General features: G+C 34.3%; 2 protein-coding genes and 7 pseudogenes across 2 annotated transcripts; 5 read left to right on the top strand and 4 right to left on the bottom strand.

The window, feature by feature from the left end:
• LOC121391190 overlaps positions 1-190 on the top strand; it is a 317-nt pseudogene extending 127 nt beyond the window's left edge.
• Positions 191-2,701: 2,511 nt separating this feature from the next.
• On the top strand, positions 2,702-5,051 carry LOC121391189 (annotated as a pseudogene).
• Positions 5,052-5,431: 380 nt separating this feature from the next.
• Positions 5,432-9,007, bottom strand: LOC121391196 (annotated as a pseudogene).
• A 297-nt stretch (positions 9,008-9,304) lies between these two features.
• Positions 9,305-15,084, bottom strand: LOC121391195 (annotated as a pseudogene).
• Positions 15,085-25,278: 10,194 nt separating this feature from the next.
• LOC121391194 lies at positions 25,279-29,251 on the top strand (annotated as a pseudogene).
• A 6,032-nt stretch (positions 29,252-35,283) lies between these two features.
• On the top strand, positions 35,284-41,473 carry LOC121391193 (lysine-specific histone demethylase 1A-like). Its single transcript, XM_041522897.1, is given in 14 exon segments — positions 35,284-35,434; positions 36,193-36,534; positions 36,666-36,758; positions 36,805-36,911; positions 36,956-37,037; positions 37,088-37,325; positions 38,198-38,355; positions 38,767-38,904; positions 38,907-39,065; positions 39,123-39,301; positions 39,440-39,581; positions 40,827-40,927; positions 40,975-41,120; positions 41,266-41,473. Coding segments are annotated over 14 exon segments (2,244 nt in total).
• Positions 41,474-50,797: 9,324 nt separating this feature from the next.
• LOC121391192 lies at positions 50,798-56,448 on the top strand (annotated as a pseudogene).
• Positions 56,449-60,142: 3,694 nt separating this feature from the next.
• LOC121391191 lies at positions 60,143-61,402 on the bottom strand (annotated as a pseudogene).
• An 8,694-nt stretch (positions 61,403-70,096) lies between these two features.
• LOC121391188 lies at positions 70,097-71,292 on the bottom strand (the record flags this gene model as incomplete). Its single annotated transcript, XM_041522895.1, has 2 exons — positions 70,097-70,191; positions 71,161-71,292. Coding segments are annotated over 2 exons (227 nt in total), but the record flags the coding sequence as incomplete, so codon positions are not given.
• Between the last annotated feature and the right edge of the window lie 797 nt (positions 71,293-72,089).

Here is a 72,089-nt window from a genome sequence, read left to right as displayed (position 1 = left end):
GCAATGGAGAAGTTTAAACATTGAGAAAGATATTGCTGCTTATATAAAGAAGGAGTTTGATAAAAAGTACAATCCTACTTGGCATTGTATTGTTGGACGTAACTTTGGTTCTTATGTAACTCATGAAACGAAACACTTCATTTATTTTTATCTCGGACAAGTAGCTGTGCTCCTCTTTAAATCTGGATAGCTTGCAATAGACCGACTTTATCTCAACTGTTTAGTGTTTTTTGTATATCATATTCTTTCAAAGGATATGCCACTACCACACAAACAGGCATATATATAATATGTATATGGAAATAATATTAAATGTACACAAAGCTATTAAAATAATAATTATATAATTAATTTTATTTGATTTTGTAAAAAAAAATTGAGTTGAATGCTAGTTCTTGGTGGGTGTGGTTTTAAAGGGTATGGCTGGCATTGATCATGATGTTGAAGTTGAAGACCAAGATGTTAGCTATCCACTTGAAGTAGATTATTGTGGAGGTAAGTAAAATAATCAGTAGTTCAGTATGTTTTATTATGTAATCTGGTTTACTTTAGTCTGTGGCATGCCACCAGAGGTAAGGGCATTTTACATAATAATACAATGTCTGCTATTCTGTTAGTACTGTGAATACAGTCCAACACAAGCAAGGTGTTATGAGTGGATGAAGGTTCATTTACCAAACTACTACTCACAACTAGTGGAAAAAAGTACAACGACTATTATGGAATTTTGTTACATGTAATATACAGCAGGTGATCAGTTAGATAAATTAACCCTTAGTGAAGGTAAGAAACAGTCTCGGGTGGGAAAGCTCTCAAAAAGCCAAAGAAAAAGGTTACCATATTTGGTATTGATGTCTAATGATGTGTGTCATTTTCTAGGAGGTTGTTCGTAGTATAAAAATATCACAACAATTACGAAGTAAAAAAAACATGTCACTGTGGTTAATGGGTTAAAAACATGTGGTTAGTTACACCCCTATTATTAGTAATTTAAATAATGCACATACCACAACATCTGTAACAGAGGATCCATCTATTCTTATGTTAGTTATTATGATTTTATTAAGGGTCTTCCCTTTATAGATATTGACCTTAAAAAGGCCAGTAAACAGTTTGCTACTCATTTCTCTTGTGGTAGTTCTGTCACTGGAGAAGATGAAATTGTAATTCAAGGAGATATCAGTGATGACCTCATTGACTTTCTATTAGAGCAATGGCCAGATGTAAGTATTGCATTTAATGTGTGTGTGTGTGTGTAGATATGATTACTATAATTATTTAGATTGAGGAAGACTGTATACATTTGATTAAGGATAAGAAAAGATAAAGATCTTTAACAATCTATTCTATTTCTAATATTTAACTACTAATTATTTAATATTCACTGAGTTTGAAGAAATATTTGCAGTCCTTTTAAGAACCCTTGGACGTAGTTTTGCCGCTCAAAATTGTGATAAAAAGTGATCACTTGAGCTGCAAATTTCTCATCAATTCCTCTTTCTCCCAAATAACTATAAACTGCATCCAATAAACTCCTATATAATACACAAAACAGAATGAGATATAAAGGTATAATGAACTACTTTATAATGACACTGTCAATAATAGCATCTTTTATGAGTTTCCACTAATACATATGATTTATTACTGAGCTAACTTACTTCACTAAGGAAGGTTGTATCAATAGTGTATGCATTATTTTCTGGTACATCTTTGGGAGGACTGTGATACTATCTATTGTCATGTTCTCCCACTCGTTCCCTTCTACAGTATACTGTCCATAGCTATTAAATGCACATTCAAACTGGACACTATCACCCTAAAAATCATATGACTGTCACATGACTAGCTTATATATCTTACTGAGGGTTTTTAAACAGTGACTGTAAATGAAGGCAAGAAAAATGGCTGCAATAGAACAAGAGTATTCAATTCTGTACAAGATATTAATATGTGACTTACTTCAACGTCTTCATCTTCAATCTAATTCTTCTGGTGTGGCCTCAATAGCATTGTTAGCATCAATAATAACTTCAATTCTAAAACACAATAATATCAACCTGCATCAGTTTATTACTATGATTATTACTGATAATATTACTAGGGGTTCCTATGCTTACTCCTCATTTCTTGTTGTCTTGAAAGCGTTGCCAAAGCTCCAGAGATGGACATATCAAATCTTTCGATAGTTGGATGAGAAGTAAGTTCTTGCTCTAATTTAATTTCTGTTTTTAAACATGGATAAGACCTTGTTCAGACTTTGTTGTATAATAACATTCATTGACAAATACTCTTTTATTCCATTTATCTAAAGAAAAAAAATATAATAGTAACATGAATAAATGAACACTTACAATGATCTAGCGTTCTACAACCAACTACAGGAGATCTGTAAAGAGTTGAAAGTTTATTACAAGACGATAATATACGAGATACTCTATGAGCCATGAGCAAGGTCACCACGTGGGTAAGGGGTAGGACGCCCTACATCACGTGATCGCCAAAAATTTTGTCGCCCCCTCGCCAGCAACCACTGAGACGTTTTATGAGTTTGCAAAAGGCTTTAGAAGACAGAGAGAGATAGGTTGTTCCTACATCAATAATTCTATAATCCCTTACTTACTTACTACCTAATTTGAAGAGCGACAATCCCTCGTAGTTACGCTATAATCTTATATTACACGTTATAACTGGTCGAGTGATGGCATCTGAGGTTGATAAACTCAACGTAGATAGTATTATTCAGAGATTGTTAGAAGGTAAGTGCTTTATCAGTTTGTGTCTTTATTTACAATATTACTTTAATTTATAGTTCGTGGGTCAAGACCAGGCAAGAATGTTCAACTTACAGATGCTGAAATAAGAGGGCTATGTTTGAAATCTCGAGAGATATTTCTGAGTCAACCAATTCTATTGGAACTGGAGGCCCCACTAAAGATATGTGGTAAGTAAAATATACACATAGAAGTACAAAATGTTAGTTTTAAGTTGTATTGAAGATCTATTGATGGTATGTGGCACATCAAGTTGTATTTTTAAAACACAACTATGTTTGTATTAGTTAAGCATGTTTATAAATTTCTATATTAATACTTAGTATTATAATAAACAACCAAAGGTCAATATAATTATATAGTAAGTAAATAATATATCAAGAAAGCTGATTTCTTGAAAGACTAGTATCATGATTATTTAGCTGTTTCCTCCTTTACTCCTGGTACAATACTGCCTAAGATAGATATAGCTCACGTTGCTCTACACTAATAGATAGTATCTGGTATCCTATATCACAACACCACTACGCTATATATAGTTCATGCCACTTAAGAGATGGCCATCTAGTATCCTGTTTCTTTCTCACATTCCATTGTACACTCCATTAAACTTATAAGGTGTTGAATCTTGTTCATGGAATCCCTTTCTGACAATTACTTAATATAAATATTGTTTTCATGTAGGTGACATTCATGGACAATATTATGATCTGCTACGACTCTTTGAATATGGTGGCTTCCACCTGAGTCCAATTATCTCTTTTTGGGCGACTATGTAGATCGTGGCAAACAATCGCTTGAAACTATTTGTCTATTGTTAGCGTACAAGATCAAATATCCTGAAAACTTCTTTTTGCTACGAGGCAATCACGAGTGTGCGAGCATCAACAGAATTTATGGATTTTATGATGAGTGTGAGTGGGTGTGGTCTAATGTTGTGGTTATGTTATTTGCATGTGTGTGAGTTAACTAATAGCTCTTAATGATTGTCACAATAGCTTTGTCATCTTGTTATCACATAATTGTGATCATTGTATTTCGTTGTTTTTTCAGGTAAAAGACGATATAAACATTAGACTGTGGAAAACGTTTACAGACTGTTTTAATTGTCTTCCAGTAGCAGCCATTTTGGATGAAAAGATCTTTTGTTGTCATGGAGGTGAGTTTATTTGCTCTAACTGTACATGTAACTCGCTGGCGATCTCTCCCTCCTCTCTTCAGGTTTATCACCTGATCTACAGTCCATGGAAACAGATTAGGCGCATAATGAGACCAAACAGATGTTCCAGATCAAGGCGAGTGCTATAATAATGTATACATTAACATTTACCACATGTGCATTTAAGAACAACTTGATTGTAACAATGATTGTTTATTTTCTCTTTCATAGGTTTACTATGTGACTTGCTATGGGCAGATCCTGACAAGGAGACAGTGGGATGGGGAGAGAATGATCGAGGAGTGTCATTTACATTTGGTCCAGAAATCGTCTCAAAATTTCTTTGCAAACACGATCTCGATTTAATATGTCGGGCACATCAAGTAAGCAAAGGGGGTGGCAAAACACTAAGCATGACGTGACTCATTATTGCCAGCTGATGTTTCAGGAGTAAAAGAATGCAATTAACTACATTCATTTCCCTTAATAAGATTCATCATGCCATACATTGCATAGTGTCATCATGACATAGCATCATTAACAAGCTGAGTAGTCTTTTGACAACAACTAATGATATAATGGCTTCTTGTGTTACATTTGAAGCAGGATACTAATCTTGTAATAATAGTTAACACTTGTCTATATAATATAGTTCTCACTAATTGAGTGAATGAAAATTGTGTCACTTATCAAGCAACCTTGCTAACAAAAATAATATAGCACTTTATACATTATACCATTTTATATTTGGTTATACTTTGGGGGTATGTGGGTATATATCCTGTGCCCCTGTTAATTAATGTTTATTTGTTAGGTGGTAGAAGATGGGTATGAGTTCTTTGCTAAACGACAGTTAGTGACATTATTTTCTGCTCCTAATTATTGCGGGGGAATTTGACAATGCGGGAGCAATGATGAGTGTTGATGAGACATTAATGTGTTCTTTCCAGGTGAGTGTTGCTAATGGTAACTCTCTTAAATCATAGCGGATCATTTATCTTATAGATCCTCAAGCCAGCATCAGATCGAAGAAAATTTTTCCCTATAGTGGTGGTGGTCAAGGTAGTCGTCCTCAGACACCGCCTAGAGGAGCAAATGGCAAGAAGGGGAAGAAATAACTTGCTTCCCTTGTTCTTACCCCTCCTTTAACGAGTAATTATTAATAAATATAGTACATATCTCATGGAGACATCGATGTAACTATAGTCTAAATAAAATTAATGTAATTTTTGAAAAGACAGAAACTGACCTACCGAGCTTATGTTTGTGGGGTCTTTGAAAGATATTGTTCTTTCTTTTCAAAAGCTACTTTCGTCTTTTCAAAATCTGCTAATGTTCTTTTTTCTTAGTGTACTAACAATTATACACTCATACATAGTCTTTAATTATTACTATAGAATCATAATGTACTGTTACATCAGTTGTTCTGTTTTTTTTTCATTTAATGTGGTTGTTAAAAGAGATTATTGGTCAGTGAAAACAAGTCATTTATCTACCCCTATACAAATGCATTTGTGAAGGCATCATCCTCTTTCTCAATATCACTGTCCTCCTCTTCAGGCTCTTCTATACACGTCTTAGACCTTTCTGTTGTTTCTTTTGATATGTCACCTTTTGACGACTTCTCCTTTACACGTTGTTTCTTTTTTAATCTATTTAAGAAAGAGGAATAATTAGATGAGTCACATCAAATAGTACCGTTTTGCTCTTTCTTGGCAGTTTTTTCTTCAGCAGCTACTTTTTTTTCTGCTAATCGTTGTTGGAACTCAGCATCTTTATCTTCTTTTTCTGCTTCTCTTGTATCCATTGTTGACGGGTCATTCTATAACGCCGCAAGTGACGATAGACATGAAACACTTCACTTCCAGCACCAGCACTAGATCCTAAAATTAATTAAGGGGCTAACTCATGTAATGATGGGTGGAGCTAGCAATGATACTTACCCATATAGAATCGTTTGAATTCAGGTGGTTCTTGTGGTTTCCATTCTGGTGTTAGAGCAGGAATGTCTACAGGTTTATCCTACAGATAATAATATATATCCTTTATTATTGTCTGAAAACAAAACTGGTTCTGCCATCAACTTTTCAAGCTGACTCTTCTGTAAATTTCTAGGTGTCATTCTGCCTTTAAATTTTGTGGGTGGTTTGTTTTTGCATTATTACGAACTTTATCTTCAGTTTTTGATTTGTTTCAGTCATATCTGCATTCAGTTTAAAAACTCCACCCACATGATCGGATCGACCACGCCTATTGTATCGACGCCATAAGGTGTAGTGCTGCAGCTAAAATCCCAATAAGATGTCGTCATTATGGTGGGGGGACTATGGTCTGACTGGGGCAGCAGTGGCAGCAGCTACTGTGTACATTATATTGGACTTCCAGAGGCATGGAAGAGGAAAAGGTAAATAAACTCTTAACACGTGGTTATCACGTGATCATAGTTTCTCAGTGTCTGGTCTTGTCAATCTTGGAAACACTTGTTTCATTAAAGCTGTAATACAGGTATATTACAAGGTTTGTTTGATTGTTTTTTTAAGATGTTTAGGCCTTAGCATGCATTACCAGCTATATCACAATGGTTATTGTTGTGTCATGCTAGTTACAAGACGGCAAAATTTCTGATTAAGTCATTATATTCCATTGTTCAAGGTTAATATAACATTAATCTGCAATATGATGTATTGTTATTAGTACAGCATTGAATGATGAGAATGAACTTGATATTAATCCCACTGAATTACTTGATGCATTAATGATGGCATGGCTGGTTAATTGATTACCAACAGCAGGTGGTGGATAAGTGGGTGTGGTCTGTAACAACCCACTCGTTTAATTATGACAGGATGCATTGGAATTTTATCATGCTTTGTTAAATACAATAGAAGAGAAAATGACAGGTGTATAATAACTGAGGTGAATCCTTTAATTTCCTATTTAATGCAATGTTAGGTCAGACCAGTTTCTCTCTCGGAAGTCCCACAACTAGTTAACATATCGTTAGAAATGAATGGATCTGTTCGCACAAGATGGGTTCAGCTCATTGATAGCATCATTGATGATGTCATTATTTTGTAATAGGTTCAATTATTGCTCCCCCTCGTCTGCCACCCTGTCCATTAAGGGGGTTTAAACAAGTACATTAGTTTGTTGTCATTGCAAACAATCAGTAAGCTATAATAACATTTATTGTATTTTTAGTGTATCCTTAGTTACCAACAAGATATGAGTTTATAGATAGTTTACCACTTCCACTTCAACCTACATCTTACAGTACAAATGTAAGGATGTTACACTGTGTGTGTGTATATATATATATATATATATATATATATATATATATATATATATATATATATATATAGAAAGACTTACTCTCTCTCGCACACAGAATTCATTGCAATACAGTCTTAGACAGTACATGAGTTCAGAATTTGTGCAAGATGTGGAGGTCCCATCATGTTCTCAGCAAGCAAACACTAAAATTAAACGAACATTTGTGAAACGATTACGTATTGGACGACTGCCAGAAATACTTTGTTTCTATATAGTAGTACTATCTGGTTACCAGATGGCTCAATGACCAAAAAAAACAACTCACTTGGAATTTCCTTATCACCTTGATGTAGCAAGCTATATGGCTTACACGACCACACCCATAAGGTAAGAAACACTCACAACAGGAAATCTTTTTGTATATGTTATTCCAATCCCAGTTATCAGTACAAACTTTGTGCTGTTATTGAACACTTAGGAGGTCCTTCATCTGGACATTATTGTACTTATCGTAAACATAACCATCAGTGGATCTACACTTCAGATACTGCTGTTTATCCAGTCAATGCACGAGATGTTTTACAATGTCAGGCTTACATGCTTTTTTATCTAAACGCACTAGATGATCTCTTTCAGGTTAGAAACAAATGGTGAAATTGAAAACTATTATATTTGTTGTTAGTTTCATAAATCTTTTATTTATAAAGACCAATGTACTTATAATAAACTAAAGATATTATATTATAATGTAATAGTTATCATAACAAATGGCCTACAACGTTAATATCAAAGAAGTATCAAGAAGTCTGGTTATCAAGTAATAAAAACCTGCTAAGCACAAAAGTATTTATGAGTCTTGTTCTACATCTTCGACTCCCTTGCTCTCGTCTAAAAAATTACAAATTTTTAGTATTATTGTATTATTTGACTCACTATCTGTAGTCCACAGTGTGAGGTTGTCCCTAAGCAATTGCATTATTAGAGTGCTATCTTTATATGAATTTCACCCAAGATTGTCTAGTTCAGCAATAGCATCATCAAATGCCTATATAAAGGGAGGATATCATATACATCTTTTAAATTGCTATACTATAAAATCACTTTCTTAGCAACTTCGCAAGCCTTTTTAGAGTCATTGTGGATCTATAAAAAAAACAGAGTAATTTAAAGCTAATCCAAGGCGTATTGGATTTGTTGGGATGTAGTTTTCTCATGAGCAATCTCCACAGCTTCTTGTAAGCATTCTCGCTCATATTGCGGCTTGGTCTCTTTCATCTTTAGTACAGAACTCTGCCTAATCGTATCGACAGTAATCTCCCCTTTCCTAGTGAAAATGACAATTGTTACTTGAGTTCGATATATATTATAACAACATACATTTGTTGTAGAAAACTAAAGATTCATCGCCATTATCTGATGCTTTAAGGAGATGGTCGTCAAGAAGAGAAAGAACATCTCAGTGATTTTTTTTAATTCTGTCTCTACTTCTCTCCTGTAAGTTCGAATCATTTCAAGTTTTGTCAGAATCTCCTTTACTCTCCTCTTTTTGTTCAATGCTAGAGATAATACGCACGATGCCCGCCTGCTTCCAATAAATTCTTATACGCGACAGAAAGGAGATTTCGTTCTTCTACGCTTAGGTCGTATTCAATTGAGCCCACGCTCTTCATGGACTCGACCATTTCTGTATTAAGTAATCGTTAATATTGACGTTATAAAATAAAAAAAGCTTACCATCGTATCTTTCTGCTTGTTCTGCAAGCTTTGCTTCTAAAACATGGCTCTCTCTTTCATCCATACTGTCTTCAAAACTTGTTCTCGTTCAATCGATGGGCGGCTTGTAATTTTAACCGCAGTACACATGCGCAATACGTATTGTGTTAGTTACGTTACTATGCCAACAAAGATGACGTATTTAAAGCTTGACCAATCCAGTGTCTGAAACACGTGAGTCTATTTTGTAAGTGTTTATTATAGCAAGTACTTTTTAATTATACAGTTAACAACAAGAAAATAAAAATTACTATAGTAAATTTTGTTGAGTTTGAAAAAATACAACACAAAAATCGTAGCTGTGAATTACAAGTTCTTTGACTCAGTTTTTGTTCAGAATCTATAAAAATACGTCGTACAATTATTTTAAATATTAATATATATTACATACCATCCTCTAAGTCTTCATCACTTGACCAAAGAGTAAGATTGTCCCTGAGGAGCTGCAAAAATAAGCGTACTGTCTTTGAGCAATTCGTCGTCATCAGGAGGTCCAGAAACGCATCATCAAATGGCCTATTTAAAAAGAAAGAAAAGCACTACTAAAACATTTAAAAGAATGCTCACTTTCTTAGCAATGTCACAAGCCTTTCCTTTATCACCTAAAATTTCATAATAGAAAACAGAGTAATTCAAAGCAAGGCCTAATCGTATTGGATGACAAGGATAAAGATTCTCTCATTGGCAGTTTCTGTTGCTGTGCTGTACGCTTCTTGACTTCTCTGTGCTGCCTTTTCTTTCTAATCACCAGTACTGAATTCTGCCTCATAACGACAATAGTCTCCCTTCCTAAAAAAAATTATTTAATTATGAGACATGATTAGAGGGGTTGGCCTACATTTGGTAATAAAAGACTTTACTCTGAACATCTTCAGCATTTTAATGAGGTGGTCATCTAGAAGAGAACACACAGTGTTACATATCTCCCTCAGTTCAACCTCAATGTTCTCCCTGTATTCCTTAGCATATTGTATTCTTTGGGAATCTGATTCGGACTGTCCTTCGATGGCACTTAGTGTCCGCCAGGCTATCCTGCGAGTACCAATAATGTTCTTATAGGCAACTGATAGAAGATGCGTTCTTCTGAAGATAAGGCTATCTGATTCAGCACAGACTTCATTGCTGATACCATATCTAGAAATAAGATGAAACACATCTTATTTGTCTTCTAAAGTCGATTTAATTACATCGTATCTTTCCTGCCTTGCTCAGCCAACTTAGCGTTTATGACCAGACTTTCTCTGGTCAGCCATTCTTTATCTCTTACAAAAACGTGCTAGTTAAAAAAAAAGTTTAAATGGTCGCCTTCGGATTTCCTTTTTATAACCCGCGGACCGGACAACGATTTGGCATAGTAACAATGACGTCCACTAGCCGCAAAAACTCGACAAAATTCGGTTACTATGACAACAAAACTGACGTCTTTTCAGTTAAAATAAAAATGACAAAGCAAATTTTGAGACAAACAGGTTGTGCTTATATCGACATATTTTTTATTTATAGGATATCCATAGTACTGTCAAGCTGTTCCTCTAATTCTTTTTTTGATATCTGTAATACAAATGTACACACAAAGGCCATATAGCGTCTCTATTACCTTTCCTGCCTTGTATCGCTTGAGTAGACGAGCCCTCATGAGCTAACTCTTGTAAATCATCAGCAGAAAATTGATGCTAAAAAATAAATATGAATACCTCTGAATATCATAATACATGTTGTACATTTTTCTGACGCTTCTTCCTTCTAGCTATCCGTCGCTCTTCTGTGTTTCTTTTTCTTTGCTGACTCTATAACAAAAGGTCACTTCCAGTTATAGTAGTAATAACATATCCTCTTACCATCTTTTCTGACGTTTGATTGCCATGCAGCATCTAATAATTCAATCAAATATGCGTAGTAAATATCACCTACACCTTTTTTTTGCTTTTAATACTTCAGCTTGTTTCTGTTGGCTTTTGTCCTTATAAGGTATGTCCTCAATAGAGTAGGAGATGGTACAAAAGATGATGTATCTTGTCCTCTGAGTTCAGGCATTTTTGGTAAGTGAAGTAACCATATGTACCATAAGCCAAATTAGGTAATTTCAGAGCTAATGATAGGGTTATATGAACTGTTACTTACTATGTAATAGGTGATGTACTTTAGCATTAAATATAACATGACATTCATGTTTATTGTAAAATCGACAAATGAGACAAAAGCCCGTATACTTTTATTATATAATTCCTGAAATAATACAACAATAGGGACACATTAGAAATCCTTAAAAACCACTTACCGTTCCTGAGTTAATAGAGGTCGAACCTTCCCTTCTATAAAGTTTCTCTCTATTTCATATTTCTCTCAAGAGGTAATAATTTTACATTTTGGCTAATATCCATATAAGGAATATAAGCTGTCTCTGATGGAAGCAAGAACACAAGGGCACTCCCACTACGTCCCAATTCTAGCGGTACGACCACATCGATGTATAAAGCTCTTTAAAAAAAGCAATAAATTCACTAGACTCACAGCCACACCCACTACTTTGCTGACGAGGGTGGTCAAATTGTATAACCCAATCTACATCAGGTATATCAATACCTCGAGCCATTACATCAGTAGACATCAATACCCCTCTAATTAGAAGTTATTAATGACATTATATTACTTATAATTATCATACTAACTTATCCATTGTCATAAATGAGTCAAACAAATTTGACGTTTCTCTCGCATTTTTCCATGTAACGAAAGTACAGGTATGTCAACTAGTCTAGAAACAAGGTAGATATATTATATTATATAAATAATACCTCTTAACAATATCACTGAAATATATAACACACAGACATGTGGCAAAGAAAACTAAAAGTTTTCTTATCTCTGTGATGAAAAAGAAATGTGACAAAAATGTGCTAGCTTCTCTTCTGATGAGTTTCCTGTAAACAGCCATGATTTTAATGTTAATTCTTTTTTGAACTTACTAAATAATAGTTAATTAAGGAGGGGGTTGATTGTTCCTGTAATTAACTAAAAATTTAATAGTTGTAACGACAGAACACATACTAATTGTTCTCCTGAACTGAGAGCAATATTATAGGATTACGTAATCCACCTCTTATTAATACCTCTACATTATGTGTCAGTGTTGCCGAGAAAAAAGACCCTATAAAATAATGACATCATTATTACATCATAAAAATTATACTTACTGGTTCGTCTTGCTTTGGTAAAATACTCAATATTGTGTTAAGACTATGAATGACATCATTATGACATCAATGAGGATCGGCTAACTTACGTGGCTTCAAATCCAAGATCAAGCAAGCGATCGGCTTCATCCAATACCAGGACCTCCTAATTAATACATGTTATGGGTGGAGTAATAATCATGGGGTGGGTGGAGTATTACAAGAGATCGAACACGGAAGCTAAATGACAATCCTTACGTTCAAGAAGATCAGCTAAAATCGACAGGGAGTGGCCACCACAACAAACTCCTCTAAAAAGTATAGACACACATAATTATATTCCTGTTCCTAACAACATGGGAATGGATTTATGGAAATATGTTCACTGACCCTTCATATTTATTGCAATTACATCCTTAGAAACTTCTCTACTACCTCAATAGAAGTTGTAATGACATTGATGACAATAAAAATAATTTCATCACTTCAGCAACTTGTACTGCTAATTCTCGAGTAGGTAAAATAACTACAGCACCTCTGTCTGTGGGGGGTGGGGAAGTGGGTGGAGCCAATTGAAGGGCAATACTTACCTCTCCGATCTTACACTTTTCTATTCTATTAAAAAAATACAATAAATTGTGAAAAATTATATCATTACCTTTGATTTAGTATTTCTAATATGGAATTACAAAGGCTAACGTTTCCTGACCAGTGACCTGTAAAATATTAAAAGATTATCCAGTAAATATTTTATTATCGAACTTACAGCCTGAACAGCGACATCTTTATTGTTCATAAAATGAGGTTATCACTTGACACTAATAATAACAAAAATAATAAAGTGATTTAAAGACCTCGTCTTATATACTTGGACTGGAGTTGTGTGTGGAAGTTTTGCTGTTTCAATATTTCCAAATTTGCAGGAGAAATGGCTGGTTGTATTTCTGTCCAAGTAGACATCTTGACACATTTGACCACGTGGTTTCATAACTGGCGCATGCTCGGCTCGTATATAGTCCTCCTATCCAATGTGGTACTCGTCATAGAAACAGTAATCTTTTTTAAAAACCTTTTTCATCTTTGTTTTAATGCATTTAAATATAAAAAATCGTTTAGTTTCTCCATTACTGTATAATATTGTATTTATCATAGCTATGTCTGATAAACCACAAGACGAACAGAAGAAAAAGAGAAGTCGTCCCCTCATTCAGGCTACACGTAATTATCTCCCTTCTACCAGGAGGAATATGGGAGATATGGACGTTCTGCTATGTATGCTAGAAGACGTAAATATCTGAAAAAAAAAAAAAAAAAATTTACGTACTGAGCCTAAAATAAAGAAAAGAATTCATTACAAAATTAAAACCTATTGGTGGTGAAAAAAATGGCGGTACTCGATTGATACTTACTAGAAAATCGTATGAACTACTTGTATAAAATAAGATAGTACTCCAGCTTTACTTTATTACACAGCGTAAATGGTATCCCACTGAGGACACACCCAGGAAACTACGACGACGCATTAAAACAAAAAACCTTGTAAAATTACGACAAAGCATCACTCCAGGACGGTCCTTATCTTATTAGCAGGACGACATGAAGGAAAGCGTTTATATTCTCAAAACAGTTACGTCAGGACTGCTATTAGTAACTGTACGTAATTATTAGTGTATTGTTTTAGTATGAATTACGCTCTCTGGTAGGGTCCCTATAAAATTTATCGAGTCCCTCTGCGTCTTTTTTTTCATCTATGTAATCAAGCTTATGTTATTGCTACTAAAACTAAAGTTGATATTGATGGAGTAAATATTCCAAACATTTAAATGATGACTATTTCAAGAGAAAAACGTCCAGACCAAGAAAAAAAAGGGCAAGAAAGCAAGCATCTTTGAAAGACAAGGAGTCGGTAAGCTCTTGTTGCATAAAAACTACATCATTTTGTGGTTGGTTTTTTTCATAGCGTTACAAAGTAACGATGAAAAGAAAGGAAGACCAGAAAACTGGTCGATAGTCAACTCTTTTAAAATTATCACAAAAAAGAGGAATGGTTTGCAGTCATATCTTCGCCACCAGGGGTCTCACTATCTAAGGGACAATATCCTCACAAAATGGTCTTCTAAAAATATGAAATAGTTTTTTGTGATTGTTTTATGACGATTTTAAAAGTTAAAACCACGTGGGGGGTGTGTTTATAAATTTAACCTTTGGATGCTTGAGGTTTACAATGTGGTTTAAAATGAGTGAAGAAGAGACACAGTTGATAATAGGGAGTGTAAAGTACAAGAAAACAAGATGGTATCCTTGTATTGACAAGTCACAAGTGGCTTGGTCTCCTGAAGGTTCCTCAGAGGTCACTTTTAATAGTCCATATACCATATAAAAGTAAACATTGATATTATTTATTGGTATGGTTTAAATGACAATGTTGGTCAATGATAGGTCATAAAATTAGTAAAGAAAGTGGTTCTAAAGTCCAACTTCAATAGTACATCATGATGGCAGTACAACTGTATTCCATTTTGTTGGTGCTGATCCAAAATCAGATCGATCTCAAGTGTAGAACGTCTATTACAGATGATATCAAAAGTGTCTCAACAAGTAATGATGTGGTTGATTGTCCTAATGTAGTATGTAATTTTTAGACACGCAATCCTGAAATGGAAGCTAAATGGAATTATTACAAGATGCTACCTCTATAGACTTTATAAAGATATGGTTGTATCTGGAATTATTACTGCTGAAGAGTTCTGGGCTAACAAATGGGTACATGATAAGATCTCTTAATATAGTCTGTATTTGTTTATCTCTTTAGAATGGAGTTAGCACTAACTCTGAACACAATCTGGACTGCCTTCTGCATTCTTGGTACAATTTTCTTGTGATACAAATTACTCTTTTCTTTTTCATTCTCAGATTGACATTCAAGCATATCAGGATGTAATACTGTACAGTATCAACTAACAACTGACATTATTGAGAATATATTTAGAATGTACCCATCAGGTCAGCATTACTATCAATCCAGTTAAGTTAGCATCTATCCATTTTAAACAGTGAAGGGAAGCATGCAGAACAGTAACCTGATAAGGTAGTACTATTTTCAAAGAAATCATTCAATTTTTTTTTATTATAGTTAAGGTGAGAACAATTTTGGGTGCAATTTTTCAGTCACAAAAATTCATCGGAACAGAATACCACCAAAACCAAAAGGAAACGAGCTACTATTTCAGGAGTTGTTAGAAACAGATATTAAAGTAATAATATAATTTAATAATAATAATAACATCAACATATTGTGTTCTAGCTATACCCAGGATAGCAGTAGTGACCCATGTTTATCCATCTATGATAACCCCTTGAGGTATTGTATGTACATATGTAAATACCTGTTTTTAAAACTGGTTAGGACCTTGAAGAGAACAGTTCCTGATGCAAAAAAGTGGGCAAAACTCACAACAACAGATATTAAGCGATGCAATCAACATAGTACATTAGTATTAATACATGCTATTCAAGCTGCATATGTGACGTGTTTTTATAACCTGTTGGAATACTTTCTATATGTTTGGATTAGGAGCAGTTCTAGTCCAACAGATCCAAGACGTGGATTTATCTGAAGAGCCCTACAATTAGCAATAGGATCATCTCGTTTAGTAGCTGACACACCATCTCATTCACTTGTTTCGTTAGCACAAATGTCACTTCAATCTTCAATCACAACAGGTTTGTTTAATTGTATAAGACATTGATTTCTCTCTCTCTCTCCTTTAAGCCTCTGTTACCTTCTCAAGCACACTCTGCCTTATACATCTTCTCCCTGGTGGTTCTTTAATGACTGACACAAGTTTCTCTCCTCCTCCTCTTTGCACAGTCTACTGTGGAAAATCTTTGTCGTTATCAAAGATCTTTAGCTGAACTTTTGAGACACTTTTGGGCTTGTTTCCAGTAGTCAATCAACAATTAGAACAAAAAGTAAAACTTGTATTGTTTTAATAGTTAATGATAACATGTATTATTGTATTTACATTGTACTTTACTTGTAGGTCCATAGAATGGCTCAATGTTTGCAAGATTTTAAAGACAAACAATTTATCAGAGTTTCATCTCAATTGTCTCCATCAGAACTAATCTTATTGGAGCAATTAGAGACAACAGTTAATATGGCATTGTTTTCGATATCAAGACTGGCTGAGTAAACAAACAAAAATCAAGTTAACATTGAAATAATAATAAAATATATTATAAATATTTATTTATTCTGTTTATTTTCCTCTCCTAATTGTAATACTGAAGGAATGAGTTACCACTGTCTGTTCTGTAGTATCTCTTTGTTGGTAAATATTCTAACTTTTTAATGGCTTTCTCAATCACTGTCCTACCTAACAATAGTTAATAACAAAAAAACATATTAACATTATATATAATATGAGGCCTCACATTTGTCAATCAAGATTTTGTCTTCTGAGAGCTAGAATAGTATACAGCAGGATTGGTAGTAAAGCTACAGAAAGATTTGTGATCATACCTGATCTATTGGGTATTCCTGAATAGTCTGTTTAAGGAGTTTAGTTGCCATGGGAGATAGAGGATGTGTGCCAATAATTGAGACATCTTCAATACCAGATATCAATTTGCACACAGTCAAACAAAGCTAAACATGACTCATCAGGTGTTACCATAGAAACCATTTTATAGCTTAGTACTGACTTGTACTTTACCTGGTGACGGAGAGTATTCGTCTGTTGATATTCTGTGAAGTCTGGTTGATAGTGACTGTTTTCCAGACCTTTCAATAATGCTATCCATACATTTTGTACTAATTGAGGGGAGGGGTCAGAAGGTGGGGCTTCCAAGTGCTAAAGGCCAGCATTTGTACGTACTAATATAAAATATTTTATAATAATTACTAAAATATTAATTTACTTTGAAATTTTTTACAGGTAACGACCGAAACACACAATTCTCAACAATTGGTATCTATACATAACATCATCCATTAAAAGAATTAATGTATCTATCAAATAATTTATTCATCCATTACATCATTTATTCATCCATATTAAAAGAATTATGTATTCTCAAAATAATTTATTCATCCATATACATCATTTATATTTCATCCATTTACCATTTCCCTACTACAGTACTTTTCAAGAAAGTAGAATATACTGAATGCATTATGACATGCATAGCAAGCATACTCCCATCTTGTCTTCATACTACCATTGTTAACAGAGCCCGCCCATGAAGAGCCACATGTCAATCACAGGACCCCACACCACTCCCAATACTACATACAATTAAACATTCATTAGTCAAAGTGATTATAGGGGTCTTACCTTCATCATTTAAAACTCGCAATAAATTACCAGCGCTCGAACAGCATTGATTTTGACCTAACAATAATTAATCATTTATAATAACTTAATAACTGACCACACCTTCTCAATATCATTCAAAGAACTGACCACAAGCTAGGCTAGAGAGGGATAAAGTAGAAGGATGACCTCTCTCGGCTACTGTCATGCCACAAAGAATCATGAAAGGTTTCTCAACAGCCGCACTGGCCTTGTGGTCTTACTGTCCAGTTTTTCTTTAGTGATAAACCATCTTTAATACATTCACTACAGTCACACTAAAAAGATGGTATCATCACTAAGATGGAGTATGGACTAAATACTCCAAGCGTACGCCATAGCCCCAGACTGAACCAAGAAATGGTTGGTATAGGTATCAGTTGTTATTGGGTAAATTCACCTTAATTGAAGCATTTTCGTCTTGACTAGACCCAATATTAACGTTTGTACAAGAAATCCTCATATGTTGCTAATAATTAAATACAACTAATAAGAACTAGGAGCAGCCCCACTATTACATAATACTGTTAATTGTCCTACAATAATATTACCCATAGTTGCCAATACAGAACAAGATTGCGAACATGATTGTAGGGTGGGTGTGCCTCTTTGAAGCCACAGTGTTAATGGACCAGATAACAATCTCTCCAATAAAGATCAAGCAGCTGGAATTAGCTCCTTTAATTAAGTAGATGATTATTATAATTAGAGGAGAAAAGTCACTTGGCCTTGTCATTTTCTAGTTGTATGATAATGTCCGCCTAGACTCTTCTAAAAACTATAAATTAAAAAATATTTATTAATCCATTTGTGACACCATACATCCATTTTTGTAACTATCAATCCATTAATGTTAACTATGCATCCATATAACATACTCTTAGTGCATGGAGTTGTAGAGGTTCTTCAAACCAGTCATAACATTGAAATATAGTTCACTCAATCTCTGCCATGTTGATCTGAATGGATAACAATACATCCATTTAACTATAATGCATCCATTTCAAATAAACCTGTACAATATGAAAATGAAACTTTACAAATGGCCGTCAAAACTTGTACAGCTTCCATTACTAATGACTTGGTGTTACTATAGAAACATAAAAAATAAAGTAAATCATAAAAGAATAGCTGTCAAAAAATCTTACCAAGCCTATACCATATATGGTATGTACCATAGATGTATGTACCATATATGGGTATGTATTTAACAATGTAACAATAGTACATGTACAGTACATGTGGTCTGAATTTAAAAATGGTCCAAAATGATAGTAATGAAATCACTTGAAGCTTTTTATGAAGTTTAGCTATATAGGTCCTGTTAAGTAGAGTAATTATTAATGCTCAGAAATGTTGTAAAGTGCAACAAATGTTCATTAATTTACATGTACATGTACTTGTAAATTTGTTATTGTAATTATTGCATAGTGACATATATGTTGTTGCTATGGTAATTGTTTATAGTGACTTAGCTAGCTAGTAATTTAATTAATACTTATGAGTAATATACTCCTATAATTATAGGGGTATAATTAAATTTTAATACATGCAATTACTTACATGGACTTGTACAAGTGTAGCACAATGCTGTACTATCCAAGGCCATTCCATCTGAAGCTCCATCCTTTTAACCACACCTCCCCTTCCACCAATGAGGAGATGACAGAGACAGTAATGCTCCATAACATGTCAAACTACAACAGCAACTCAGTATCTATAGAAACAATAAAACTAATAGAAAATAATTCTTATAATTACCACCAGGATTGTTGCAATTGGTTGCAATGTAGCTTACAATACTACTGATATATTGTCCAGTTAGTTGATGATATGTGGTATTGGATGCTAATACTGATAGACACTAGAGAGAGACACACACACACAGAGTAGAGAAATGACACTTCAATGTATTAAAAAAAAAAAAAATTACCTTGACAATATGGGTTAATGTTAAAGAATGAGGTTCGGCTGTTACTGCTAATACCCCCGAGCAGTTCTATGAAGTTCTTTAACCACACCTCCAAGGGACAGTAGAATAAGGAGTAAATGGACGAGCAGGAACAGGTCTACAAATTACAATAAATTGGAGGGGTCTCAATGTATTTACTCACTGGTCATTTGCTACTGCAAGGAATGATTTAGAGCCCTCCATTATAGCAACCAATACAGTAGAGCAGCACTTCGACACTGGACATAAAGGTCAGAGTTCAAAAAGGTCACCATTAATTGCTTACTTTATGAGAGGGCTTTTACATAGACAGTAAGTAGGGAGGAGGAGGGAAGAGGGAGGACGTGGGTGCATCAGGAAGAAAGGGAAGACCATAAGAGAAAGCAAAGTAGTGCGATCTAAAGACTACAAGAGAAAAAATATATTAATTAATATTAATTAATAAACAACTTGAAAAATGGCTGACAAGCAAATGGAGAGACTGAAGACGAAGTCTTAGATTGAGTTCCCTATCATTAAAATAATAATAATACCACACCCTCTACTTAAATAGGTAGTTCATACTTGAGATTAACAGCAGTAATATCACTATCTGATAGATCAGATTCAGATCCACCTAGAGACAAAAGAGTGACGATGATGACTCCCCTCCCTTTTACTTCTTCTACTCCGTCCACTTCACTACTATCACCATCACTCCTCGCCAGCTGAGATATTAGTTAAGGAGTGTGGTCCTTCGTTTAGTATGCAGTTAACGTCGTTGTCCGTTTTTGTCTGGTGACCAGCGGACACTAAGGAACTTGGTAAATATTGTTAACAGCAACTAAAATGGGATGAATAAAATACAAAATGGATATATAACGAACATACCACACAGGATGAGGGTAAGAGGCAATGTGTCTGTGGAATGCGATGTCCTGGAAGACCCAGTTGTCCCCATGAAAACCTTTAATGTTGCTAGGAGAGAGAAAGGTAGCTGAGGATAGGGTTGAATAGATCCCCCATTTGTGACAACCATTTTGAGACATAGTACCCGAACAAGAGAGTTGGTGAACTATGAATAAGAAAGAAAGTTCTAGTGGTAAGTAGTTCATTTTAGTTTACTTTATAGGGAGTGGTTTCTGTGATGATTTTATATAGATACATTGAGGAGCTTTTAGTGAAACTTCAAGAAATTCATTGATAACTAATGGAGACATATCAACCACACTAAAGAAAGAGAGAAAGGGATAAACTTTGGCTCAATCTAGGTGAACCATATTCACTTCACTTTACTTTCGAAACTAGTGTGCATATACACACCCCATCCAGCTTCAGCCCTGAACAGGTATACTCAATTACTCGACGTTATATAGATACCATTGGATACTACCTTGAACAAGTAATTTTTTCCGCTACCTCATGAGAGAGAATAAGATTTAGCACACACTTACAAAATATTTGTATATACTTTGTGGTGTCAACTTCTTTGCATATCGTATAAGAATTACTTAATCCATAGAGAGGTTCTGTGGGGAGCAATCACAATGTGGGACAATTTGATAAGAGTAAAGTAAAGAGACGTATATAAAGGGTCAGTGAGTTCAATTGTATTCGTGATAACTGTTATTACTGTATGCACTAATTTTCTGGGTACCATTGATGACTGTTGATGTGTGAGTGTAAAGTGGGGTCAGCGGTGTCCATTATTGTTTTGAGTAAAACCTCTATGTCCCTGAGTAATTGTAATCAATATTAATAAGTAATTGACTATCGAATATTTATTAGAAATGTAACCTGGGTAGGATAGCCCTTTATGGATAATAAAGTCTATGAGGAATCCAAGATAGCCTCTCCCTCTCCCTCTTTCCTCTAGCGCCTTCTTGCTAACACTCATCCATTCTGGACTCATGTTTTGCGGCTAATTATTTTGCGCATACGCAGTCTACCTACCCACTGAGGAAAACATGCCTCCCAAAAAAGCGACAACCAACAGCACCCTAGTGAAGAAGAGCAACCGAGCAAAGAAACAAGACACAAGATGAGAAGCCACAGATCTGAAACTAGGAGCTCTACTCCCTAATCAATCAGACCTTAAAATTTTGATGATGACGTCCGATGACATAAGACACTACTGGTTATGAAATATTCTGAGCGAACTCAAGAATTGTCAATGGAATAGATTTAAATTTTAGTTTTGACAGATCTTATGAGCTGAAGACCGACAACATTGTAGATGGTTAACTTGCGTTTCTATTGGTGTCAAAACATGGAGGCCAGAAACACTATGAGAAAATGAAAGTAGGAGAATTTGGCATTCTTCTATACCCAGTACTGTCGTGAATTCCAGGTATTGCTGGCCTTGTACAAATTGTTACAGGGGGAGCGGAGCCTGATCATACTCATTTGATAGTGAAAATCCTCATTTTTGACTCTAAAAGTACTCCAGAAGAACCACTTGGGACTGGTAGAATGTTAATTTTGTCCGACGACTTAGAATGTTCATTTCACTCTCGAAATCCGCAATAATTTCTAGAACCCCCATCCAACAATGGGGGCCCCTAATGAAAATGTGGGTGTGATCCCACCTCGAGCGACTGTCAATGCAACCAGTTACCAAAACTGGTTTGACCTTCATTTTGGATTTGGAGTCCAATCGGAATGATCATATTAACCTTCAACATAGCTTTTAATATTAGAAACCATGTATGTTAACTTTTAATCTTCTCATTTTAGAAGTGACTATAACTTGTTTATAAATGACCTTGTTTACATAGTAATGGTTTGCAATATCAATTATCCATCTAACTCTCACATAAAAAAGTGCAAATATGTCTAATATATTGACCACAATACTCTATTGTGTTTGCATGTTTCTCACGTTTATTGAGATGTTATAGATTTAAAGGTTCTAGATTCCTTGATCACTAGAATTTTTTCTTCCACTTATCTTTAGTCAGCAACTTTTTTGTATATTGTAGTGGGGGGTGTGGGGTGAGCTTGTTGTGCCTTTCAATATAGCAACGAGTGTGATCACGATTTAGCCGTTTCAAATTATTGCTGGCAATGAGTGTACTTTATTAACTCTGGGTAGGGGGTTCAATCCCTATAGTATAGAGAATTGGAACTAGCATTTTATATTAGAACAGAATGTAAAACCGATATAGAAATTAAACATATGAACAAACCTGTCACCATATAAGGATACCATATAATGCTAGCATCTAAATTATGTATTATGATATTTCAATGTGTTCTAATGAATGTAAAGAATGGAAAATATTAGTTTGCAGATGGATTAGGAAGTAAACAAGAACTGATACCAGACTTGGCAACATTAACATGAGACCTTACAAATTACAACACCCCAACACGCTTATTAATTAATATATTACATTATGGATATTAGAGTACTCTAATAGAAACGAACCCAATCAAAATTGTTACACCTAACTAAATATTAATACATAAACTCACACTTGTTCTCTCTTACAGCTTTTGTATTTGCAGCAACTCCAATCACAAGAGACTATTCTACCATGATATCTTTCAATCAAAGGTCTCAGTTTCTCCTGACCGCTTGTCAAGTTGATCCCCACTTGCTCCATGCAATACTGTCAACTAACTCTGCTATGGTAATAGCCTCTTGTGCGGGAACAACTGGCCCCATGCGTTACTACATGAGGATCTCCAGTTCATACCAGCAGAATCATAGGTCCTTGTACCAGGAGATATATCAGTCTCTCATCGCCCTTTTCATGCTTCACTCTGACCACAACCCACAAATTAAGACCCCTTTTGTCTATTGGTGTTTGCATCAAGACTACCCTGACTGTAACAGTGTCTGAGAGATCATTAAGAGTAATTTCTGCTAAAACTGCTCTGGCGGATCAGAATCGTCCATAAGCAACTCCACTCTTGAATGTAAGCGTTGAATTCTTTCTTTGCTCGATCCCAGCTGTATAGGTTATCAATCTGTCGTGTGATATATTACCTGAAATAATTCTGTATCTTTCTTACTACTGGTTAGATGGTGAAATGATGAAAGCTTCTTGAATATTTCCCTCCTTGATAGCCATCAGCCCAAGCCTGTGTTACTCTGCCCCACTGCGTTGTGGTATAGTGACCTTTGGAGTACCCAGCCATGATTCTCCGTCAGGCCACACAATAATGTTAAATCTAACCTCCCATAATTTTTTCTAGTGCAAATAAAAACTGCTTAAAAACAAATAGTCCAAGCCGCCACGCCCAATATGATTAATTATTATTTTGTGATCCCACCACCACATCATCACAATTTGGAACCTGTCAGTTTATAAAAGATGTTGGCATAGTTCCTCACGTACGTCATTACTCCGTAGCCTCGTGTGAGATGTCCGAGAAATAGAGACAGAAAACGAGAGACAACATTTGTTTTTGAAACTGTAACTGAAGTAAATAAACTCTGAGAAAGGTCTTTAATTTTTATATTCATAGTGGGTGTGGTTTTATATTGACCCCCGCTTGGTCAGTGCAGGGCATTTTCAGTAATGTAGCCAAAGCTATGATATTATGAAATGATGTCATGTCACTTGTACCCTTCATTTCATTCGCTTTTGGAAAGATCTCTTTGGCGACGCGGGTTAGCTCCACCCCCTTGAACAAGGTACTTGATGTATCGGTGTAACAGGTAATGTACGTACTTACATTATACTCACCTATTAATCATTTTTATACAGGTGACAATGCATTTCGTATTGCCTAATTATATGATAAAGGGTGTAGTTAACGTTTGTGGATGCCCCTCCTTCTGAAATCACTGTTTTAGATTTAATCAGAAATGTTAGAAGAAGTAGGCTAAAAAGCCAGGCGCGAAAGTAATGCATCCATTATCCTTTAATGCATCAATTCACCTAATACTATGCATCCATTTATCTCCATATATCTCCTTGATCCATGGTGACTGTCTCTGGTCCCTCACCATTTTCCAGATATATTCCATTTGATGCCTACCACATTGCTTTTGCTAATTCGTAATGTAGCTAATTTTTGACACAGGTCAGGCTGATACTATTACTAACAGGATAGAAATGAGACCTCTCACTCTTATGCTTTGTCTGAGGCTATCCGATTTTTAGTTCCGTGTGTCGGTTGCCTTTGCATTTGAATTTTTATTGAGTCAAAAATCCTCTTTTCAAAAGGCAGATTGGTAACATCACTACAGCTCACCACTAATTGACCTAGGTTGTACGATACGTCCTCATTTTCATTGATTTCCTGTATTGGGAGATCTTCATGCTCAAGACAGAGATGTCATATCCAGATTTGTATAGAGCATGAGACAATTTCCCAGACCAAGTAACTTGTTACATATTTTAATCTCAGTTATTATATAATATATTATGAACTCTGTTTAAGGTCATGATACAAACGCTGGATTTTGTCATGCAACTTATAGTTCCTTCATTGGGGGTGTGGTTGCTATTCATTCTGGCTGTTAAACCATATAAAAAGATAAATTGGATTTGATAGTATTATACTCCTCAAATAATAGGGAGAGAGTCACTCTTTAACAGCGAGAGAAATAAAAAGGTGTGTATGGTAATCCTATGTAAAAATCAGTTACTTGAAGATGACCTAAATCGAAACTGGATAGACAAATTGATGAATGGACACATACAAATTAGGTACTTACAGACAGATGATCAACCTGTTGACAGTGGACAAGTAGAACTCTTTCCAATGGAGTTGACCTTGATAATTTCTTCATTGAATGTTTTTAAACCCAATTCCTAACAAGCCCATTTTAATATAAATATACTCCAATATATTATCATGATAGTCACCATTGAAATCTATGAGCATAACTAGTTCCTCAGGAGGTTCTCTTCTCCCTCCGTCCTACTGCTTGGGGCTGAGTCATAATGGGGTACGACTAACAGATCGACGTCCCACTATATGTATCTAACAACGACAATGATAAGTCAGTTTAACTTAGTATTAACATACTGTCATCATCACTCATTGTATAGTAACCCTAATAATAAGCAATCACTTTTTGTTTCTTATAACGTAATCTATTAATAACTTGTCCATGTTCCTCTGGACTTGTCATGTAATAGACGCTACACTAAATAGAAACGTTTAGACTGAGAGATATACAGTATTCTTACCGTCTACCGTCACACAAAATCTTAAGTATCTATATACCACTACAGTGTGAATTGTTTGTTAGAGATGATCTAAAGAGCGTCATCTCCTGGACGAATGTAACTGGAATGGCTGATATATACGCCTATATAAACACGTAGATTAACTGGTTTTATGTGTACCGGTTTAATTGCTATCATTGAAATGAAATGTGATGTCTCAGAGATAACTTGTGTATCTTCCAATTAATGGATTGAGTATATCTCTTTCCCCAGAATCTAAAGTAAATACATATTATAGTATATTAACACATTGTTTCCTTGTTAGCAAGCTTGTTGCCAGAGCAATTTTTCTCGAGCTAATACATAAATCCTTTACAGACCTATGAAGTGCAATCATATTGTGGTGGATTAGACTCCACCCACTAACCATACCAACACTGTTTCTAATGAACCGAAGGATCAGAATCAGGTAATAACCACAAGAGAGAGTATGTAACCGAAATATTTCACAGGTACGAGTTGATATATGAGTAGAACCCCTAACATAAAACCAATCAATAAGTCCATTATACATTATATATATACTTTAGTAATGTATTAGGAGAACAACGTATAGAGTGTATCTATTGTTATCCAGTGATAGAGTAGTATTGCAACATCCCATCTTCTTCTTCACTATTTTCCAGTAATCATCTGCTAGATCCAGTCAAGTACCTAGTAATATGTTACATGACCACTTTTATGATAACAGATGATAAAAATAGTTTGCTAGTTTACCAGTTCATGTCACGCTAGACACACCCTTATCCCAAAGGGTGGTGGCTATGAAAATGGACATGGCCCTTGTGTGCTCACTTTTAGTACGTTGATATTGATGTGTTGCTTGCTTTGTCTCACTATCTTGTATACTAACTGGACAGCTTGACAGATATTACAATATTGCTGTATATAATATCTAATATACTAATATATCAATGCAATATTTCAACAGCTGCCATGTCTCGACTTTGTTCAGCATATTACTCCCATCCATACAGTCCTCTCCCTATATAAGAGGTAAGTTATTTCTCTTCTTTCTCTCTCTAACCTGAGACTATTTATCTTGTGATGTTTTGCTCAAAGATTTTTCTTTCAATTCTGCCTTCCATTGTTCTAGAACACATAGCATAGTTCTGCTGTACAATCATCCTAGAGGAGGTTATATCAAGAATATTACAATAAACCTACCTCACTATTGTCTCCTTCCTTCTCATTTATTCCTCTTCTATATCCTGCACTTCACAGTCCATTTTTGTTATGGTGAGCATTAAATCAAAGTGACAACGCCCACTTAAGTAGGCGTGGTTAAAGAAATGGAAGGTTGATCAATCTTGCAGTATTAAACACAGTGTTCATACACTGGTATTTTACGTTCTTTAAAAAGAACATGACATGTTTTTATCAGAGAAGAACAACCTGTTCCTGAAGATGAATCTGCTAAGTAACTGAACAATTTAGTGCAACTTAACCTAGCACATTTAATCACTTGATGCTAAAAAATATTATCGCCCCCACCATTCTATACTCCTAGTCAAATACACCCCCATTTCTTAATTACTTTTTTAAAACCATGGATGCTAAAACCGCATTATTTCTTTTTACACGTCAGTACCCATTTTTTTTTACGGCATTACCACTGGATTAGCATGTAAAGTTAATGATGAGCATCATTTTGGTAAAGATATAGGTCGCCCAATGAAACTATAGGTAAAAATGGCACCAAATCAAATACCAAGGTAGAAAAAACAATTAAATTCATTAAAATTTAAATGATTCTATTGTTATAAGATGATCTTATGAGGCGTTGGATGTTAGAACTGGTCACGCCTATCCTTCAGTACCCAGGTATGTCTATTAATTCAATAATATTACATTAACTAATATCCTCTTAATAATGATAGGAGTTCCACTGGTCCTGGAACAGCACAAGCTGTTCAACCGCCATTAATAAGAGAGAATACAGAGTGTAAGTGAAGAAGTGGCTGCAAAAAAGAAAATATGTGAGAGAAGAAGAGAGAGAGAATTTAATGTTAATTAATTGAATGTTACATATAGATCATATGGGGCGTAGTCTTGGTGATATTCATAGAGGAACTAGGGAAGGTGCCACTAGAGTATATAATAGAGTTAAGTCATCTAATGTATATATTATTCAATAGGCTTTAGTTATAAGTCAAGGTACACGACAATTAGTACCAAGAAAAAGCTCCTATGGCAATCAAACCACAATGGCATTCTCCATGGAAATTAATGAGAGTATGTTTTATTAAGATATAATGTATGTATTGATATATTGTCAGGTTATTAGCGGCCATCTTGGTTGGGTACTTCAGTTGCTATAGATCCAAGTAATGAATGGTTTGCAACTGGTAGTGGAGATAGAACATTAAAGTGAGCGTTTGTATCTTTATATCTCATTTCTTTCTTCTCTTGTCAGCTCTGGGAGTATCCAGTGGTCGGTTAAAGTTAACACTCACGGGACACATCAGTAGTGTACGGGGGTTAGCAGTAAGTCCTCGACAACCTTATCTCTTTAGTTGTGGAGAAGATAAACAAGTAAAATGTTGGGATTTGGAGCAAAATAAAGTAAAGAAACATCAAATACTTGTAATAATAGTTACTATTATTATTATTAGGTTATTAGACATTATCATGGACATCTTAGTGGAGTGTACTGTATTTCAAATACATCCAACCATTGATGTGATAGTTACTGCTGGTAGAGATGCTAGTGCACGAGTAAGTATAAATGTTTTATAAATGGGGTTTAAAATTATCAGCTTTTTATGCATCCTATTTCATTTATAATCTATCCATTTTAATAGGTTTGGGATATGAGGACTAAAGCATGTATCCATACACTCACTGGACATACTAACACGATAGCTGATGTGTTTCACTCAAGGAACTAATCCACAAGTAATATTAATTAATTAATTATGATATTATAGGGGCTTACCTTGTAATATAGGTAGTCACTGGAGCCATGACAGTACAATTCGTTTATGGGACTTGGCAGCTGGGAAGACCCTCTCTGTATTGACAAATCATAAAAAACATCAATACGTTCCCTCGTCAATCATCCCTCAGAGGAGTATGTGTAAATCTTTTGTAACTAGTCATTCTGGTTCATTTTCAGGTTTACTTTTGTCAGCATCTCCTGATAATATTAAACAATGGAAATTTCCAGATGGCAATTTATTCAAAATCTAAGTGGTCATCAATCTATTGTTAATACTTTAGCAGTTAATTCAGATAATGTCTTAGTCTCTGGAGGTCAGTATTGTTTAATATTGCCCTCTACTCATATGCCAACACCCTCTCATTAGCTGATAAATGGTTCCATGCATTTTTGGGACTGGAGAAGTGGATATTGTTTTCAAAAATTACAAACAACAGCTCAACCTGGGTTCCCTTGACAGTGAGCGGCTGGTATATTTGCCGCTACTTTTGATATGAGTGGGTGTCTCTAATTACTGGTGAAGCAGACAAAACTATTAAAGTTTAAAAAGAAGATGAAACAGCTGTAAGCCACACCCTTTCTACCAATTATGTGATAATGAATTTTGTTTTTAGACAACAGAAGAGTCACATCCTATTGAGTGGAAACCACAAATCCTTCGAAGGAAACGATACTAGACCTTACCTATTTGCTTTTTCTTGTATATAAACTCTTACTAACGAATGCTTTTACTAACAATGGTTGTTATACATATATTACAGCTATATATATATATATATATATATATATATATATATATATTATATATATATTATACTATTATATAGATATATATATATTATATACTATACTCATATATATATATATAGCATAGTATAGCTGTGTTTAGGAGTTTTGTGCAGGTGTTGTTGCTTTTCAAAAACTCCAAATTATTACATAATTAATCTAATAAGTGGCTTGAGTTTGAGCAGTTGTAAAAATTAGATGAATTAATTGTTTATTATTTTCATAGAGAGTTTATCCTGTGGGAATTGATTGTGTGCATGAGCCAGTGAAGATTAGGCTTTGATATTAGTAGGTTTTTAAAAATAAGTAGTAATTAAAGTATTTAACTTTGTGACCAATGTAGGAGTGTCACATGTGTTATCAAATTAGACATTATATCCAGGCAATGCAGTGGGGATATCCCTCCATATTTATACATGTCCTTGTTAGAATTAATTTGTTTAAGTACACTAATTGTACAGTTCTATAGTAATTAAGTAATTAATTGAGTATGTAATAAAAATTGTATGTTTTTAATTTTTTAAATCTTTTTTGGAATGATATGTAAATGACAACAATTCAGTTAAAACTATTAATCTATTTTAACATTGTTACTATCTTTTACAAGTTATTACAGAAAGTTTCTTAATAGTTGTTGTTATAGATATAGCTATCAAAAGTCAAGGTACACTCTCTCTGTGGAGGACGTCTCTTGGCTGCATCATAACCATTTGTCTCCAGGACAGAGTAAATATTCTCATAACTATTCATCATGAGAAGAAAAACGATTTGACACATAAGAGACTGAGCTATTGATTGAAAAAGATCAAATGTGTCTCTTCCCACATATGGGTAAGGTCGAGGAACAAGTCGAGCCAATTTGACAGGGAGTACTCACAACATTGCATTGTACCAGTGCATGGAGGAACATTGGTAATATAACAAGGCGTACATTGTGGTTGATAACATATCTTGATACAACCAGGTTGATCTTTGAAGGTCATAAAGTTGGCTGGGACTGTAAGTTGTACCTGGCATAACATTGTTATTAGAGCATGTGTAGTGTGAAAGTTATGATGGAGAGGAGACTGCCCCTGCCAATCTGCCCATAATTTATCAATAAACCCATGATGTAGGAAAAAGATAGGATCATTAGCAGCATTAATAGTACAACATGTGACCACCAATATTGCAGTGAACTGAATCATGAAGATTACTGCTAATAATAGTATGCCATGTATTAAATGATGCAACTCCAATCGCTGAATCATTGCTACTGTAGCACAATCTGGGACATTACCATTGAAATTCGTTGAAGACAGCCACTACCTGCGAAGGAGTAACACGCCAACCAGACCATGTAAAAGGTCCTGTAGTATCACAATTTGGATTACCATTACCATTACCAATCCACACTCAGTGTTCCAGACATTAGATTGTTGCCATGTTGTAGGTTCTGCACTCCAGTCCCAAATATGGTACAGTGATACGACAATCAACTTTCCTAGCAGGTTCTCTAGACCTAAAATATACCATCGATGCCAGGGTAGGAAAAAATGTTGGCCATGAATTCCACTTTGAAAATACCTCTGATGAGTATGAATTAGTTCATCATAGCTATCTTTATATTGGTTATCTGTAGAAATGGTTACAGTTGCATTTACATAACGACATTTCTCTTCTTGAGTCATACAATTCCATTCCTTTCTCACTCGACAGCAATCAGTAGTGCTACCATTTCTGCAAGTACATCTCCGACCACAATTGTCATAGACAACACCATATCCATAGCAACGTTCTATAAAAGAAAGCAATGGATATGATAATCTATACAATAATATTTTAAAATAATATACAATAAATTGATCAATGTGCATGTGTGTACCTGATGTTTTGATGACATTCATAGCTTTGTCAAGGGTTTGTCTTTTTTTGATATGCATAGACATTTTTTTGGATAAATTGGAGTTTTTGGTGTTGGACTTGAAGTTCCTGGTGTTGGGTTTGACCCTTTGGTGTTGGACTTGATGTTCCTGGAGTTGGGTTTGAACTTCTTGGTGTTGGACTTGGAGTTGGTCGATCGTAAGGACCATAAGTTGAATAAGGAGGATGATAATTGTCATAAGGACTGTAATAGACCGACCGTATTCATCATCATTCATCTCACAATAGCTACTGTCGTATATTGGGAGGAGAATAATCTGGTGGAGGGTAATTCTGTGCTGCACCTAAAAAGATGAAGAATGAACATAAAGAATTGTAATAGAAGATATTTGATTACAGAACATACTGATTGCAATGAAGTACAGCAGATATGCAAAAAGAAGCTTCATGTTTTATTTCTATTGCTATTAATCTCTTGCAAATGAACTGAAGAAGTGGAGTCAATTTTATTTCTACATAGGCTGCACTTATATGGTTACCACATGGCTGATATAATATCCGGAGGTAAACGGACAGTTAAATCCAGCTATTTGCAGGAGCTCCAGAGAGCTCTGGTAAATGTTTAGTTAATGACATATTTTTAAATTGAGGGGCAATAATTTGTGTTAATAAATAATAATGTAAATGAGAATTATGAATGGATGTATTTAAAATGTTATAAGGTAGTTTGACCCCAACCATTTTATTTTCTATAGTTGTTGAAGTTGCCGAAGTAATTGTATCAACTGAACAACAAATGTTATCTCTACGATCAAGGGTAATGGATTAATAATTAACTAAATAGACCAATGGACTATAAAAAATGGATGAATTAATAACGTTATATTTTTGTCTATTAGTTACAAGGGTAGGCTCGCTCTGCAGATATGGAGGATGTTTCCTTGCTTCATTATAACCATTTGTCTCCAGGACAGAATATATATTCTCATAACTATTCATCATAGAAGAAAAATGATTTGAACACATAACAGACTGAGCTGTTTTTTTTGAAAAAGATTGAATGAGTCTTCTCCCACGTATGGGTAAGGTCGAGGAACAAGTCGAGCCAATTTGACAAGGGAGTATTCACAACATTGCATTGTACCAGTGCATGGAGGAAGAACATTGGTGATATTACAAGGCGTACATTGTGGTTGTTGATAACAGACAACCAGGTTTTTTATACACCTAAAACTCTCATTGCTAATTTTTTAATTCCATTTTGGGTGTGGTTTACTTATTACTTAGACACCATAACAATAATTATACTATTATATCCGCACATAATTATTTTGCAATTAATAGTACAATAATTACAATATATAAAAAAATTCATTTTGAATTTTTTTCTTCTAGTCTTTCTTTCACAGATATACTAGATATTATTTTTTAAGTTGAATTGCTGTCTTGATCACATTATGATATTTAGGGTATCTAAGAAGTCAAGTTGTATACGTTTGTATATATAATAGAGTTTCCAAGTACATTAAATTGTAATAAATATGAAGAAAATACAGAGATCTGTCTGTCTTTAGTACTATTTCATTGATATATAGCTATAGCAATAGAGAGATGACAACAACTATATATTATTAATAGATTTACAATTAAAAAAATAATAAATTTAAAAAAAAACCCTTGTGTGTTGCCCAAACGATTCCTACTCGCTCACCCACTCAGGCTTCCACTTAGGCTCCAGGATTCCCTGCTATTGCTAGCTGGGACCGCCACCTGGCTTGGTAACCCTCGTCCGAAGACGAGGTAATCCTGGCTGGAGCGTCGCCCTAACTTAAAACCAGCCGTACGGGATTCCAGCTCTTAGGGAATGTCGCATTCAGGAACCGGGAACCACAAATACACCAGCCTCATCTCGTTTAAAGGGAGACTACCAGCCCTATCCTAGTCGGCCTTTCGGATACTCCGTAGAGTATGCTGGTAACCATCTCAGAGGTCTGATGCATTGCAGAACGCTGGCCCACAACACACTGGCACTCATGACTGTTTGAGTTTCTTTTTATATGTACTGAAGATTTTGTCTTCAGCCTCTTGTGGGGCGCAACTCGCAGCACTATGAATCTCATTAACGATACTTCAGCCTATGATTACAAATATCGGTGCACTAAAGAGGCTATTTAATAACTAAAATTAGTCCCATTTAAGCAAACTAGAATAACACCTCTAATTATATTAATTTTTATCATTATTTAATGTTATTAGCACAACAAAGAAAGAAAAATAATCTCATAAACGGTAAGTTAAATTCTTTTAAACCACACAATTAATTGAATGTTTACACTAGATCACATGATAGAGTGGAAGCCCAAATCTTTCAATAAAAACATTATATTTTGACATAAACTGTTCTTTACACTTTCAATTTTTTTCAAAAAAAGATACTAACTAATTGTGAATGCATTGTTTAATAAAGTAATCAACAAAAAACTATGCAAATATTGAACAGATTGACTTTAAAATTATTACAAATTATTTCTTAATAGTTATCACTTTTTATTAACAGTTAAACAATGCCATCATATATGCATGCTTGACCAATGCATTTACAATCACACATGTCTACAAATTTACATCATGAGGTGTTGAAAGTAGCAAATGTCACACTGTTTTCAAATCACCCAAATCGTCTTTCACAGTGATATTGAGTGGAAACACAGATCCTTCAATGAAAATGTCATGTTTGATATAAGACAGTTCACAGTTTCAATTTTTTATTCAAAAAGATACTAATTGTGAATGCATTGTTTAATAAAGTAATCAACAAAAACTATGCAAATATTGAACACGTTGACTTAAAAATTATTACAAATTATTTCTTAATAGTTATCACATGGCTCATTATAGATATAGTTATCAAAGACAAGGGTACACTCCCTCTGCAGATATGGAGGACGTCTCCTGGCTTCATCATAACCATTTGTCTCCAGGACAGAGTAAATATTCTCATAACTATCCATCATAGATGAAAAACGATTTGACACATAACGGACTGAGCTGTTTTGTGTTGAAAAGATTGAATGAGTCTTGTCCTACGTATGGGTAAGGTCGAGGAACAAGTCGAGCCACTTTTGTGGGAGAGTACTCACAACATTGCATTGTACCAGGGCATGGAGGAACATCACTGATATTACAAGGCCTACATTGCGGCTGATAACAGATCTTGATACAACCAGGTTGATCTTGAAGGTCATAAAGTTGGCTGGGGCTGTAAGGAATGTCCGGCATAACATTGTTATTAGATGCATAGTATGGAAGGTCATGATGGAGAGGAGACTGCCCCTGCCAATCTGCCCATAATTTATCAATAAACCCATGATGTAAGAAAAAGATAGGATCGTTAGCAGCATTAATAGTACACATGTGACCACCAATGTTGCAGTGAACTGAATCATGAAGATTACTGCTAATAATAGTATGCCATGTATTAAATGATGCAACTCCCAATCGCTGAATCATTGCTACTGTAGCACAATCTGGGATATTTACCATTGAAACGTCGTCGAAGACAGCCACTACCTGCTGAAGGAGTAACACTCCAACCAGACCATGCAAAAGGTCCTGTAGTCACACAAGTTGGATTACTATTACCACCAAATCCACACTCAGTGTTCCAGACATTAGATTGTTGCCATGTTGTAGGCTCTGCACTCCAGTCCCAATATGGTACAGTGATACGACAATCCACTTTCCTAAGCAGGTTCTCTAGACCTAAAAATATACCATCGATGCCAGGGTAGGAAAAACTGTTGGTCATGAATTCCACTTGAAAAGAGAGTCTGATGAATACGAATTAGTTCATCATAGCAACGTTTATATTGGTTATTTGTAGAAACAGTTACAACTGCTTTTACATAACGACATTTCTCTTCTTGAGTCATACAATTCCATTCCTTTCTCACTCGACAGCAATCAGTAGTATAACCATTTCTGCAAGTACATCTCCGACCACAATTGTCATAGACAACACCATATCCATAGCAACGTTCTGTAAAACAAATTTTTCATAATGGATTTGTTATGCATATTTTTGTACCTGGTTTTTGTCGGCATTCATCAGCTCGCGCACATGCAGGATAAACAAGAGTTTGTCTTTTACCACGTCCAGGAACTCTTGGATAAGTTGGAGGTCTTGGTGTTGGACTTGGAGTTGGTTGATCGTAAGGACCATAAGTTGAATAAGGAGGGCGATAATTGTCATAAGGACTGTAATAGGGCCGACCATATTCATCATCATTCATCTCACAATAGCTACTGTCATATATTGGAGGAGAATAATCTGGTGGAGGGTACTCCTGTGCTGCACCTAAAAAAGATGAAGAATGAACATAAAGAATTGTAATAGAAGATATTTTGATTACAGAACATACTGATTGCAATGAAGTACAGCAGATATGCAAAAAAAAGCTTCATGTTCTATTTCTGTTGCTATTGATCTCTTGCAGACGAACTGAACTAGTCCAAATATGCCGTTCATTTTATATTCTGCATAGGGTGCACTTATATGGTTACAACGTGGGTGATATAATATCCGGAGGTAAACGGACAGCTAAAGTGTTATGAACCTTCAACCTCAGCTAGTCGCGGGAGCTCCAGAGAGCTCTGGTAAATATTTAGTTAATGATAATTATTTTGAAATCGAGGGACAATATTTTATATTAATATTGTAAATGAGAATTATGTATAGATTACTTAAAAAGTTATAAGGTAGTTTGACCCCACCCATTTTTATTTTCTATAGTTGGTGAAGTTGATAATGATGCCGAAGTAATTGTATCAACTGAACAACAAGTGTTTATCTCTACGATCAAGGGTAATGGATTAATAATTAACTAAATAGACCAATGTACTATAAAAATGGATGAATTAATAACGTTATATTTTGTCTATTAGTTACCTCATTCTGATTCTCCCCAAGACCCCTCTCATATTCCTGTATTAACAGATGATGAGTTCTCTAGTGATAGTGACTCTGATATCGAACCTGATTTACCACCAGGTACTAGTAATAACCACACCCACTCATTACATTTATCCACACCCACAGGTCTTGATGGAGCAGCATTTCAGAGTCGATTACCAGCTAATAAATTAACTAAACAAGAAATGGATTTCTTTCCTGACATAGCTAGTGGCTCACAGTCAGCCATAATGGAGTTCCTATTTATTCGCAACAAATTATTACAAGCTTGGTTACAAGATCCACTTAATGAACTCACACCAGAGAAAGGACAGTCTGTAGTCCACCTACCACATCCAGGTATGTGTCCATTATATCATGTATATGTCTATTATGTCTATCTTAATTGTTGTTGGTCCATTTTTCAAAGGATATTGTCTATTTCTTCATCTATTGATCCATTTATTTATCTGTCTGTCCATTATGTATAGGTAAGAGTAACTTAGTAATGAGAACACATGGTTATCTGACGCGATATGGTTATATTAACTTTGGAATCTTTCAACAACAGAACCCTCTAGAAGGTACACACCCACACACATATAGTGTCATTATTAATACATGTTTTAGGTAAAATGCCATTTAAAGTGGTCATAGTTGGTGGTGGTATTAGTGGATTAATGGCTGCAAGACAACTCCAATATTTTGGTCTGGAAGTCACAATTTTGGAAGCTCGAGTATGACTAATTCAAATTTTTACACACTTTGTCAAGTTAATTAGGATCGTATTGGTGGGCGTGTCCATACATTTCGTCGTGGTGCCTACTCAGCAGATTTAGGTGCTATGGTAGTCACTGGATTAGGTAAGCTGAACCACACCCACAAACCATGCCCCATACATTGTCTTATATAGGAGGTAATCCTTTGGCTGTGATCCGTAAACAAGTTGGACTCCAAATGTCAAAGATAAGACGTCGTTGTCCTCTTTATTATACCACAGGAGAAATGATCCCACGAGAACGAGATCGTACTGTGGAGCTCGAGTTTAATCGTCTCCTTGATGCTGTGTCACACTTATCTCATCACTTACAAGTGGACCAATTAAATGGGCAACCCCTGTCATTAGGACAAGCATTGGAACTAGTTATTCAGTAAGTTTACCAGTACAGCAAATGTAGAATATATGCTATGATCGTTCATTGCTATGGTAGTTCATTGCTAGTGTAGTTCAATGTTATAGTAGTTCAATGTTATAGTAGTTCATTGCTATGGTAGTTCATTGCTAGTGTAGTTCAATGCTATGGTAGTTCAATGTTATAGTAGTTCAATGTTATAGTAGTTCATTGCTATGGTAGTTCATTGCTAGTGTAGTTCAATGCTATGGTAGTTCATTGCTAGTTGTAGTTCAATGCTATGGTAGTTCAATGCTATAGTAGTTCAATGTTATAGTAGTTCATTGCTATGGTAGTTCATTGCTAGTGTAGTTCAATGCTATGGTAGTTCAATGCTATAGTAGTTCAATGTTATAGTAGTTCATTGCTATGGTAGTTCATTGCTAGTGTAGTTCAATGCTATGGTAGTTCAATGTTATAGTAGTTCAATGTTATAGTAGTTCATTGCTATGGTAGTTCATTGCTAGTGTAGTTCAATGCTATAGTAGTTCAATGTTATAGTAGTTCATTGCTATGGTAGTTCATTGCTAGTGTAGTTCAATGCTAGTGTAGTTCAATGTTATAGTAGTTCAATGTTATAGTAGTTCATTGCTATGGTAGTTCATTGCTATGATGTGGTAGCCTTCACTAATTAATTTAATATCACTGTGGTCTCTTTCATCTGTCTAGTCTGACATTGTTATCTTAACATCTCTTTGATCCTACTAGCTTGGGTACTTTACCAACTGTTAAGAGGCTGCAGTTTCATGCTTCATCAGATGTTATTTATAGTAGAGCTATAATTTGTTGAATATATTTACTATTATTACTCAAACTCAATACATTTCTATTGAAATATATTTACTTGATAGACTTCAAGAAAAACATACAAGAGAAGTAATGAGAGATCACTTAAAAAATGTGACAGTTGCTCAAACTGACTTGAAACGTGTTCATCAACAGCTAATGGATATACAGCATAAAATAAAACAATCTTATCAAAGACAACAACAATTATTAGCAGCACATAGTAGCAAGTTAGTGTATCTATTATGTGATCAGTTATTGTCCATTTATCAAATCATTCATCCATTTATAAGATTATATATCCATTTATCAAATCATTCATCCATTTATAAGATTATATATCCATTTATCAAATCATTCATCCATTTATAAGATTATATATCCATTTATCAAATCATTCATCCATTTATAAGATTATATATCCATTTATCAAATCATTCATCCATTTATAAGATTATATATCCATTTATCAAATCATTCATCCATTTATAAGATTTTATATCCATTTATCAAATCATTCATCCATTTATAAGATCACATATCCATTTATCTAGTGCCAGTGATGTGGAGTTTATTAAGAGATCTACTGAACAAGAGCTTATCCAGTTATTTCAGTATTATGATACACTTTTAGAACAGAGACAAGATTTAGAAAACAAAGTTGATGACGCTGATGATGCAGATATTCCTGCTGTCTATCTCTCCCCAAGAGATCGTCAAATTTTAGACTGGCACTTTGCAAATTTAGAATTTGCCAATGCTAGTCAACTTCGATTTTATCTCTACGTCACTGGGACCAAGATGATGATTTTGAATTTACTGGTGCTCATTTGTGCTTGCGTGATGGATATGATGCTCTACCTAAGTCTTTAGCCAAAGGTCTTGATATTCGGCAAAATACTGCTGTGTCTGCCATTCATTATAATGTTGATGGTTGGTACATGTGTAACTCCGCCCATTAATGATGTCATTATGATATTAATTGTCTAGGTGTTGAGGTTCATGCTCGTTCTACTGAGTCTGGATGTTCCAGTATATTTAAAGCTGATGCTGTAATTGTTACTGTACCATTGGGAGTATTAAAAGCAGGTACTGTGACATTTCATCCTCCACTACCAGAATGGAAACAACAAGCTATTAATAATTTAGGATTTGGGTTACTGAATAAGGTAGGATTGAAATGTGATGTAGATTTGACTCTCTGTCTCTGTCTCTCTCTGTCTCTCTGTCTCTCTGTCTCTCTCTCTCTCTCTCTCTCTCTCTCTGTCTGTCTGTCTCTCTCTCTCTCTCTCTCTCTCTCTCTCCAGGTTATTTTATGCTTTGAACAAAGGTTCTGGGATGCTAATGTTCATTTATTTGGTCATGTAGCTACTAGTACTACATCACGTGGAGAACTCTTCATGTTTTGGCATCTCAGTTTTACTCCAGTATTGATTGCACTATTAGCAGGTCAGTAATACTACAGGTCAACAGACAACTGACTATTCATGTCTCTTGGTGTTACTTTAAACAAGTTCAAAGTCTTTAATTTGTTAAATAAATATACTGAGAATGTTCACATAATACAGGTACCAGACTTGGGGTCAAATAAGCTAGTATTTGTATTTAGTTATATTTAAATATATTTTAATAATATTTGTATTTGCATTTTGAAGTTTGACAAGTCTAGGTATTTGTATTTGTAACTGAAATGCACTACAAATGTATTTCAAATACAGCTAAATATTTATGAAATACATTTCATTTAATGTGAGAAATGACAAATTAAGTAGTATAAAGGAGGTTTATGATTTGATGTCTTTCATCACTTGTTCTAAGTACATCCAGGAAGGTACTGTTTAAATGATAAAACTTTTGAAACGCTAATGTTTGTTCGATGTAACAAATAATACTAATCTTATATTGTGTTCAATTTAACTTATGAAATCTTTCAGACACATCAATGGAAGTATTTGTATTTGAAATACAATTATAGTATTTGTAATTGTATTTGAAATACAATGTTGTAAACAGTCAGGTCTGGAGTATGTAATACTAATAGTAATTATGTTTGAAAATAGTAGTGTAATAGGAATACTAATAGAAAGGAAAGTATATTACATCTCTATTACATTACTGTTTAGTCCTGTGTTGTGTTAGTTAGCAATTTAACATGTGTCTCTGACTCTCTGTCACTCTCTGATCAGGTATAGCAACATACATCTGATGCTTAGTAGACAATAATAGGACAAAGAAACAACTTATTCAACCATAGCACTGTTAGCATATAGTGACAAAGGCAGTATTTAAGGCACATAGAATAAGCTGGGCTTCATTGCAGCTCCATTTTACTGACTTTTCAAGCTAAGTGTGCTTATAGTGATGGCTACTGAATCCAGAGTGCTGGGTCATTTTGAGGCAAAATATAAGCACTACAGTGCTGTGATCTCAGGATCTACAAAGACTTGCTCTAACTTTTTTGTAATTTTTTGACCTGACATGTGCTCCCTAAGTGACTCTGTACTTCAAAAACTAATCACCATAAAATGCAATGGACATGTTAGTAATCTTACAACTGCTTGATTTAATTTCTTAAATACAAATTATAAAATTTTAATCCTGTCCTGAAGTAATACTAACAGTAATAGACTACATTGGAATGTAATTGACCCCATGTGTAATAGGTACATATATTATTGACGTTTATATCTGCAGGTGATGATGCTGTTAAATATGAGAGTTTACCTGATGATGTCATTATTGCTAAAGCAATGGCCGTCCTCAGATCCATATTTGGAGACGAGACAGTACCTGAAGTAAGGGCTATAATTATTAGGGGTTACCTCTTGTTGTTATTTTTCAGCCTAAAGAAACTTATGTCACTCGTTGGAGAGGAGATGAGTACGCCCGAGGCTCATATACATATGTCTCATCTGGTTCAAGTGGAAATGATTATGATTTTTTGGCAGCTTCTGTTAGTCCCACAAGAGCAGGCAATATAATACCAAGGTAATTAGGTAGTTAATTAATAGGGGTTATAAAATAAAATGTAATTTTTGAAGGGTCCAAAATTTTAGGGCTTTATGTATTCATTAGTGAGAGATTGGTATAATTATTTAGCAATTAGTAAGGGGTTTGGTTATTTCTTATTTAGACCACGTGTGTTCTTTGCTGGTGAACATACTATGAGAAATTATCCAGCCACAGTCCATGGGGCTTTACTTAGTGGCTTAAGAGAAGCTGGAAAAGTTGCAGACTTCTTGTTGGGGGCATCATACACACCACGCCCACTTTCCTCATCAGCAGAAGTAGCTCAACCTCCAGTTGCATTGTCAGAACTGGTGCAAACAATTCATGCTTAACTTAACCCCACCCATCCCACTCCACCCACATAGTAATTGCCTTTTCTATCCACAGATTATATTGTCATTATTTTGGTTTATTTAATCTTGGCTAAATGCTTCGTATATATTTCTACAGTAAGTCATCAAGTCCACATGATTTACCATCTCCTATGTGTGTGTGTGTGTGTGTGTGTGTGTGTGTGTGTGTGTGTGTGTGTGTGTGTGTGTGTGTGTGTGTGTGTGTGGTGAGAGAGAGAGAGAGAGAGTGAAAACATCATTGGACTAAATACCAGATTATACCTGTAACATTGTATGATGATAAGTTGGTTGAAGAAGAAGCAGTGAGTGATCAGACACAATAGGTATAACTCGTGCTAAAGGTAAGGAATGTGAACTAAAGAAGATAAGAATAAATTGCCATAAATGGTATTTATTTTTATACCTTTGTGCAGCAGAATGGAATGATTCTGTTAGATTATAATGAAAATGAGAGAGAGCTCTCGTTACTAGTTCTTTTAAAATAGTTTCAGTGTCTCCACTAATAAAATATTATATCAATGAGATAAGGACACATACTTACATTTCAAGAGCATCCTGTGTAGCCGATAGTAGTTTAGATATTCCTTCATTATTCTATATCACAATATTACAATATAATCTATATTATGTCTTACTGAAGGGAGGGGCGTGTCTTGTGGTATCATATATTGCACTAACCATGACGTAGATCCTGTCCTGTTTACAGGAATTAAAATAATATGATAAATATTACGATACTTTTTCATTCAGCAACTTGGTTCAAAATATTAGTAAGTAACTGATCAATAGTGTCCAGTGTTAATTGGTGTTTGAGTGAATATGATAACAAGACACGTTCAGTAGCTCCTGTAATAACTTGTATTAATGAGGCTAGACCTAGTGTTAGAAATAGTTAATTATCTTCTAATTAAAGGATTAGAGTAATTGATAATGATATTTAAAGAGTTGATGTGAACACAAATTTTTAAAGGGGAAGTTCCTTCATAAAACTGATAATTAAATCTAACTTACCTCTTTGTAAAGATTGATGGACTATAGTAAGGTAGACTTTCTGTAAATCCCCTCCCTATTTGAACAACGTAACAATAATAATACCACATACATTAGGTATACCAATTTGTTGCCATGGCGATATAGGTACCAGAGAGAACACTCAATTGGACACGTACCACTACTACCATCATGGTACACAGGCAGGCACTAGCAATGGCACGAGAAAAACCTGAGTTATACAATAATTATAGCATACTCAAAAGGGGTGTGGCTAACTTGTGACTTTAAGTGTCTCCCATAATGCTAATTTGTTTTGTGGACTAAGAATTAATAGAAGTTAATTTAATATTATTTAATTAATGTATTACTTGTCCTTTATATCTGTAGTAATTTATCAGTATTAAGATGTTGTATAAGGATCTCCTGTGATTGCCCTAATAAGTTTGTCACTAAAAATAATAAAATATATTACTAAAAATAGTAACAATTGTTACATAGAATATTAATAGCTGTCACTAAATATAGTACTAAAATACTACTAAAAATAGATTATATATAGCTATATCAAATATTAATAAGTTTTACTAAATATAGGAGATAGTGTTAATTACTAAATGATATCTAATTTGATTAATACAGTACATGTTACTAAGTATAGTAATATTTGATATCGTGTAGAATTGCTAAATTTAGTAACACCCACTATACATAATTAATATTTACCTGTTCTAAAGGAGTTTTGTTGAATGCAAATATATTGTTCACGACGTCTACCACAAAATAAATATTATTAAAATGACAACACAAACTCACTTTAGTTCTTCGTCTTGCTTATCAAGTCCACCATTAGTATCAAGAATTCTCCGATAAACAGTCATTCCACAATATATAACTCCTACACATAAATAAATTAGAAAAAAATTATGCTATTTATCTTATTGACCTCCTGTAACGACTCCTGCTACAGCTAATCGTTTTCCCCAACGAGTTATGAACGCTACCTTACCCATGATCCAAAAAGATGGGACGTGTCTGCAATATTCTCAGCCACTCCTATTATGCAAGTAGTTATACGGACGTGAACGGAAATGTTTAGAAATTTCTATAGAAATACAATGCGGGATAAAACAAAACTAATACGCCTGCTCCGTATACTGCTATTGATCGCGCGACAATTGTAATTTTAATAATAATAATATTATAATTGAGCAAATAATTTTCTCAACGGTTCTTTTATACAACATCCTCTTAATTTCCAGTCAAGTGCTTCAAAATCAACACCTCTATTAATTCTTTTTGTAGATGAAATGGTCTATAAAAATAATGTACAATAATTCATTTTATTAACAGCAACTTACAAACATAATGGTCCAAATATTCGCTCAGTAAGAGCACACATTGCACCAAATAATTGTAAATGAATTAATTGATCAGGTAACATCTGAACAATCTAATAATAATTAATATATTTAAAATAATTCTTTATTTTATAAAGTGTTACCTCCAAAATGTCTTCAGCCTGTTCTTTTGTAATACATTGATGATGTGCATCAATTAAACCTTTAATAATAATATCCTATTAAATAGAACAATAAGACTATGTTATTATGTCAATGATACATTAATATTTTATGTATAGGAGACATTAGTACATTGATATAGTAGACAATAGGATCATAGTACAGATATAGATAGATATAGATATATTTACTTTTCCACTGATAGTGGTCGAGTTAAACTGCTTTAATTTTGAAAATACTTTAGAATAACGCGATCTTCTTTGATAGCTAAAGAAAATATCAAATAAAACAATGATACTTAAGACAATACCTAATGACACAATGATGTGTAAGATATTGTGTTGGTGACATATCTATAGGAAATAACAATAACAAAAGTCTGTATTACAAATAATAAATGTTGCAATAATACTTTGTAATTCTAATAGATCCATTGGTAATTCAAATCTTGTTGTCATGGAGCTAGCTCCTGTGATACTATCCAACCAATCAAAATTACCAGTTGATGTTTTGATTAGTGACTTCTAGCGGTAATAAAATGTGTTTAAAAATTATGTTGACATAAAAAAATTACTTTTTTAAAAAAGTCTTCTTCATCAGCATTATTGTCATCGTATTGTCCATGTAATCTTTCAAACTTATAAGCAATAAGATTATTTGTTGATATTTGTTATAAAATACCTCACGATCTCTATCTTCTTTATTAAATGCATCTATTTTGTCATGATCTGTCTCACCTAACAACCGACTATTAATAAAAAGCTCATCATAATATATCCAGTTATAGGAGGAAACTTACCTAATGGTGCTTCCATCTTGTCCTATATTATCATTATCCAGTCCCCCAATATGATTCTGCTGTAATAATAATATCAATAATAAAAACTTATTATCTTACTCCATCTTTATTTCCTTTCTTCGTCACTATCTCCTCCTCCTCTTCCTCTCCTCCTTCTCCTTCTCCTCCTCCTTCATCTTCAAGATGTCCTCTCTTCTTTCTACTTCCACCATGGCTATCATCAGAGAAGTTGCTATCATCATCTTCCAGCAGAGTTCCTAATTCTGTAGTCTCACTAAATTTTTGACCACACCCTTTGTCCGTTTCACTTTTACGTCGAGTTATATAAAATCGTGTCCCATAATCACTTCTTGGTCGTCTTGATCTCCTTTGATGTAAAGTAACATCCCAGTCTTTTGTTAAAAGCGGCTTTTCCTTCCAAAAATTAAAGTACTGAGGTACACTAGTTAAAGCTACAGGAACTGTCACTTCCTTCATTCTTTGAATAGGACCTTGAGTTGGAACATGAGCAGCTGCTGCTGACAATGGACGTCTCTAGATATAAAGAAGATATTAATATATGTTAATTAATTTATATAACTATATATCCTTAGAGGATTTATTAAAAATACACTTACAAGAGGTTGAGCTGTGCTTGGTCTTGTAGCAGTAGATCGCTGTGGAGTTCCTCGTCTAAGAGAGTTGTTGGCAGGAGCAGGATATGCACTAGTAGGTCGACTCAATTTTCTTTTACTAATAGTAGTTACTACTGGGGGAGATACTGTAGAGGGACGTGGGCGAGCCGATGTGATGCCTGTTGAAGAGATAGCCTGGAATATCTATGACAACTTGGTGTGTAACTAACGTTGTCTTTGCCATGATTTTGGAGGAGCTGATTTTGGTCTTGAAAGAAGCGATGGAGTACTACTTGAATACCAACTATCGTCATTGCTATTGGTATTAGAATACAAATCTTCAGAAGCTATTGGTAACTGAGATACCTACACACAACATTTACTAATATTACCATAAACTGCAGTATTAGTATGTATACCTGTGACCCATATATTGAGTATAATGCAGTACTAGATCCTCCAGCATCTAGGTCAGTTCTACTACCAGCAATAGCAGCAAGCCAAGGAAGCCTAGAATCCATCATCACGCACCAACAAAAATTATTATTAATTTATATAAAGCCTATTAATAGTAACTTAAATTTATTCATTGATACTGTAATAAAATTTATAGCCTTGAAAGTATATTTATGATGTAAACAAAACTGAACTGATCATGTTCTGGTATGTATTAGCCCTCACACATATTAAGAGACTATAATACAATATATTACACAAGTGACTACTATGTTTGTACATGAGATTAAGAACTGGTCTTGAGCTTTCCAGCCATTTCTTTTTCTAACAATAAATGTTCCTACAGTAATAATATTAATATTATAATAATTTGATGATGTTTTTTTACTTTATGGAGGATTTCAAGTTGTAGTTTTTAATTCATCTGTTTCCTCTTGTTTTCGACGCAACTCTCCATCCATTCTATCCATTTGGTAATGTAGTTTCTAAATGGATGAATATCCATATAATAAATGGATTAACAAACAAATTAATGGACAAATGTGTTCTTTGTACCTTCATTTCTAACTTGTTAGGTGAACCAGTTGTACTAGGAGTGACATGAATACGCACTTTCCCAAAACTCTATAGTAAAGATTAAAATAGTATGATATTTGTACCAACCTACCTCTCCAGATGTGTGCTGTACCATTTGTCGTAGTGCAGTTAATTCAGATTGATGAACCTGTAGTGAAATACATTAAGTGTTTATTGGTACAATAATACATGTAATGTCATAAAATTGAAGTGATTTCATTATCTATGACTTTAGACCATTTTTCAATTCAAACAATTGAAAATTAAGTCAATTGAATTTTTTTATGAAGTTAGCTACATAGGTCCTTGTTAAGTGACATTAGTATTACTGTTCTCAAATGTTACATTAAACTTTTAAAAACTATTATAATAATACCCTTATTCTATTGGTACATTACACATACATTGATATACTGGTAATGGTTTAACCCATTGTTAACTGATGTACCTTAGTTAAGTGTTCCTTTTGATTCTTCAATGCTTCTTCTTTCTCAAGTTGAGCTTTTGTACGTAATTGTTTTATTTCCATTGCCTTAAAAAGGTAAATATCGTGTGATAGTCATGTGACACACTGAATGTACCTTATCTCGAGCTGTAGCTGCTATTGTTTGTTTTTCATGACGTAACTGTTCTTTGACATGTGCCAATTCGCGATGTAATTCTTCATTCTCAGTTTTAAGTCCTTGCTATAACACAAATTTAAAAATATTACAAAAACCTGTCAAACCTGATTAGTTTTCTTGATCAACTGGTTCTCCTTTGTTCGTAGATGACGACACTCTTCTTCAAGTTTTGTAACTTTTTCACGATATTCTGCAATTTTCTACACAAAATTTTATAATTACCACGAAACACTAAACACAACACTAAACACTAAACACACATTGTGTGACTACATGTAAAATATAGTGAGACATTCTTTGTCGTTACCAAGCAGTAACCAACCTGATCCATTTTATGTTTCAAATCCAATATCTCTTTATCTTTAGCATCTCGTATTTCCTCTTTTGCTCGTGCTATCATTATTTGCTGATTTTGTTGCAACAATCGATAATCACGCTTCATATTATCTAACCCCTATTATGAAAAAGTGACGATTGTGAACATTCATTTAGAACTTTTATGACATTTTATGTAAATACTATTTTACAAGCAGTGCATCGTACATACAAATATGTCGCATTATATTAGAGAGATTGGTGCATGAAATGATTCAAGGAAAATAAAATAGAATTAATTATTAAACACTCTTAGGACGGATGACCTCTTCTAGTTCACGGCACTGACGCTCCTTCATCCATAGCTCTGAACGAAGCCACTCCTCCGTGTCAGACAGTTTGCGTTTGTGGTCCTCTTCTTCATTTCTTCGTACTCTTTCAACATCTCTAAGTTTTTTCTGTGTTGTATCTAGTTCAGCTTTCAGAGCTATTGTATCTCGCTTGTAACCTAAAGCCTGTGGAATAAAATAAAAAATTGATAATTAGATATTAATGGTAGAAGAATGGATACTTAAATGAATGGAAGAAGAGACAAACTTACATCTTCTCTAGTCATTCCAGGTGGTAATCTTGTACTAGGCTTCATTTCAACTATATTCTCAGGTCCACCATCACTAAACAAAAAATGAATGATGTAATTTTTTTTTCAAAGAATGCAAAATAGGTGTTCTCTTCTTTCGTTGTGTGTATTCTTTACCTGCTTCTTTCAAACTCCTCCTCTTCAATTGTGGGTTCTTTAATAGACTCCATTAAAGAGGGTGGGGGCTGGAGACAATCTGTTCCTATAATGGTTGTAGCTAGAAGTAGAAGGAAGAGAGAGACGACGCGTTTCATAAAATAAATCATTAGGTGCTGTTAGAGGACCGTTAATACTAAAACGTCGTGGGAACACACCCTCTAAAGGGTCATCGCAGGGAGGAGAGAGGGAGCGATCATCAAGAGTAGAGCTACTCGAACGGAGAAAGACGTTGTTGTTGCTGGTACTCTGTCAAACTTCTCCTAATTTTCGCCTGCTCATTAAAAGGCCAAGGTAATTCATCGTCATCCACTTCAGGAATTTTTTGATGCTGCAACCATGACAATAGTTCTGGAGGGGCGTGGTGAACTCCTCTTCGTCGTTGACGGGTGGCATCTTCCACTGGGAGAGTAAGTTTTGCCTCTTCTTTAGCAACATCATCATCATAAGATGTGATAGAGAAATAAACAGTTGAATCTTGTTCACTCAACAATGATTCCATTGACATACGATAACCCTCCCTATTTTGGTAAAGACCTCTTACGATTGGCGACATTTAAACTAGTTCCAAGTTGTCCTGTAGACAAATCAAGGTAAGAGTGGTCTAAAGAGACTCGAGGGACAACCAACGTGGGGATGGTGAAAGGTCACTAGCTGTCTCTTCTGGTACTGGCTCTAATTGGACATATTTCCGATTATAAAACAGAAAAGGAAGGATCAGACATTGAAGATAACGGAAGAGTGGAGGGTGGGGCTGGCTGGGGGGGGAGGGGAAGATGGAGGAGGTGACTGTTTTAAAGGATTTAGTAGATATAAAATTGTCGGCAGTAGCTCCCAAAGGAAGATCAAATTCTTGAACATCAGCTACACTGGATGTCACATAATGGGATATAGGTGGTTCAGAGACAGGAGCACCTGGAGGTGAGTATACATCCATCAAGATGTGTTCAAACATGACAGATGGTTTAGCTGTGTCTAATTCTGGTGGTATAAACCTATCTGGTATTAACTGTGGGCTATCAAAATCTCCAAATCCAAGACCTGATAATATATCAGTAGCTATTGAATGAGGTGACACAACTTCAAATAAAGAGTGAAAACTTATAGTATCACTAGAGCCACCAACACTGCCCAGACTAAGATGTTTTGTTAATCGACCTCTTCTTTGTTTTGTCTGTGTGCTACCACTATGAGAAGAGCTGTCATCATCTTGTTGTAATTTTCTAAAGGTACCTTCATCGAGGCTGCCTGTTCTTAATGTGTTTGATAATGCTGGAATACTTTTTCTACTTCTTTCACATTTGTGTATCTGGTTTGTATTTGTTACTGCAATGTGACTGACAATCTACTATACCAGAGTCTCCGCCCACAGCTGATGAGGTGTCGTCAGCTATTGGAGCAGCTGCAACAAGTGGATTGCTACCAGTAGAGTCTGATAAACAACGTTTCTTTATTTTTATTTCAGAAGATCTCTTTGACACGACGGGATCACTATTTTTGCGTTTATTGTCTTCCTTAATTCCGTCTAATAATTTTACTGCTGCCAAAATGCTTGTTGATGCTCCCTCTCTCCAGTAACAAGACTCCGCCCATTTTTATAGAAATAGCTACATAGAGAGAGAACACAAAATACCACATCACTACACATACTGGCTACCCAGTAATAAATGATCATGTTAAAATACATGTATACTATATCACCCTCCCACACACACACACACACACACACACACACACACACACACACACACACACACACACACACACACACACACACACACACACTTAGATACTTACATTATACTGGGTAACCACGTATGTGTGTGTGGGTGTGTTCTCTCTCTACTACAAATATTTTAAATAATGCACGCAACAACAAGTAAAAGAACTCATACAACTTTTCGCTGCCATATTGACAATTATTACAAGGAACTGTTTACACAATATACAGAGTTACATTTTAACTGTCATAATTTATTTCCACAGTGTCAGAAGTTGTTTAATATTATCATTAAGATATTAATATGCAATGATTAGTAATACCTTATATAAACAATCATTATGATTACATATCTCTCCCACACATAACATACCTTGTTTCCTTGGTCTTTAACTGTTCCTCTTCTTGTATGTTATCTGAAAAAAAGGAAAGATATTTACCATTCTATGAACACCTGTCATACATCCACTCAATGACTAAAATATTACATCATTATGATGCAATACTAGTGTTTAATATACTAACCATATCCCTCACAAGGATCAAAACATCCTAACATTTAATAGCCATGGGATATATTGACAAATGTTGTCAATTTAGAACTAAAACTTACCTATAGAGCTAACTGTGGATGGTTTCCGACTGTCATATTGGCTATCATTGTCATCATCATTACCTAATATGGTATATAATCAATAATTGACAGACCACTAATATACAATGTTATTATAAGGTATTTATATTCATTAATACTAATAAAATAATTTGAATTAGTGTTGATTATTGAATGTGAAACTGTGTTTAATGATTTATTGATAAAATATGTTAAGTAGTAGTTATATGTGTAGTTACCATGGTGATAATCTTGGTTTATAATCTGAGATTGCTCTAATGAAGGGGCGGTCCAAAAACATTAAGAACGTTTTGTCTGGAGGATCAGTCTATAAGAAAGGGAAGAGAAAAGAGGAAAAGAGAATGAGAAAGGAGAAGGAGAGTGGAACGGAACCAAAGAGGAGGAAGATGAGGGTGGGGCGAGAGAGAGAGGGGAGATGAGACTGGGTGATAAGGAGGGAGGGGGATGATCGAGGAAAGGACTGGGGACGACGTCGAAGGGGCACCCTGGAGGGGGGATAGGAGAGGGGAGGAGAGGAGAGAGGCTTGGGAGAGATGAGAGAGAGAGAGAGAGAGAGAGGAGAGAGAGAGGAGGGGGGAGAGAGAGAGAGAGAAGAGAGAGAGAGAGAGAGAGAGAGAGGAGAGAGTGGGGAAGAGAGGGAGAGAGAGAGAGAGGGAGAGAGAGAGGAGAGAAGAAGAGGAGAGAGGAGAGAGAGAGAGAGAGAGGAGAGCAAAGCCCTTCCCGAGACAGAGAAGATAGAGCATTAGTAACAAAATCTCAAAGGTTGATAATTTCTTTGATCACTCACTAACCCGTGACCTCATCTATGATATACTCATATATAGTGTGAACGAGACTACACTAACTAAATTAACTAATACACATTTCAACTCACTACAAATATTCAATTCTCAATTGTATTAATAGTACATCATAACACCTTGTTTTAATTTAATGTGAAAAATACAATATTTTCAATGAAAATGGATGCATGGAAACTAAATAGATGGATAGACCAATAAATGGATGGCTAACTGGATGAATGGATACATGGAACAGGTGTCCATATGGTCATTATTTTGACATGTGGGCAGACCAAATTTTGTATGGAAAATTAAGTGTTTATCAAATAGAATACAAGTAAACAACAAATAAACATTATATTAAATAAATGTTATTACAGAATGCTTAGTTTTTTATATCTAGAAATAACTACTAATATAACTTACTTGATGTTGGAGAATGCTACTGGGAGCCTCTAATAAAACAGGAGGTGGTGCTAGCACTATGATATAGAAAGAAAAGATGACATATCACATCGCGAACTGTAAATTAATATCGGTTACCTGCAGTGTCTACTGACATAGCGACGCTCTACTAAACTGCCCTATTCACTACTGGAATTATAAAGTCGCCTCCAATTAATAGCATACCACGAAATGAGGGTGGAGGGTGATAACCCGTGACTGGCTCCCCCCCCTCCAGCGTAAATCAGCCGATTTCTTTACATAAGAGATGAACACCACAACTTTATTAAAAATATGGACTGTAGCTGTATTGTTCTTTATCAATTTACTCAATTATATGGATCGATATACTGTGGCAGGTAAACTTCAATTAATATGTCATTTAATTCACAGTTAATTACCCACAACTAACAAAAACACACGATTGTTTTCATTACACAGTTTTATATTACAGGGGTTTTACCCGAGATACAAAAATAGAACTCGCAATGGTTTTAATCAAACATATTGATGATAAAGAAGGAGTCTTTTACAGACTTCGTTCATTCTCACTTTATGTTACTGAGCCCTCTATTTGGTTATCTGGGTGATCGCTATACCCGTAAATATATAATGGCCGTGGGTATCTTTATCTGGTCCGGTTTGTGTGCTATTGGGATCTTTCTCTGTTGTATGTTAATAGATGAATGGATGTCTTGATGTTTTGAATAATGTGTTTTTGTAAAATTATATATTATTAATTTGTAAACATACCAAATAGTTTAGTGACACACCTGTATTCAATTACTAACCACATCTGTATTATTCCCCCTCTGTTAAACACCTGTTCTTGTCTCACTATGTGTACTTCATTGTCTTCAATAGAATTATATTATGTTGATTGCTACAAGATGTGCTGTTGGTATTGGAGAAGCCAGTTATGCTACTATTGCTCCAACAATTTGGGCTGATTTGTTTAGCACTGAGAAAAGATTAAGAGCCTTGGCTATATTTTATATGGCTATCCCTATAGGGAGGTATTTTATATTAATATAATAATACATATTTAACAAGTTAAGATTAACTTGTTAGTAGTTAATAAAATGTTTTTTCTCTCTCCTCTCTCTGTCTCTCTCTGTCTCTCTCTGTCTCTCTGTCTCTGTCTCTCTCTGTCTCTGTCTCTCTGTCTCTCCTCTCTCCTCTGTCTCTCTCTGTCTCTGTCTCTCTCTCTCTCAAGTGCTCTGGTTATGGTGTTGGTTCATTTGTTTCATCTCAAATACATAAATATTATCATGTTACTCAAAGTTGGCGTTGGGCATTTAGAGTAAGTTATTTTATTTTATTATCAATAAATAATGTTATTTTAGGTGTCTCCTGGACTTGGTATCTTAGCTGTATTGTTGGTATTATTCACAATCAAAGAACCACCTCGGGGTCAAAGTGAAGACCCTCGTAATCAGTCAGGGGTCAAAGGTCAAAGTGGAATCAAAGGATACATTGACGATGTCTTCTATTTATTGAAAAAGTACAGATAATGATATTCAATTTTAAAATATTACTTTTCTAATAGTAAAAAACATTTATTTTAACTTCCTTTGGTTTTGCTGCCCTAACATTTTCAGTTGGTGCACTAGCACAATGGGCTCCCTCTTTGATATATCGTACATCACAACAATTATATGATGATGGAACAATTATCACATCCATACAAGTATGTCAATAATGTTATTATAAATATTGTGTGGGTTGTTATGATGACAGATGATATTTCCTTTTTATTGACCTAAAAATTAATAGTTCAATAGTAATAAATTCTTGTCTTATATTGTATTGTCTTGTCTACTGTTTTAATAACTTATAATTAACTGATTGTTTTTAACCCCTTAGTACAACTGATGCTTCCTTAAGATTTGGTATTATAACTGTTGTTGCTGGTTAGTTGCTACAGTTTCTGGTTCTGAATTGAGCAAGTTCTTAAGTCGATGGACAAAGCAATCAGATTGTATTGTGTGTGCTATTAGTTTAATGATTGGAGGACCTTTTCTATATTTCACTCTTTGGTTTGGTAGCTACAACTTGTATGTGGGGATGGGTGAGCCCCTGTTATTTTAATGATTAATTAGTTTTTATTGTATTGTTATTAGGTAATGGTGTTCATTTCAGAATTCTTTTTATGTTTAATGTGGGCACCTGTTGCAGCCATACTATTGGTATTATGGATGGATGGATGGAGGAATGGATTAATGGATGGATGAATGGATGAATGAAGGAATGGATTAATGGATGGATGGATGGATAAATGGATGGATGGAGAAGTGGATTAATGGATGGATGGATGGAGGAATGGATTAATGGAGGAGTGGATTAAATGGATGGATGGATGGAGGAATGAATTAATGATGGATGAATGGATGAATAAAGGAATGGATTAATGGATGGATGGATGGAGGAGTGGATTAATGGATGGATGGATGAGGAATGGATTAATGGATGGATGAATGGATGAATGAAGGAATGGATTAATGGATGGATGGATGGATAAATGGATGGATGGAGAAGTGGATTAATGGATGGATGGATGGAGGAATGGATTAATGGAGGAGTGGATTAATGGATGGATGGATGGAGGAATGAATTAATGGATGGATGAATGGATGAAAAAGGAATGGATTAATGGATGGATGGATGGAGGAGTGGATTAATGGATGGATGGATGGAGGAATGGATTAATGGAGGAGTGGATTAATGGATGGATGGATGAATGGAGGATTGGATTAATGGATGGATGGATGGAGGAATGAATTAATGGAGGAGTGGATTAATGGATGAATGGATAAATGGGATGGATGGAGGAGTGGATTAATGGATGGATGGATGGAGGAATGAATTAATGGATGGATGAATGGATGAATGAAGGAATGATTAATAGATGGATGGATGGATAAAATGGATGGATGGAGGAGTGGATTAATGGATGGATGGATGGATGGAGGAATGGATTAATGGAGGAGTGTATGAAGAATGCGTCAAAGATGAAGTAGTGATATTTGCTTTCTTGTTAGTATGTAGTTATTCCAGAGTGTCGGTCATCTGCTGAAGCAATACAAATATTTTAATTCATTTTTTTGGGTGATGCTGCAAGTCCATTCATTGTTGGAGCTGTGAGTAAACTCCTTAATAAATTGAATGATTAGTTCAATATATTTTTAGATATCTGATTCATTGTTTAATCATTTTCATAAAAGTTATAATGACATTTATAGTCATGCTGTTAGTATGCAATATTCTTTGTATGTGACAAACCTATCATTTGTGTCATTGGTGGAGGACTGTTTATGTTATCAACTTTAACAGTAGAGAATGACAGAAAGGTGTGTTTATGATATATAATAATTAGGACTCTCTCTCTCTCTCTCTCTCTCTCTCTCATCTCTAGTCTATAGGCTGTAGAAGATCATGTTAAAAAGTGAATTCTCGTTCTCATAGGAGTAATTCTGATGTTAATGAGCATCAGTCATTAAGTAGTGATATAAATGAGACTAGAGATAAAGAGGATGACCCTTATCATAATGATACTAGTGAAGTAGATAAATTACTACCCAATAATCACACCATCAACACTTAAGTAAAATAAAATAATCGCTTTAAAAAAACGTTATTGTGTGATGTTTATTAATTATAAACGCTACTAATATTATTGTTAATAATAGATTCATAAGTGTATTAGTGCGCATGCGCAATATATTTAGTCGAGCACGAGCACAAGAAGAGAAGGTGGTGGAGAAAGTCAAAATGTCTAGTGCCAAACAATGATTGTAAAGTGTATGTAGGCAACCCTTCTAATGAGATACGCACTCGAGATTTAGATGTACCTCTTTTACAAGTATGGTAAAGTCGTTGACGTAGATCTCACACGAGAAGGGAAACTCCATTGCTTTTCATTGAATTTGAAGATCCAAGGTAAGGTTATTATATTATCACGTGATTATCATGTGCTTTTATGACTAGAGATGCTGAAAGATGCTGTCAGGGGCAGAGATGGGTATGTGTTTGATGGATGTAAGATACGCGTAGAGTTCCCACGGTCTTCAGGAAGGGGAGAGGTGGAGGAGGTAATATGGGTGGGGGCGGAGACCTGGTGGACGTGGTAACAGACCCAAGGGATATCAACTTGAAATCACAGGTCTACCAAGTAGTGGATCTTGGCAAGATATAAAGGTTTATTTTTGGGACTAAATCTTGTTGTTTTTTATATATAATGTTACTAGGATCATTTTCGTCAAGCTGGTGATGTCCTATATGCTGACGTTCAACGTAAACGGAATGGGAGTTGTGGAATTTGCTCGTTATGAACACGCAAAGAGAGCTGTTCGAGATTTAGATGATAGCAAGTTCAGATCACACATGGGTATTATCTTTAATAATATCAATTCATCTCTCTCCCTCTCTCTCTCTCACTTAGGGGGAAACTCCAGGCAGCTGCCATATATATTCGTGTGAGAGAACCTGGTATTTCTCCGGTCCCTTTTATTATTTTATATTATTTATTTTATTTTTTTATATTAATTTTATATGTAGTCGATCTGGTAGCTACTCTCCAAAAAGATCTCCCAAGAAGTCTCCAGCAGTATGATCGTAGTCGAAGTAGAGTCCTCGTTTATAACAATGAAGAATCACGGCGATCTCGCAGTCATTCAAATTAACTCTTAAACTACCCTATTCTGTCTCTCACATGAACCAAATCAGGATTGTGTCGGTATGCACTTTTTTACTTGTCACAAACTTTTCTATTATTAGTGGATTATATTAAAAAACACCACATACATACAACATTGTGTTATATAATGTATTATATATATTTATAGTCTTTCTATTTTCTCTGGTAATCCAGTACTTGTCATATTTTTTGTGTGATTTACAGCACACTCTCTCATCATGGATTATGGATATATAGTGATTACACACCCCCTCCCCAAATGGAAGGATTACATCACTAGAAATGCACATGGACAATATAGCATGCATTTTTCAGGATAACCCCCTCACTATATATTGTGTGGTGATGGTAAGAAACTTGATGAATTGTTTCACCTTTTTACAATTTATTGTTTCATGAATTTATTTTAAAGATTAACCAGATCCATTTATTATCCTGTAACGGAATATGATAATCTGATCTTGTCCATTGTAAATGTACATCATAATGTTGAGGATACTATAGAAAGAGGATACCCCTTTAATATAGTAGTTAATTACATTATTACTTGCCTTAATGTTTTTCTGGTATGGTTGATTGTCAGTAAAATGAACTTGAGAACTTCGTTGCCATTTTTTAAATATTGGCTGCAGTATTGTGGATATTTGTCAATATGGTTGCCAAGGAGATCGTTGGAAACAAACAATGTTTTAGGTCCACTAGTTAATGCACTATATACAAAATAATGATCGTCAGCAACTCTAAATAAAATTAGAAAAATAAATTTTATTTTTTTTATTATTACCTGTTGCGAGTAAAAAAGAAATAAATTCCTCTTTTGTTATAGTGAGTTTGTAATTCTTCAAGACTAGGGTTATATTGTTGGGTGGAGTGTAAATTTTTTGATAAGATGACTGCGTGCATGACCAATGATGGTAATGTTGTTGTGTTTTTTCCCAATAACTCAATTGTAATCAACTAGTTAAATAGTGAAGTACATTATAGGTTTTTAATAACTAACTCTTTTAGTGTTGACAAGTCCTGATGTATTGAGGCCATTCCAATACTGTTCAATTTGTCCAATATACTGATAATAATGTATAAAATTTCTTTAATTCCTTCTCTTCCTTGTCTGGCTATCTTCAAATGATTGGACTTCATCTTCTAATACCTGGTCTAGCCTGTTAAAAACTGGTTTTCAACTGGTTTATAAGTTGTATTGTACTTACATGTTTTGTTAATAACATGTGTTCATCTTTGTTTAAGTATATAGTCATCATTTTATACCCACAATTAGTACAATAGCCCCTATGTAATTGAGAATATAATTTACTTGTCCTTTATAATTATGTACTGACTTAGTTATTGTAGTAAAATTGACTTCACATTGATGTTGACTAAAGAGGAAACCCCTAATATTAAGAGAATTAATCAATTTTTTTCCTTAACTTTTGTATCCATTTCACTAATGCATCTGCTAATGGTTCGTAATACTAAATTTCCCAGTTGTCATGGTAATAACGCATTATTATAGCTACCACTTCTCTCCAAGCAGAGCCATATTGAACAGCTCTCTCAAGTAATGATGTAGTAATGTTTGAAGGTAACCGTACCCTTTAGTCTTTGCTATTGTTAATAGTTCTATGATTTGTGATGTGTTCTTTACACATTCTAATAACTTTTTGTTATTGTAGTACATCGAGGAGTGTGACCATTTTGATGTAATTGCTTGTACGTAAGCCACGCCTCCTCTTGATGCTCATGAGCAAGATAATAATTAAGTTTTGACGTTAATAAACTTAATCCTAATAACGGTATTAAATAATAAATTTAACAAAATTTAATATTACCAGGTTTTGTGACTCGATTGGCAACTTCTAATACTTCTTTTGCACTTGCTTCATCTTGAAAGACTATGACATCATATTACGTCATTATTCTGTTATGGGACAAATGTACTTGACACATGTGAAGAAAGTGAACTTATAGTTCTGTCACTGGGTACTGAACCAGTTGCAACAAGCTCTCGAATAAGGATATTGCCCTTCAGGTAAGTTTCTTTTCTTTTGTAGATATGATATTCTTCCTTCCAATGCATTTATATGAGTTGTAATGGTCGATAGAATAGACGACTCGTACTGTAAAACATCATTTTGTTTGGAAATAGTATACGGAATTCATCAAATTTCCCCATTGCATTTCTATAGAAATTTTCAGAATGTTTTCCGTTCACGTCCGTATTCTACACTGCCCACAAACCACAACGTGGTACTTTTTTCTTTTTTTCTTACCTCTCATTTTACTTTTCCTCTGCTTGAGAAGACGTCCTCAGAATATCACTCTTGGGTTATTTCATCCTTATGCTGATGCTGGTGGAGAGGAGGAGAACGAGTTTATGGCATGCAGTATCAGCTATAGTTCACAAATGGCCTCATATTCATTGTATAATATATACTGGAGAAAGAGACAAAACTGGAGACAGTATATTAGAGAAAGTGAAGGACCGATTTGGAATAGACTTACCAAAAGAAAGAATACAATTATTTTTTTTACGTTTGCGATGGCTAGTTGAAGCAAAAACAGGCCTCGTTTTACTCTCCTCGGACAATGCCTGGGTTCGGTTGTTCTTGGACTAGAAGCTCTTATTAACTTTCGTCCACATATTTATTTTGATACAATGGGCTATGCTTTCACTTATCCATTATTCGTTGGTTAGTAGGATGTTATGTTATCACTTACGTTCACTATCCTGTGGTCAGCACTGATATGTTATCAGTGGTTGATCAGGGCAACAAACTTATAACAATTCTCAAACAATATCTCGCTCTCGTTTCCTAACCAGATTAAAATATATGTATTATCGTTTGTAGCTATGTTAATGGTTTTGTTGGCCGTCGAGCTGATGTGGTCATGGTTAATAGTCAATGGACGTATGGCATATTGACCATATTTGGAAATCAAGAGGTATCTGTATTGTTTATACCTCCATGTGATGTGGAGACATTTCTAAATGTTCCAGACAAGAAACTGACAAGGTGTGTTAGAATTGTCTCTCTTGGTCAGTATCGTCCTGAAAAAAAACCAGCGGAAACAATTAGAGGTTGTCAAAGCTATTATGAGTCAAGAACCTAGGGGTCAAACCCCTTCTCTCTATAATTGGTAGCTGCCGAGATGAGGAGGATCAACGTCGAGTTGAAGACTTACGGAAGTATGCATCTGAATAGGCATAGATGATAACGGGGAATTTTTAGTAAATGTGTCGTTCACAAGACTACAAAGTGAATTAGGACAGTTCATGCTGCAATTCACACAATGTGGAATGAACATTTGGTGGTATCAGTCTTGTAGAGTGTATGGCAGCTGGATGTATCATGATTGGTCATCGTTCAGGAGGGCCTTTACTAGATAGTGTTAAAGATACAGAGACAGGTTTTTTAGCTGATAGTGTGTAAGAATATGCAGATTGTATATGTTCTGTTATTAACATGACTCATGGAAGAGCGAATGGCTATTGTCTTATCTGCTAAATCTTATGTTAAAAAACATTTTTTCAGTTCATAGTTTTGAGGAGAGAATTGTTTAAAGCCCTTGATCCCATAATAAATAAATTTAATTAGGTTTTAATTATAATTATTTGTACACTAATTGATTGCTGTTTGATAAATTGTTTGTACACACGAGACAACAAATTTAATGATATTTCATGAGATAATTAATTCCTTCATTAAACTAATACTTTGTTGTTGATAGCTTGAACCAAAATGATCCTATAGCCCAATAAAATCAATCAATAATTTTTTATTATTTTAAAAAATCATACCAGTGATTTAGATAGTGAAAATAATGTGTAGAGTTTCTGTCTAGTCTCAAACCCATGTGACTTGGGAATGAGGCTGTGGTATGAATCATAGAAGTCTCTATTAAAACCACCAAACATTCCTGCTATAGATAAGTCAAACTCATGATGTCCATAAAAGACAGCTGGATCAAAAATCACTAAAAAAGAAATGAAAATTAATTATTTATATTTACAAGCTAACCAGGTCCTTGAGTAGTCTCAGCACTATTACCACTCCAGAGATCACCATGTAAATAATGAAGGATATATAGGGACCAATACCAGTAAAAAATTGAGGTAATTTGAGTTGAAGATGTGACCATAATTCCTTCACTTGTCTGTTATCATACTATATGATATCACAATATGTGTAATGTTGTTGTGTGTGTAGTACCTTTGATAAGACAAGATATATTTGAGGTTGTAAGCGTTGACTAGCATAGAACATCTATAAATGAAGTATTAGTACATGTGGTAACTGGGTTCCTCACTATCCAGTCTGATGTCCATGTATTTGGCATTGGAATGAACCCACAACATGTAGTAGACTCAAACCCAAACTTGTCTATGTATTGGGACTTGTTTCGTCTTTTCCACCCAGAATGAAGAGAGGTTCCTCTTGTTGTGATTTCAATGATAAATTATGGAGGTGGAGCCTATATGAGAGAAAAATATATACTCTCACTCTCTCTCTCCCTTACCGAGCAAGTTGTATACCTAATTCTTTCATAAATTTTCTAAGAGGTGTCATATCTAAATGATCCATTACAAAAAATCCAGCCATTACCATCTGGTCCTGGTACAACCTAGACACATATAATAAGTGATATTAACAACAGAGACCAGGTACCTTATGTGGGCACGGCACAGTTACCATCTTTGTAGCTGATATTGCTTGTAATCCTGCAAACTCACCATCAAACATCACTTTAGCCTATAATACTGTAGTTAATATATAGGTGTGGTTTATTTTATACCTTGTCGTCTTGGTTGTGTTTTTACAAAAACTTTCCTGCCATCATCAAGTTCATAACTCCGCCCATCCACTAATGCATCCTCCTCCAGTTCTACTCAATGCACGTACTGTACAAGTTTGTAGTTCTCTTTGCAGAAAAATCTCCATGATGAGTACACCCACAACAAATAATTAGATCAGAAACAGATCACGTGATTTTTAGTTGGCTTGCACTCTCTTTGACATGGCTTCGAGAAGAAGTCTGTTAGAAAGTGACGGAGAGAGCAGTGGATCGATGAGTGAAGGTTCTTTCAGAAGAATTACGGCTCTTTCAGACATTGGCGTGGTTGCGGAGAATGGCTATGATGGAGATTTTTTTTATGTTTTTTTTTTTTTTTTGTTTTTTGTTTTTTTTTTTTTTTTTTTTTGATGTTATTTATTTTGGATTTATTTGTAATTAATTTTTTTTTTTTTTTATTTTATAATTTTTTTTTATTTTTTTTTTTTTGTGCTTTTTGTTTTTTTTTTTTTTTTTATTTTTTTTTTTTTTTTAATAATTTCAAAGATACCTCCATTCCCGACGACGATTTGCAGCCTCTACTTCATAGAAAGATTACTGAAAAAACATCAAGGTGTCTTAATACACTTAGTTAGATCCGTAGTTAGATTAATAACCATTTATACTAAAAGAATAAAACATAATTCAATTTATTTTAAAACGATTTTTTGTAAATAATTATTTTACTCTTTTTTTCTTTAGCTCGTAAAAAGAAACTTGGAATGATATTTGGTGTCACAATTCCAGTATTCTGTCATATTTAGTGTCATCCTCTTTTTAAGACTTGGTATGGTCGTGCCGTAGGACAGGTCAGTATAATATATAACTGATGATCACACCACTATATATATATATATAATATATATATATATATATATATACATATATATATATATAAATATCACATCAGATTATCAAAACTGACCTCAACATTTCATTGTTGTAGGCTGGTTATCTGGAAACACTTGCAATGTTATTCATTGGTTATCTGTTGTTGTTTTGACTGTTCTTTCAATATCAGCTATCTCAACTAATGGCAATGTAGAAGGGGGTGGAGTTTACTGTATCCTTAATACTGTACACGATATATAAGACTTGGACACACAGGCACATTCGATTATATAGACATTGTTATATAGGGGTTAAAATATATGCAGTATAGTAGATGTAATGATGATATGTGCGTGTGTATATATAGAGGATAGATGAGTCATTGATTACCATCATCTCCTGTTCAGAGAGATGAGGTGAGACCTGACAAACAGTACCCATGATAGGTTGTAACAACAATGTCATCATTAAACTGTTGATGTTCCCTCTGTTGAAGATGATGCCAGTGGTATTTCACTAGGAATAGACAAGCCTTGATCTATTAGTGGTATAGTGTCAGTTCTTTCTGGAATGGATATGAATTACTTGCTGTTTCCAATTGCTTTCTCTTGCATTATCACGTTGTTCTATAACAATAGGAATCAGATTATTCTGTAGGTTTTGATAATGGCACTCTGCTTTCTTGTTCATCATCTTCTGGAACATCATTATAAAGTGTTAGTTCACCACTTTGTTTAGTAAAATATTTATAATCAATACAATGAGACATTATTGACTGCAGGTTGTTGTAGCCTAGGTCTGTCAGAACATTACTGTTCAAATGCTTTTATAGTAATTTTTGTTTTGATAACATCTGTGCTAGCATAATCTTGTGACTTCACAAATTTTTGGAAAGGAAATCTTTTCTAAAAATAGTAACATGTCATAATTACTTCCTTTGAGGATGTGATCAAACAGGATATAAATAATAATATTATATCATGTTTCTCCTGACACCTCAAGGAACTCATGTGGTTCATGGAATATATTTGTCATATGACACGCAACATTTAGTTCTAGTTCTAATATTATAAACTAAACATTACATTTGTTATTTTTCCCCCCCGTAATGATATCATATTAATTTAATAGTTATGATTAGTCGAGCATTAGGTCCTGATTTGGAGATCAGTCGGAGCTATTTTTATTATTGCAAATATTTTTGGTTCAGCTACTTATATCATGGTTAGAACCTCATTAAAAGGAGGTGTGGTTTATATGTTGTATCAATATAGGATTTGTGGAAGCATTAATGAGTATTTAGGTAAGGGCGGTTCCTTGCTACGAGGCCATTGTGATCGTGATAATATTGAGCATTGTATGGATTACCTGATGGATATGTTTTACAAAATTATTTATGGAAGTATTATTTTATTATTTTGTTAATTGTTTGTCTTGTGGAGCTGGTAAGCTATGGTTGTGTTAAGTTATAATATGATTTGTATATTTTATAGGTCTCTTTGCTAAAACCACCTTTCTCATTTTTAGTAGTGATGTTTCAATAGTAACAATATTGGTGAGTTGATAGCTCAACCCCCCACACACACACACACACAATTGATTCATTTCATATGCCACACCCTTTAGATTAGTTTTGGAGTTCAAAAAGAAATTTCTGTTAATATTCCTCCTGAAAACTCACTGATCAGCGCAATTAATGAAGTATGTATGAGAATGTGTGTGTGTGTGTCCAACTGTGACTTGTCTTTTGTAGACATTGAATTATACTGGATTTAGTTTTGATACATTTTTTGGAAATGTCAAGGTAACATAGTCATGTGATATGTCACATGATTGTCACATGACTTTCCTCTTTTAGTCCATTATAGTCCGAGATATTCTCAAGGTGGTCTTGTACTTAATTTTTCAGAAAGTTTTTGCTATTCTATTTAATGGCTGCACTGGAATAATGGGTGGGTGGAGTAACTATAGATAAAGATAAATGACCACACCTATTTTTTTATATAGCTGGTGCTAATATCTCTGGAGATTTGAAAAAATCCTAGTGTTGCAATTCCTCAAGGAACTTTGCTAGCTTGTGGCCTCACTTTCTTATTTATTATAATATTATGTGAGTCAAATGACTGTCACGTGATGGTCATATGACCTTTATTATTCCACAGTCACTTTCACAGCATTCACATGTGATCGCTCATTATTAATTAATAACTATCAATTATTTAAGGTGGGTATGCATCCATTTTAAATTATCCGTCTTATTTTTTTTATTGATTTTTAGGACATCAATTTAATACCAGAGTTTATTACAATAGGTGTCTTTGCTGCTACCCTCTCAGCTGCTCTAGCAAACTTAATAGGAGCTTCTCGTGTTCTATATGCAAGAAAAAAGCTAAATAGAGCAGACTGTTTAGTTAGTCAGCTTGTTTATTATATTTATATTACTTGTTGTTGTTATTAGGTGTATTCTGCATCCATTACTTGGACTGTGGGAAAAAAGAAAGAGCTATTGTTGCTGTATTGTTTTCATGGATGCTTGTACAAGTGAGTAGAGTTTGGAAATAGACGTATTTCTCTCTCTCTCTCTCTCTCTCTCCCTCTCTCCCCTCCCCCCCCCCCCCCCCCCCCCCCCTCTCTCTCTCTCTCTCTCTTGTTGTAGGCTACTCTTTTATTGGAAAAAATCAATGCCATTGCTCCTATTGTGACAATGTTCTTTCTTCTCTCATAGGAGTAGTCAATTTAGCATGTTTAGCTATGAAAATTGCATCAGCACCTAAACTTCAGGTCCCTAGTTATTAAACATTATAATTAGTTAATTAATAGTTATTAATGCAGACCTACTTTCCAGTTTTATGCTCGCTATACATGTAAGTTTAGTATAGACTCCTTAATTTGGTTCTTTTATTGATTTTTGTGTATAAGTACTAATAGCATTTCTAGGAGCTTTAAGCTGTTTTGGTGTTAATGTTTGTTATAAATCCATTATATGCAGCAATTACATTAGGGGTAGTGAGTAAATGGACATATGAATAATGGATGATGAATGGGACATAGAGAAATGGATAGATAGTATACATTCCTTCATTTAGTGATAATGATTCTATTGTTTGTGATTCTTTTGTTGAGATCTCCAGCCACGCCTTGGGGGGATGTATCGCAAGCTCTGAATCTATCATCAAGTAGGACCACACCCATTCTAAAATATGAGATTATTACCATATATTAGGTCCGAAAATATTTACTTCACCTCGATATCAGGAAAAGTCATGTTAAGTTTTGGAGACCAGAGATATTACTGATGGTATCAAATCCTAGGTCAGCGTTCCGACTAATCAAGTTTTGTAATGATCTTAAGAAAGTTAGTAGTTTTATGTGTTTCATTGTATTTATCTGTCCATTGCAGGGTGGTCTTTAGTTCTAGGTCATGTTGTAGTGCAGCCATTTAATCGTGATGTAGCACAGTATTAACACCGACAACTTAAAACATGGCTGGATTTTTACAGATATCAAAATTTAAAGCATTTGTAGAACTTAATGTATCTGACTCCATTCGTTCTGGAACAAGAAGTCTTCTTACAGTATGAAAAGATTTGTCTTGATCATTACTCTCTCTCTTTCTCTCTCCACAGTCAGCTGGTCTAGGTGGTATGAAGCCCAACATATTGGGTTTAGGGTTCTATTGTGATGATATACCTCAAAGTTGTCTTGATGATCTGAGAGTGTCTTTATCAAAAAGATCTAAAATTGTACGAGTATTAATAAAAGATGATTCTTGTAAGTGAATTCAAAATTATTTCATTTATAGAATTATTCTTTTTTCCTCAGTACAAAAATATGACATTGTTAATAACAACTTACCTCCATTAAGACAATCAGTAAGTCTACTCCCATATAATAATAATAATAATAATATAATAATATAATAATATAATAATAACAATAACAATACAATAATAGTAATATATTGTATTATTGTGTTAATAGAAAGACAGTCAGACTATAAAACCACAAGAATATGTTGGTCTTATTCAGGTACTATACAATAGACTATTGTAACATTACATTTTATTAATGTATTAACAGGATGCCATTACTTTAGGAAAGAATGTTTGTATAATGAGACAGTAAGTAAAATAAAATATTGACATTTTAATATATTTATTGTTTAGTTTTGAGAACTTTATAACACAATCTGGTCAACAGTTATATTGATGTCTGGCCTTTGTGCGTTCGTTTTAATGAGGAATTTGGATAATACATTTACATTATTAATGCAACTTGCTTGCATTTTGCATATGAAAGATAATTGGAAGTCTTCAACTAGTATAAGAATATATTATATACAGAATGTGATAGTAAGTCAAGTGAATGATGGATCGATAAATTGATAAATGGACAGATGGATGAATTGATGGATAGACAGATGACAAATGGATGGATGATTTTTTCTCCTTCAGGTAATGGAAAATGGAAAAAGATGTGATGATCGATTTCCTTAAAGAAGCTCGAATTGAAGCTCAAGTTCAAGTATTTATATTATGTCATATATTATAATATATCTTGTTATAATTACAGGTTATTCCTCAGATGATGATATACAATGTGGTTTCTTTAATACATTCACTGAAAGTTTCACAACTGGAGCTCGTCAGGTACTTATAACTTATTATATAAATTATGAATTAATTACAGGGACAAGGGAGGAGTATTATAATGCTATTAACAGATTACATGAAGGAACATTCCCACAATGCCAGTAAGACCTCTTCTCTATATATACGTACACTCATTGTCTATTGTTTTGTGGTAGATTTTATCTTCACTACATTACCCACTGTTCCCTGACGAAAAGGAAGCTGCTTCAGTTTACATTGAGAATTGACATATTATCAAGTAATAGGAATTATCATATAGCATCGTATCATTAAGACACTGTAGAATTATATGATGTTTGATGCTAGCTGGCTAATACTAACTTTAATGCACTCCTCTCTCTCTCTCTCTCTCACAGATAACTTGCCACCGTACTGTCATGGTACATGGTAGTATGCCAGTTATCACAACTTCTATATAATAAAAAATATAACTCTTGTATATTTATGACTAGTTTATGTTACACATATTGTTATTCAAAACATTGTATTAATTCCTACAGGTAATGTGTGTTATATGGTTGGTTTGCTTTCTCTCTCAATTTTCTTGATCAATGTTAGCATTTTGATAGCAGCTAGAATCATTTGGACAATACTAATGAACGTTTCCAACAGTAATATTGAATAGTGAAGACAAACATGAACGCGTATAATCCTTTGTAAATTCCAAATATGGAATCTAAGGTGGGAGTAGAAAGGTAGTACAAAAGGGTTTTAAAAATTTAACTTACAAACAGGACCAACACCGAAATATAGCAATATATTGACTTAAACAGAGCTCATTTCCTCCACACATAAAGAAATGGATACTACCTAATGAGAGAATTAATAATTAAAGGGGCAAAAATCACATTTACCCTATTTGAATAAATAAATCCCGTAGCAATAAATTTTTAAACATCTTTGGACTTTCTTGACCAGCATTAGTGAGCTAAAAAGAGGGGTGTCTTATATTGTCAATCCCTACATGTATTGTCCATTTATTTGATCGATCCATTCATCCATTTATCCATACCTATACATTTGTAACCAAGTTGACTTGCTGATATCTAAAATGGCCAATATTTGCCAGAAAAAAATATTGTGGATAAAACATAGCCAACACTATAAAAACACCAAGATTGATACTCTAAAGATAAAAAAAGCATTGTTCTAATAATAGCAACATAAATGACATCGCTCTACACTGCTGTCAGTAACCATATCTAACACAGCACCAAATGAAGTACCTAAAATAATAAAAAACACAGTACATTTCATGACGTGTAAATCTTGATTGTTTAATTTATATTACCAGATCAAATCCTATTTTTTGTTATTAATATTTGACATTATTTACAATAATTTCTAATGTCTTCAAAACATATTCACTTAGCTACCTTGATTGAGTGTTCTTGCTTGCAAAGCACCATCAAAAGCATCAAGGGATTGACTAACAAGATAGACTGGAATCCTATGTTAGGTTAGTAGGCATACTATAAAGAGCAATGAAGAGAGTTACAATTCTCACCACTAACCTGAATAAGAGAGATAGCGTGATATATATTAAATATAAACTTACCATAATATTGGGACGAACAAGAAAACAAGGAACCCGTTTCCTCGCATTTTAGTTTTAGGATATGTATAACGTTTACTAGACTTCATACGAAAAACGACTTTTTTTCCTTTAACTCTTAAAAATTAAATGGAGTCTCGAGGACTCAGATCGCAGAACTAGAAGTAATAATTAATATTAACCCTTTGTATTCTCTTTCTTGTTGCCTACGACACAAACAACATGGTGGACCAATCATTAGAGAAAGTAATATAATAATAATTAATAAGACTTAACAACTGACGTTACTTTTGTTTATTGTAGTCATTTACAATATGTTATCTTCTTGGAAGAGCTTTAAGAAATGGAGATGCTGAACAGTTTCTTTATGAGTATGACAAACGTCTGCTACTTCTCAAGAAGACACTCCCAACTCTAACCAAGTTACCATATAAACTATTAGTGTATCTTTTATTTATTCTCTCTCTATAGCTTGAAAATTCAAAGAGTTAGCTAGAGCTGTGTCTGATTTATCAGTACATCAATTCTCTTTACTAGAACACTCATACCATGAAGGATTATTACAAGACATACCAATAGACTCAATGTCTTTATCAAATGTACCTGCTGCTATCTCTCCAGTTCTCTTTGTTGTACTACAAGTGACCTCAGGAATATGTTCTGATGACAATGAGTCTAGCAAAGTAGCCAAAAGAGTAGATCAGTTAGCAATGAAGGACTCAATCACTGATGACACACATCAGTAAAGAGAGACAATCTACTGACATATCTGGTGTTTATATGTACTGTATGGTAGTGTAGTCAAAGTTGAGAGACTATTGACTTTCATTTGGAGAAGAGAAAAAAAAGAGAGTTTACTGATACTCATAAATCATATGTCCAATTTTTATGGAATGGTAAATGATATTATAATAAGTAGAGATATATTGTCAGTGTTTATAGGTTGGTGTGCAGTACAAAGAGACCTCACTTTAGCTAAAGATGATCTATAAGTTTATGTAATTGGACTGAGAAACATTACGTCAAAAGTACAATTTATTATATAACTAATTTATATATTTGAATTCGGATGGTATAAGTAATTAAATTACTATTATTTATTAACTGCAATTATAATAATTAATAAAGACTATAACAACTACTTGGTAAATGACTTAATAAATTATAAAATTAGAAATTAATTAAAGTGTCTTGACCTCCAATCATTGCATGAGTTTTGGATCAACCCACTTTAGTCATCAGAAAGGGTTAAAATTTGCTATGCATGCATGTAAGCGTAATAGTCACTGTTGGTGAGTCATATTTTCCCTGCTGCCTGTGAGTGTCATTAAATCATGCAAATATAGATGAACTCTACATTCCATTTTTTTTGTGATGCTATTTATAAAGTGACAGTGATGAAGGAAAGATATGTTTTAACTATCAATAGTACACAAAGCATCTGTTAAAATTACATGATGTTTTATTTAGAGTGTGTTCTTTTGAACTATTTTGAAAGTGAAAGCTTATCATGTGATCTAATATAAACATGGAATTAACTATATGTGACTTAAAAGAATTTAATTTACTGCTTAATATAATATGAGATTGTTTCTTTCTTTATGGTGGCTATAAAATAAATAATGATAAAATTTAATCTATAAAATAAATATATTTAAATTACAGGGAAGGATTAAAAGATTTTTAATGTTTGTGTACTAACAATGACATTAATATATGAAACGATCATTCTGCACAATATGACAATATAATAAATATATTAATAATTAGTCTCTTTTCTTCTGATCTACTTCAACAATTTTAATTGCAGCTACAAGTAATTGAATAACATTAATTATTTGTTTTAAAACAAATATTGGAGCTGTGAAGCCAAAGGAACTTGCCACAATCCCATATCGATTCCAAATAAAGCAACTATATAATTATAGGAAGAGAAATATTATAATACAACTCACTACAGTATAGCAACAATTGTAATAAGTATATGCATATTATGTACATGTCATTGTTTAGGTTATGTAGTGATATATATAGAGGTATACTGTAGAAGTGGATTTGTTGATTTAAACTAATCCTTGTCATTTTTATTGTAAATAGTACACAACAAGATACTTTGAAGTAGTAAAGATAGCTGTTTTAATTACTAATACATTACAATAGACATTAACAATAGTAATTAATGGTGTCAACAAAAGTAGGCAACATATTTCCCTATTAAGAGAAAGCTACACATGCTCTACCCTTCCTGTTATTACAGTGCAAACATACAAATGTGTTAAAGTTTAAATACAACTTACTGAGTGGTCCAAATGGAATAATACTGTAAGTATATTGATATCAGACAAAGTTCACTTCCTATACCCACTATAAACATGAAAGACTGTAAAAATAACTTAAATACCTTATAAACAAATATATATAACACATACTGGATTTGATAATAGAATTTTAGTAAACGATTTTTATAATTTTTAGAACTTTGTGATTTTTCTTCACCACCCAATAATGTACTAACAAGGTAACCAGACAATGATTACTCCTATCATTAGTACATCATTATTTCATTAAATACCTGTATACATACATCCAATGACTTGCTATATCGAGTATTACTAATAATTGTATGCAAAAGGAGTACTGATTATAAACGTTGCTAAAACGATAAAAAGTCCAAGAGTCGAAACTCTAGACTGTCATTATATAATAGTATTATCAACAAATATTACCTGTCTATTATCATATCCAAAGTTGCTCCAAATGAAGAAGCTGTTAGAAAAAAAATAATTAATAACAATTATAATTATAATAATTATAATAAACGATATATTACTTTGATTGAGTGTTCTCGCTGCGTAGCCATCAAATTCATCAAGAAAAAAACTGATAAGATAGAGTGGGGCTGCTATAGTTGGAGTAGTACTATAATATAGTGCTGTTAACAAAGCAACTATTCTTCCATAATCTGATCAAATAAGAGTTATTGAAGTTCAGTGGAATTATATCGTACCAATAATATTGGGAACAACACAAGAAGATATTTTCTGGCTCTTAATTCGCATTAATATGTGTTAATAAAAATGAAGCAGTCATTGTGGTAACAATAATAAACACTCAGGATTAAGTCCGTATACTAACCACGTGCTTCCTCGTGGTAGTATAGTTTTTAAGAGAAGGGCGTTGGCGTTGTTGTCAGTCTCTGGTAAGTCAAGCGAAGAGAGAAGACTGCTGGTATAATTAATGATTCTGACAGAAGGTAACCATCTTTTGAGTCGCATGTGGTCCAGTCGATGGAAACTATTCGTGTATTGTTTGTCTCCTGCTGCCGTTATCATTGTTAGTTGATGCAATATGGCGGCTCAGAAGCTCATAGACAACAGTTCACTATAGAGAAACCCGTCAAGTGACCAGTGAAGAGGTAGTCGTACCACAGTCTAATCCCATACTAGACATGAGTGTGGTGGGTGGCCCCCACAAACCCAAGCACTGATAATTGCAGCTGCTAGTCCATCCGATTCTGGTTTATGTAGAGCCTTGCACGCCTCTTCCAACCACATTCAAGACATCATTTTCATCTATTCTAACTCCTCATCCTCTCCCTCCCACACCCTTATCTCAAACGAGTCACCCTTCATATCGTTTAGCAGATGCCCACTCAAAAAACCTCCGGAGGTCCTGCCCGTGCCTCAGTTCAATTACCTATTGAATAGTTGGACGATTTATAGGGAGACAAGGTCGTAATATACAAACACGTTACTTAGT

This window comes from Gigantopelta aegis, unplaced genomic scaffold (assembly GCF_016097555.1).
Source record: "Gigantopelta aegis isolate Gae_Host unplaced genomic scaffold, Gae_host_genome ctg1945_pilon_pilon, whole genome shotgun sequence".
NCBI lineage: Eukaryota > Metazoa > Mollusca > Gastropoda > Neomphalida > Peltospiridae > Gigantopelta > Gigantopelta aegis.
The sequence above is the reverse complement of the archived record's forward strand: the minus strand, read 5'-3'. Positions and strand labels throughout refer to the sequence as shown.